Raw genomic sequence first — 72,089 nt, 5'->3', positions numbered from 1 at the left:
GAATCTTTTATAAAACAAATACTGTACTTTTACATCAAAATACAGCATGTAATTTGTACAAGTCCTTGATTTACTGTTTGCCTTGCTGTCAATGGTTTTCACTGTTCGATTCCCAAAAGTTCCATGAAAAAAAAACAATGTCCGCTTCACAAAGTTCCGCAAAATACTCCTGCAACAAAGAGCCTGAATCACAATGCTCGTGGAAGGCACTTCGCCTCAAACTGTCTATACACGAATCCAGAAATTGCCGTCAAAGCTTCCTCAGGTAATAAAAAGTTTTGCACTTACTTGTTGCTGGCAAGAGATACTGATCAGTCTAACCTTGTCTTCTTTCTCTTTTGCAGGTTACTCGTAGGAGAGAGGCTGAGGCAAGGAGGAACCGGAAACCGGAAGAAGGAAGAGCCAGCAGCTGCGCCCATTGAAGTCAAAGAAAGTCTGTAAAGAGCAGGAGTGCCAGCGCAGAGGGATCTGTTCTCAGGTAAGCTGGAGGTAGACGAGCACAAGCACTGGGTGAGGCTCGGGGGATGCCTTTTATAGACAGGGCTGGGTGTGGCTCAAAGAGCTGGGTGTGGTTTGAAGGGCTGGGTGTGGTCCTCACATGCTGCACATGTTCTTGGAAGGTGTGCAGAGCTGGGTGTGGTTTGAAGAGCTGGGTGTGGTCCTCACATGCTGCACATGGTCTTGAAAGGTGTGCAGAGTTTCAGTTATTATGCAAATGAGTTGGATTAACACATGGCCTAGGGAGGAGTGTTTTAAAGAAGCCTTGGTAAAAGCAAGGCCCTATGTGTAAACAAAACAGCACATTAAACAACATACACAGAAGCCTAGGGGGGGGAAGGTGAAATAACAAGAAAGGCTTTTAATAGTAAGTTTAAAAGGGAGCTATTACAGAACCCACTAGTGCAGTGAGAGGGGACATGCTCTTTGCTGTGTACAAACCCTAACAGTTGCCCCCCTCAAAGGCCCTCCTACAGGACGGGGTTTTCCTGGATTTTTTAAATAAAACCGTCTAATCAGCTGTGGGGCATGTACATATGATGCTGGTTCCCATGAATTCTCAGATTCATCATATTCTTTCCATTCTACTAAATAAAACAGACGTCCACTAATTCTTTTTGAGTCTTTTATGCTTTTCACTTCATATTCCAAATTTCCCTTAATTGGTATGGGTGGAGGTGGTGGTTCAGGTCGGGTTTTTGAGTTGTACGGCTTAAGCAAGGACACATGGAATGTAGTATGTACTGGATATTCTTTTGGTAAATCTAATTTTACTGTTACCGGGTTTACTATGGCAGTTATACTAAAGGGTCCAATGAAACGTGGTTGCAGCTTTCGGGATCCCTCTATGTTTAGGTTTTTTGTGGAGAGCCATACCTTGTCACCAATTTTATACATTGGGGCCTCAGACCTGTGTTTGTCTGCTTGCCTTTTCATGCTTTCCTTGTACTTTAATAAATGTTTCCTGGCTTTGTCTTGTATGTCACCTAACCTCGTTAGTCTATCCGTTACTGTAGGCAACAGGGAATCTTCTAACAAAATGGGTATAGCTCTTGGATGATACCCCTGCAAGAAATAGAATGGTGAGCAAAGTAGAGCTGAATGCTCAGTATTATTATAAACAAACTCTGCTACAGGAAGAGCTTCCAACCATTCACTAGAATAATCAGCCAATAAACAACGTAGCGTTTGAAGTAAGGTTTGGTTCAGTCGTTCAGTCTGTCCATCTGTCTCTGGGTGGAAAGCAGTGGATAAGGCCACATCTATTTTCAGTTTTTCACATAATTTTTTCCAAAATCTGGAGTTGAACTGGCTCCCTCGGTCTGAAACCACTTTGCTTGGCAAACCATGTAAACGCACAATTTCCCTTATAAAAATATCGGCAAATTCTGCTGCCGTGGGTAATTTCCGTAATGGTACAAAATGTGCCATTTTAGATAAAAAATCCACTATAACCAACACTGTTGTGAAGGATTTTACAGGTGGTAAACCTACAATAAAGTCTACGCTCACAGTGTGCCAAGGTTGTTTGGGTGTTGGCATTGGTATTAACAAGCCGTCAGGAGCCTTATGAGAAGATTTATGTCTTGCACAAATTGGACAGGTAGTGACAAATTGCTTAATGTCCTTTCTTATAGTGTCCCACCAAAAGTGTTTTTGCACATTTTCCAGGGTTTTTACCCAACCAAGATGACCTGCCAACGGTGAGGCGTGATGCCAAATTATCACCTGTGTTTGTAATTCAGAGGTGGGCACTAACAGCATGTTGTCGTGATACAATAAACCTCGTTGTATTGTGTTATGGGAATCCTTTAACCAATCCTGAGGTGCTATTTGCATGTGTGCATTATATAGATCTGTGATGAAATCCTTCTGTTGTACTGGTGCCAACAACTTTTGGGGAGGAATAATGGGTTCTCCTATTTTATCTTGTTTCATGTCTGAGGTATGTCCGTATCTAGATAACACATCAGATTGAATTTGTTGTGCACCTGGTCTATAGGTTATAACAAAGTCAAATGTGCTAAAAAAATTTAACCAGCGCATCTGACGTGGTGTTAGTGCTTTAAGTGATCCAAAAAACTGTAGGTTCTTATGGTCAGAAAAGATTGTAACTGGGTACTTGGCTCCCATTAAATGGTGCCTCCATTCTGAAAAGGCTACTTTGATAGCTAGTAGTTCCCTTTCAGCCACAGTGTAATTTTGTTCAGCTGGCAATAACTTTTTGGAATAGAAGGCTATAGGATGTAACTGGCCATCTACTGCATCTCGTTGAGAGAGAACTCCTCCTAAAGCTACTTGTGAAGCATCCGCTTCAAGAAAAAAGGGCAAGTCAGGATCAGGATGTTTCAGAATTGGGGCTGAAGTGAACTTTTGTTTTAGGAGTTGAAAGGCGTGTGCCGCCTCATCAGTCCAAAGAAATCGTTGCCCTTTCCGCAACAAGGTAGTTACTGGGGCCGCAATGTCTGCAAAATGTGCAATAAACCTCCTATAAAAATTGGCGAAACCCAGAAATTTCTGAATATCTTTTACAGAGGATGGTTCTGGCCAATCAGCAATAGCACTGATTTTCTTTACATCCATAGTTATTCCTTGAGGTGACAGGCAGTATCCTAAAAAGTCCACCTTGCTGACATTAAAAGTACACTTTTCTAACTTAGCAAAAAGATGATTTTCTTTTAACTTTGATAATACTGCACGAACATGTTGGGTATGTTCTTCTGAGTTCTTAGAGTAAATGAGGATGTCGTCTATGTATACTATGACACAAACGTCCAGGAATTCGTGTAGGACCTCATTTATAAAGAACTGAAAGGCCGCAGGGGCATTACATAACCCAAAGGGCATTACTGTGTACTCAAATAAACCAAACTTTGTCTTGAAAGCTGTCTTCCACTCATCCCCCTCTTTTACTCGGACCAGGTGGTAAGCTCCCCGCAGATCTAGTTTAGTGTATACAGTAGAATGTCTTAATTGATCCAACAACACAGGTATTAGAGGAAGAGGATATTTATTCTTTATTGTAGCCTTATTTAGTCCTCTATAATCGATACACGCGTGCAGGGATTTATCCGGCTTCGGGATAAAAAAGAGTGGAGATGACACCGGAGATGTGGAATGACGGATGAACCCAGACTGTAGTAGGTCATCTAGGTAGGTTCTTAAGTATTTGGTTTCTTCGTCAGTCAAAGCATATACTCTGTTATTAGGTAAAGGGGCCCCTGGGATAAGATCTATACGGCAGTCATAAGACCGATGTGGGGGCAGCACACTAGCCTTTACTGGATCAAAGACGTCTTTAAAGTCAGAATATTCAGGAGGGAGACTTGGTTCATCTTGTGTAACACTAGCACAGTGTAATACTGTGCTCTGTTCTGTACCTGCTTCTTGATAGCACTTGGTTCTACAGAAAGAGGAATCCAAAGTAACAGTTCTATTCAGCCAATCAATTTTTGGGTTATGAGTTGTTAACCAGGGTACCCCGAGAATCAAACCAAAATTAGGAGTATCTATTAGATCAAAGCTAATCACCTCTGTGTGCCCGTTCTGACAGACCATAACAAGTGGACTTGTTTGTTTTGTGATTAATCCAGAGGTCAATTCTGACCCATCCACTGCACATACTGCTTCTGGACAAGGCTTTAGGCACATAGGAAGTCCTAAGATTTCAGCTAACTTATTATCCACAAAATTTCCTGTTGCGCCTGAGTCCAGTAGGACAGGGAGAGAATGCCTCACTTGGGTAGTAACAATTAAAACGACCTGAATTATGAAATGTCTAGGTATGTGCGGTACCCTGAAGGGTGCAGCATTAGAGGTTTGATTAAGATGTTTTCTCGAACAAGTAACCTCTCCCCTTGTCGAGCTTAATCGTTTCCCGATTCAGTTGAGGAGGTGGAGGAAACAGCACCCTTTCGTGGAGTTTTAGACTTTACTGGACATTCTCTGGCAAAGTGACCTGCCCTGCCACAATATAAACATAATTGAAATTTTCTCCTTCTTTCTTTTTCCTCTGATGTGAGTGGACCTCTGAGTGTCCCTATTTGCATAGGCTCTGTTTCAGGGAGTTTATTATCTGTGTCTTTCTTCTCGTGTCTAATAAAAGTTAACCGTGATTCCAGTTTGTATTTATCTCTCTTTCTTTCTCCTAGTCTATGTTCTAATTTCACAACTAAATCTACAAAGTCCGAATAGTCTTTTGGCAAATCAATGATATGAGCCAGCGCGTCTTTTAACTCGTCTCTCAAACCTTTATAAAAAAGGGAGACACGCTTTTCTTCTGGCCACTGTGTCTCGGTGAGTAAACGATTAAAACTAGTGAGATAGGTCAATAAATCCTTGTTACCTTGTTTAAGATTTAAAAACTCATTATCACTTGCCTGCATGAAAGTGTGTTTTGCAAAAAGGCTGGTCATGGTACGTTTAAATTGATTCCAATTATGGAGGATGGGATCATCTCTATCCACGAAAGGAATTGACCAATTGGCTGCTGTGCTACCCAAATAAGACAAGACGAATGCCACTTTCGTATCATCAGTAGGGAACTGTTGTGGCTTACAAATGAAGTGTAATTGACATTGATTGATAAAAACATGGAATTTGTTACTATCTCCATGAAAACGTTCAGGTGCTGCTAAGGGCACAACATTAGGAACATTAACAGTAACCTCAACTGGGGAAGGCAAAGTTGTATGTTTTGATGGCGCCCCTGTCTCTGAGGAGGTTTTAAACAAAGGCGTAGAAGCTGTGTTCCACTGAGATCCCCTAAATTTATACCTGCTTAAATCCTGTTTTAAAGAGGTATTCTCCATCTTTAATCTCTCTATTTCCTCTTGCATATGTTGCAAGATGCCAGACACTGATTCATTATGAGCCAAGTCCTCATTTAGGGCCAGCGCCATATCCGTGACGTCAATGCCCTCTATTTCTTCCCCGGTATTCATCATCCACCAGAACTGAAATTTTTTAAGGCTTGTGCTTCTGTCAAAGCCCAGCTCACCTGAGTTCTTGTTCAGTTCTGATGGAGGTTGAAGACAATCCGACCCCACCCTGAAACTGCTTGTTCCAGCACACTAGTTTTTAAAACAGTGCACTAAGAACAGAAGCTCAAGGGAAGGGGGGAAGTGGATAAAATAAAAAATAAAAAGACAACACCGTTCTTGCGTTTCCACTGTTGAAGTGCTGCACAAATCTGCGGCCCTTTCTGACTTCTGTAGAAACTGGTGCCTAATGAAACATAAACAAAGAACAGATAAGTGCAACCTATTCCTAAATGGGTTCCTGACTATCCCTTTATTTATTAGAAATTCTCTTCTAAAAGTACCTCTTGGATCCTGGTCTCTAGTTTCCAGGTTTGGAATGTGTTACTGCTCTGGGATGTGTTTTCTATTACTGTAAAGCTTCTAAAACATTAAACAAATACCGTTATCAGAATTACCAATATCAAACATTCATCATAATATAACTAAAGCCTAAATTCCCAATAGTAGACTCACTTTTCCCATATTTCCAGAATCTTTTATAAAACAAATACTGTACTTTTACATCAAAATACAGCATGTAATTTGTACAAGTCCTTGATTTACTGTTTGCCTTGCTGTCAATGGTTTTCACTGTTCGATTCCCAAAAGTTCCATGAAAAAAAAACAATGTCCGCTTCACAAAGTTCCGCAAAATACTCCTGCAACAAAGAGCCTGAATCACAATGCTCGTGGAAGGCACTTCGCCTCAAACTGTCTATACACGAATCCAGAAATTGCCGTCAAAGCTTCCTCAGGTAATAAAAAGTTTTGCACTTACTTGTTGCTGGCAAGAGATACTGATCAGTCTAACCTTGTCTTCTTTCTCTTTTGCAGGTTACTCGTAGGAGAGAGGCTGAGGCAAGGAGGAACCGGAAACCGGAAGAAGGAAGAGCCAGCAGCTGCGCCCATTGAAGTCAAAGAAAGTCTGTAAAGAGCAGGAGTGCCAGCGCAGAGGGATCTGTTCTCAGGTAAGCTGGAGGTAGACGAGCACAAGCACTGGGTGAGGCTTGGGGGATGCCTTTTATAGACAGGGCTGGGTGTGGCTCAAAGAGCTGGGTGTGGTTTGAAGGGCTGGGTGTGGTCCTCACATGCTGCACATGTTCTTGGAAGGTGTTCAGAGCTGGGTGTGGTTTGAAGAGCTGGGTGTGGTCCTCACATGCTGCACATGGTCTTGAAAGGTGTGCAGAGTTTCAGTTATTATGCAAATGAGTTGGATTAACACATGGCCTAGGGAGGAGTGTTTTAAAGAAGCCTTGGTAAAAGCAAGGCCCAATGTGTAAACAAAACAGCACATTAAACAACATACACAGAAGCCTAGGGGGGGGGGGGAGGTGAAATAACAAGAAAGGCTTTTAATAGTAAGTTTAAAAGGGAGCTATTACAGAACCCACTAGTGCAGTGAGAGGGGACATGCTCTTTGCTGTGTACAAACCCTAACTTGGCCAGACACCTTGGGTCCCTTTCATCATCCAAAGCCCAAAGTAAAAAACATAAGAATCTGACTGGGCCAAAACCTCAACTATGAAGACCACACCAATAACCTGGCACCGAGATGCTTTGGAACAGTACTGTGTCTGAAGAATACACTATGGTTCTTATCCCCTCCAGCTCAGAAAACTCTGATCCAAACCTTGGTAAACTCCTGTTTCGAACACAGTAACATACTGCACTTAAACCTCTCTCTGCCACAGGGAAGACGTTTACATATGATTCGAAACTCAGCAGCACATTTGTTACTAAGGGCCTCATTATAACCCTGGTAGTGGGGGGCGTGGCCAAGATGGCGACCAGTGCGGCAGCATAATCTGCAGCTCCGCTCCCGGCCGAATAAATTCTCCTGCCAAACGGCGATCCCCGGCCCTTTCCTGGTAATCGCCTGTCTAATCACTGTCCCGGGTCCCCGACATCGCTTGGATCTTGGCCAGGCATATACAGGACCGCAGTGGAGGTCTGGAGGAGCGCAAGGCCTGACCTGAGAGTGGAGGAGGTGGGCCTGCGGGTCGGACGAGCGCTATTAGCAGCGGGAGTGCCTGACCCCGCTGTGGAGACGCGGGCAGGGTACGGCCGACTCGCGCCTCTCTGTTGAGGCAGAGTAGGGCTGCGTGCCATGCCCTGATGTCACGTGCGGCCTCACACGAGCGTTGGACATCGAAGACTGCCCATCGGCGGCACATGTCGGGCTGCCCTACGCAGATGCCGATTGAACCATAACTCGCGACAGGACATACCCCATTTGCACGGACTGGCGGGCGCTGATGGAGGTGAGGAGTGGTACGGCCGGGGGGTCACCGTGGTGTGGAAGAGAGATGGAGGGCTCAAGATTCGTGGATTGCTGAGGGACTGCTTGGCCCTGACTCGTGGGCATGTGGCTCCATATCCCCGTGCCTCTTGGCCCAGGAGTGAGAGAAGCAGCAATCTTCCGACTCACGAACAAGCAGGGCTGACTCCCCACCTGAGGAGCACAACGGGAAAAACACCTGCCAACACCGGTACAACTCCATAGTTGCAGTCATGAAACACACACCCCGGGTTTGTATTAGTCATAATCTGCATGATAGGGGTCCAGTGTAATAAAGCGCATGAAGTAAGGCGCTGGGTCCTTAACGCCTGGTAAGTGTAGCTAACCTGAGAACCTCTCCCCGCGTCGCTCCCCCGGATGAACACACTTGAGGAGGACCCAGACGGGCGGCCCACCTCCAGTGATCCTTCCCACCGTAGCAGGAGACAAATGGGCAAGCCAAAGATAGCGAGAGCATCCACAGGGACCATGGACGTGCCTGTCGCCCCACCTGGGGAGCAGGACACGACCTACCAGGCGTTGCAGAAGATGGAAGTCACTCTGCGCAACCACACTTCGCAGTTTGAAAAGGTGTTACAGGCCATTATGGACACCAAAACCACCCTGGAATCGAAAATTGGTGAAGTAGTGGTGGATGTCAGCTTGCTCCGGGCCGACCAACATGCGCTGGCTGATCGAGTCACAGATGTGGAAAGGGACATGGTTGAGTTACCCCCAGCGGTAAAAACACTGCAGGAGAAGATGCTTCATTTATCAACAGAGGTGGAAGGCCTAAAGCGTAGGGCTGAAGAAGCGGAGGGCAGATCGAGATGGAACAACATCCAACTGGTGGGGTTCCCGGAGCGGTCCGAGGGCCCTAGTGCTGAACTGTTTGTAGAGAGGTGGCTCACGGAGACTGTCTTACGGGGCAAAATCCCCAAATTCTTCTTGATCGAACGTGCCCATCGAATACCGGGCATACCTCCGCCGCCAGGAGCACATCCTCACCCCATGATATCTAGGTTACTTATTTACAGAGACTGGGACCTAATACTGCAGTTATTTTGCAAATTGGGCCCTCTGCGATATGAAAATGCATCGATCACAGCCTACCCAGACTTCATCATGGAGGTTCAGAAGAAACGCGTTTCCTTCTACCAGGTGAAGGAGCGCCTCCGCGAACACAACATTAAGTATGCGCTCCTGTTCCCAGCCAAGCTTCATGTACAGGATGACTCCCAGGTGCATATCTTTACCTCTCCAGAAGACGCCAGGACCTGGCTCCATGGCAAGGGCCTTGCTCGACCCGCACGTTCAGAGATCACGGAAGAGGGCTGGTCGTCCCCTAAGGGGAAATGCAAGCGCCGGCCACATCTAGGGATTGAGCCCACTCCAGAGCAGGTGGTGGTGGAGCGCTCTTGGCTGCTGCAGGTGACGACGTGATTTGTGGCCGACGATGTCAGATCAAGCAGATACTGAACCTGAACATGCAGATTCCCTCCTGGGGCCGCTTCTCACTCCGCGCTCGGCAGATGACATTTAAACTGCACTCCTTGTCCTGGCATTTACAGGGCCCATGCTGGACCGTGACTCTCGGTTTTATGTGAAGACTGGACGCGGGTGGTCTTGCTGAGTTGGAAGGCGTGCGGAGTCTGACACGTGGCTCGCATCCCTGGCCTCCCCCGTTGGGGTTCCGGGCGGTGGGTTGAGTGCGATTATCTGCAGAGCCGGGAGCTCGAACCTCTAGATCTGGCCTACATCATCCACGCCCCACTCCACGTGGACCTGTTCAACCCTATACCTGCTTACAGGTTTTGCTCTGCTCTTGCACACTTAGTGCTATTGTTTAATATTGTTGTTTGTTCCGTTGTTTCCCATTGGGTTTTTCCCATTGCTTTCACATGGGTTTGTTTTCTCACTGCAACATATTACACTCATCCTGAAAGGCGGCATGCATGCGATAGGATTCTGGGGGCAAATACGTTGGAGGTGGGATGTCTTGGGTGCTTCTTGGGTACATTATGGGCAGGGTCCCTTATGATCCCCCATCAGATAGCCTCTCTACATTTCCATGACCATACAAGGACAAACATGCATCTCAAAGTATAATGTGCTTACATGGAATGTGAGGGGAATTGTGACACCGCGCAGGCAGCAGCGCATACATGCATATTTGAAATGACACCAGGTGCATTTTGCCATGCTTCAAGAAACACACCTGTCAGATGCCACACTAGAAAAAACATGTGTAAACTGGAAGGGGCAATTGTTTGGCACTGTATCCTCATCCTTTGCCCGTGGGGTAGCGATTTGGATCGCCCCAGGGGTACCTTATGCAGTGGCTCACACGCAGATCGACCCTGATGGTAGATATGTGGTGTAAGAGGGCAACCTAGATAGTTCACCACTGTCATTAGTGGCACTACTGTATATACTCCCAATACTAACCAACACAGCTTTTTACACACATTATCAACTGGGATACTTCAAGATCCAGCTGTAGACAGCATATGGGGCGGGGACTATAACTGTGTCCTGGATATTCACATGGATATGTCCTTTTCCTCCTTTTTCAACCACCCTGAGTAATCGGATCTCGCGTGAGCTGGCAGCATGGACATTGAAAAATGGTTGTGTGATGTTTGGAGATTAGGACACCCGACACAATGCGAATATTCCTTCTACTCCCCTGTCCACTGTTTACACACCAGGATAGACATGCTTCTCACATCGCCGGCAGTGGTACATAAGATATATGCATCGGATTATCTGGCTCGCACCATATCAGACCACAGCCCGTTACGCGCGGTACTGGGCTGGGGTCGACCACGCACACGGATTCCCAGGTGGCGCCTGCAGGTAGAAGCACTAACTGACCACCCCTTCTGTGCTGAACTTGCCCAGTGCTTATCCACTTATTTCTCCCTGAATGATAATACAACGTCTCACTGTGCAACTGAGTGGACGCCCACAAGGTGGTGGTGCGGGGCCATTGTATGGCTGCCTTGGTAGGGGTCTGGAGGGTATTGCTTAGAGAGACAGCGGGGTTGGAGCTCAAGCTGCGTGAGCCAGAGATTGCAGTAGCAATAAATGGGAATCAAGTAGAGGAACTAAACTCATTGAGGGCTAGTCATAGAGAGGCCGATACCAGATTGAGTAAACATGACTACAGACACTATGTGACACATCAATATGCGAAGGGAGACAGGGTGGGCCGCTTGCTAGCCTGGCTGGTTTGCCAGCCATCTCAGCCCTCGCCTATAGGAGCAATCCGTCTGATCTCTGGTAATATAGTTAATTCTCAAGTGGAAATTAATGATGCCTTCCATACCTGTTACCGGTCCTTATACTCACCCCCTCCTCCTCCACCTGTAGAACAAATGGCTAACTTTCTAGTGACCGCCCCCCAGAGACACCTACAGACCGCGCAAGTGGACACATTAGATGGCCCAATTGGCATGGAGGAAATTCGCCTACCGCTCTCACAGATGGCCTGCAACAAGGCACCTGGATCAGATGGCCTGCCGGTAGAGTACTTGACATCCCAAGCTACTCACCTTTTGCCGCCATTGCTTAGAGTGTTTAATGAAGCATACGACCGTGTGCAATTGCCAGACTTAATTTGTGAAGCTCTAATAGTGGTACTCCCAAAACCTGGCCGCGATCCTCTTGATGTTCGATCATACCACCCTCTCTCCTTGCTCAACTCAGACTGCAAGTTATTGGGGGAAATTATAGCCAACAAACTCCTCCCCTTTTTACCATGTCTGTCAATGAGGACCAATTGGGGTTCATATGAGGCAGAAATACCTTCCTAAATATCAGGAGACTACTTCGTATAATACACAACAACAACCAAAAAGGAGCAGTGCCCCTGTCACTAGACATAGAAAAGACGTTTGATACGCTGAGCTGGGATTTTCTTGTTGGCACGCTAGAAGCGATGGGATTTGGCGCAGGATACATTAAATGGATCAAGACGCTGTATGCTAAACCCACAGCCTGCGTTAAAACAGGGCAAGTTATCTCTGAGTCCTTCCCTATAGGTAGGGGCTCCAGACAGGGCTGCCCGCTGTCTCCCTTACTATTTGCAATAGCCATGGAACCGCTGGCTGTCAAACTACGCATGCGGGCACAATTATGGGGCATCCCGGAACTAATGCCATATTCTCCTTTGCTTCCACTGACACAACTGCCTGGGGCCCAAGCTCTGACAGAGCATCATGGCATACGCGGTATGGGGCTGGTGAATACAGGAGAATACTACCTGGGCTCCACACTGAGATCCTTTGGTGAACTTATGGAAACTGTAGGGATTCACACTGGTGCCTTCCTAACATACTATGCAATTAAACACTTGCTAGAAATCACGTGGGAACAGGGTAACGCTGAACCGCAAGAATCACAACTACTTATACTGATCCTCTCAGTTGGAAATACAAGAAGCACTATATCAAGGTTACACTCAACATTATTAGCTAGGGCTGCCCCGAACTGATGCGCGCTAAAGCCCGATGGGATGAGGTACTCCCTTCCCCCATCCCAAAACGCCTGGTCGGTGGCACTATCGGCTGTCAAAAATGTCTCTCGCAACACTAGATTCCGTTACACTCAGTTTAATTACGTACATCACTCCTATTTGTCCCCATCCCGCATAAAACAGATATACCCAGGATCGGACCCGGTATGTCCCAGATGCGCGCAGCCAGCAGCAGATTTTTATCATATGGTGTGGAACTGCCCCCCACTAGCCACAGCCTGGCAACGTATCACTGACACTATAGTCGACATCACTGATCATACTCTGAACATGGAGCCCAAGTCTTGCCTGCTGGGCCTACGCCGTCGTACCAGAGGGGAGAAACAACTACATAGATTTATCGACCTTGCTTTTATAGTGTTTAAGCGCTTGATAGCAATGCGTTGGAAGGCTCTACACGCTCTGGGATATACCACTTGGCTACGTGATTTACTACAATGCTCTCACGCAGAGGCTCAAAAACTATACCAATTACAATGCAGAGGTCTAACTCAGGGAGGATCTAAAATATGGGCTGCTTTTATTGTTAGTATGGAAGCTAAGAGTGACACATACCCACCATGAGCCCTATGTATATCACACGCCATTGAACATACAGTACTCTCCTGCCCAGGAATCACTCGCGCCTCGCCGGGGACATCCTGACTACTTTACCCGCCATACATTGTAGTGTAGCTGCGAATACCACACACGTGGGGCACTACTTAAGGTACGACCCGCTCGTAAAAGGACCGTCCAAGTCAAGGCTTGAATTGCCCCCGAATTACCAACCTCCCCAAGCTATCTAGAAATATATACCTGGTCACTAGACTGTCCCCAATCCATAGACAACTGCATTACTACGCCCCCTGTACCAGACATGGGTAAACTATAACACCCCATACGTAATGTAACCTCTATAAATGATATTATTGTGGCACAGTTTATTGTTATGTATCTTTCCATAGTACATTAATATGTGTATTGCACTATATATGTTGACATATGTGTAAATGTCTGCTACGCCTTAATGGACGAATGTTCTGACAATCTTCACCATGTCTAATAAACAGATTTATTTTTTTTTTAAATGACCCTGGTGGTCACCAGACTGCCAGGGTCACAGTCGGACCGCCGCTATAGTGGCCACCACGTTCCAACAGCCGGCAACGCCAGGCTGCCGCCAGCCTGCAGCCTACAGCCTGCATTTCTGGCGGTTGTGCTGCCCTGGGGATTACGAGTCCCCATCCGCTAACCTTTCCATGGCGGTTTACACTGCCTTGGAATGGCTGGTGGAATGGGGGACTCGGGGCCCCCGGAGACCCCTGCACTCCCCATGCACTTGGCATGGGCAGTGCAGGGCCCCCCCATGCACAGCCCCGTTGTGGATTTCACTGCCCGAATTACACCCGCCGCACCGCCACATTGCAGCCGGCTCCATTAGACAAACAGTCTGCTATTGAATTCATAGCACCAGGAAGATATGTCTAAACAAAATCAACTTCTTGCAAGGCCACCACCTATATACGTATCCTTCAATCACTTTCTTTGCAAACATTTCCTTCAACGGTTTATGATCTGTCTTGACTTCAGAGGAGTTGTCCCAAAATCATTTTTTAAGCTTTTCTTCCGCCTAGTATCCCAATCCATGTGAAATAAATATAATGGTATTCTTTATTCCACCTGATATCTGTACAAGAGCTACACCAAGACCTTTCGAGCTGGCATTGGTCATTAGAACAGTCCTTGCCCTTGGTTCAAAGCTACCCAAACCAGAAGCCTTCCATAAACATTACTTAATGTTATTGAATCCCTTCTCACAACTCTCAAACCAAACTCCATGCCTTTCTTCTAAAAATCCCTCACACAACCACATTTCTCATCAGAACCTGGAAGAAATTCACTAGAGTATTAGGCAGTATCCAAGAACTTCAAAAGCTAATTTTTATGTTTGGGCACTCAACAGATCTTCTTTGGGCTGTATGCCCTCTGATGTGCTCATATGCCTTGGCTACTCTATCATTAAACTTGCACTTCTCCAATTTAAGATCAAGACTACTTGAGCTAAGCCTCCACAACACTTCTCTTAGCCTGACATCATGTTCTTCCTGTCTCTTACCATAAGTGAAAATGTTATCTTGATAGATTTCCATTCCATCAACACCTTTCAAAATGTGCAGCAAGGCCCTCTAAAAAAACGGAGAAATCTAAAATCAGCCCAAAAAGCACCTGCAAACATATAGGTTCCAAAATGTGTAATAAAATACTTCAGCTCCTGTGACTGTAGATGTAAATGTAAAGAGATCTGATAATAGGCTGAAGTCAAATTTCAGGATGAAAAATGTTTTGCACCGATTAGACAACATAACATCTCTGTTTTGTTAGGTAAAGGATAAAGATAAACCACTACAGCCTTCCTTAACTCCCTCAAATCTACACACATTCTTGCATCACCATTCACCATCACAGTACTGCCAACCATTAAGTTGCTTCCACCTCTTGAGTGATCCTATTCTCTTTCAGTTTCTCAATTTCTTTCCCATTGCCTCCTTTACTATAAGGGGAACATTACTCACCTTTCCCTGTTTAGGTACTTAACCTGGTTTAAGCTTTGTGAAATGAACATAATTCTAGAAGCACTTTATATCCTTTCTGAATACATCAGGGACCTTCTCATCTTACTTGTGCTGTTCTCTGTGCTTTTGTATCACCACAGAAATCCCTACATATTCTTCTAGTCTAACAGAAAGAATGTCACTGGGATCCAGGTACACAGCTAAATGGATTTGGTGGAACCAACTGATTAAAGGATCTCCTCTGATAGAAACATACATTTTACAAACAAACTCTATAGTAACCCAAAAGTACCCCAACAATTTAAAAGGCTCTCCATCATAACCTTTGGGTTGTATGTCCTGTTTAAACAGTTTCACCATCTGCTTTAATTTCTCTTAAAAAAATATTGTTGGTGTCAGTGTTGCTTTTATGCCTGAACCAAATAACATTTTAAATACAACTGCATTCATTGTGACTTTTTTAAATTGCCCTTCGTTCATCCTGCCTTTTATCTGCAAAATTATTTTGTCACTTTCCTGGTCAGATGTGTAATGCATCTTCTTTTTTTTATCATTGACAAACCTCCAACAACTTGTGAAGTGACCTTTTTGTGCACAGGTTTTACAAACTGCTTTCATTCCTGGACAGTCTTTAAATTAGCCATATGTCACACATTGCCACACCTGAAATATCTTCCCAGGCATGTTCTTGCATCTGTCTAATGCTCAATATTGACTTTTGTTTAATTCCTGAAGCAGTTTTTGTTATCTGAGACATTTTATTAACCCTTCTATCATTATAAAAACGATTCTAAACAATGACATCAACACAGGCTTGTAAATATTCACAAGACTTAGCCATGATAAGAATTTCTTTCAGTAAAGGATTGTCTTTTTACCACATTGTTAGAAATGGGGTCTCTGGTTGGCAGTCAGTTTGCCCTGTGTCCAAGCAGGGACCCTCACCCTAGTCAGGGTAGGGAGATACACACCAAGGATAACCCTGTTCACCACCTTGGTAGCTTGGCACAAGCAGTCAAGCTTATCTCAGGGACAATGTGTAAAACACTTGTACCAACACACACAGTAACACAGTGAAAACACCAAAAAAGGACTCCACACCAGCTTAGAAAAATAACCAATATTTATCTAAATAAAACAAGACCAAAATGACAAAACTCCAATTTAGACCAGCAAAGATATGAATTTTTAAAGTAAAAAGAGTCTTAATCCACAGAAATCAATGAATGTGTTCTTTTAGCACAATGTTCCTGGTATGCGTCAAAAATAGGGCCGCATGGACGAGCGTGCATCAAAAGAGCAAGCAATGCATCAATTCCTTACTCACAAGTTTCTCCATCAGGCAAGTGATGCATTGATTCTTTCATTGCAAGGCAGAGATGCGTTGATTTCTGGACAAACAGCCTCATGTCAATGCGGTGATGTTGCAGGTTTTAACAGCCAGGGATGAAGTGCGGAAAATCCAGATGCACAGCAGTGATGAATCCGCACTGAGCTGGCGATGCGTCAATTTTTCTGCTGCTGGGTTCACCAGCTTCTACTTTCACTAGCACAGGGACTGGATGTGGCACCACTTGGCAGGTCTGTGGTCTCAGCAAGAGAGCCCTGGTGCAGGCAAGCTAAGTCTTTGATGGCCCTGAGACTTGAGAACAGGGGGCAAGCTCCGTCCAAGCCTTTAGAGAATCTTCACAAGCAGGATACCAAGCAAAGTTCAGTCTTTGTCCTCTTTAAGGCAGAAGTAGCAACTGCAGCCCAACCCAGCAAAGCACACACAGCAAAGGGGAAGTACTCTTCCTCCAGCTCTCCATCTCTTCTCCTTGGCAGTGGTTCCTCTTGATCCAGAAGTGTTCTAAAAGTCTGGATTTTTGGGTCCACTACTTACACTCATTTCTGCCTTTGAAGTAGGCAAACTTCAAAGTAAAGTCTGTGTTGTTCATAAGATCCTGACTTGCTCAAGCCTGGCCCCAGACATACACCCGGAGGTTGGAGACTGCATTATGTGAGGGAAGGCACAGCCCTTTCTGGTGTAAGTGTCATCTCTTCCCTCCCCACTCTAGCCCAAAAGACTCATCAGGATATACAGGACACTCATCAGCCCTGTTTGTGTCACTGTCTAGAGGGAATTCACAAACAGCCTAACTGTCCGTCTAACTCAAACATGGATTCCACAGGCAGGTAGAGGCACAGAATGGTTAAGCAAGAAAATGACCACTTTCTAAAAGTGCCATTTTCAAACAGACAATATAAAAAAACAACTCTATCAGGAGCTATATTTTTTAATTGTGAGTTGAGAGACCCTAAGCTCCAATCTCTATCTGCTCCCAATGGGAAACGAAACTGCACTTAAACTTAAAAGATATTTAAAGGCAGTCCCCATGTGAACCTACGGGAGAGATAGGCCTTGCAATAGTGAAAAACAAATTTTGCAATATTTCACTATCAGGAAATGTACAACACACCAGTACATGTGCTACCTCTTAAATACACTGTGCCCTGACAATAGGGCTACCTAGGGCCTAACTTAGGTGTGACTTACATGTAGTAGAAGGGAAGGTTTGGGCCTTGTTCGTTCGAAGTGGCAGTGCATAACTGCACACACAGACACTGCAGTGGCAGGTCTGAGACATGTTTACAGGGCTACTCATGTGGGTGGCACAATCAGTGCTACAGGCCCAGTAGTAGCATTGATTTACAGGTCCTGGGCACTTCTAGTCCACTCTACTAGGGACTTACTTGTAAATAAAGTATGCCAATCAGACATAACCAATCATAATCAGAATTTATACAGGGAGCACTTGCACTTTAGCACTGGTCAGTAGTGTTAAAGTTCCCAGAGTACCAAAAACCAGCAAAAACATAGTCCAGCACACAGCCAAAAATACAGGAAGCAGAGGTAAAAAGACAGGAGAAACCACACCAAGGATGCCTGGTCTAACACACATGGATTCCCTACCCTTTTCTAACACACAACCCAACATGAATTGATCGTCCAGCCATAAATCAATTGCTGGACCTACGTAGGCTTTGCTCTGCTCTTGTTAGAAATTGGGTCTCTAGTTGACAGTGGTTTGCACTGTGTCAAAGTAGGGACTCTCACTCTAGTCAAGGTAAGGGAGTCACACCGTTAGGATAAACCCTGCTCACCCCCATGGTAGCTTGACACGAGCAGTAAGGCAATGTGTAAAGTATTTGTAACCACACACAATAATGTACTGAAAACAGCTCAATAGAACTACACACCAGTTTAGAAAAAATTACCATTATTTATCTGATTAAAACAAGACCAAAACAGCAAAATGTCAACATACACAAGCAAAGATATCAATTGTAAAAGATTAAATGCAATTGTAGTTCCTTGAAATCAATGAACCACTTGAATGAGGAAAAGTACCTGAAATGCATCAAAAACAAAGATGATGCAGGCTTCAGGGGAGGTAAGAAATCGAAAGAGCCAGAGATGCTTTGGTTCCTTACTGTTGCAGAGGAGATGATGCACCGGTTCCTTACTGCTAGGCAGGGGAGGTGATTGTTAGTTCCTTTCTGCCACAGGAGATGATGTGTCATTTGCGGCACAAAGCATCGGTTCCTTGCAGCGGTGCGATGTCTTTGAAAAAAATAGCACCCAGGGACGATGCGTCGGTGATGTGTCGGAACTCAAGTCTTGATGGGTCGATCTCACAGTGATGAAGCAGGTGCTGCATCAGAGGCACGGCAGTGCATGACAGATTTCAGTGATGTAATGCTCGAAACTCACACAGGGGTGGTTCTTCTGCTGTGCTGTGACAGAAAGCTGGAGCCTGCTTGGAAAGCCGTGGTTGTTGCATCAAGCTAGGACCCCGCTCCAGAGCAGGCAGCAGTGATGCATCAAATTCTTGCAGCAATGCATCAGTTCGGAATGACACAGTGAGTTGATGCATGGATTTTCTCCTTGTAGCACCAACAACCTCCCAGACTGGAATTGGCACACTTGACAGGACAGGGCTCTCAGCAGAGGAGACTAGGTCCTGGCAGATGAAGTCATTGATGTCCCTGAGACTTCTTAACTGGAGGAAAGCTCAATTCTAGCCCTTGGAGAACATTGGAAAGCAGGATGTAGAAAGCAATGTTCAGTCCTTTCATTCCAGGACAGAAGCAGCCAGCAGCAGGCCAGCACAGCAAAGCAACAGGCAGAGTGACAGTCCCCCCTACAACATCCAGCCATTATTCCTGGCAGAATGTTCTCAGTCCATCAGTGTTCTAAATTTGTGGTCTCAGAGGTCCAGTAAGTATATTGATGTCTTTCTTTGAAGTAGGTAAACTTCTAAGAGAAGTCTTTGTAGTGCACACTACCCTGCCTTTCCCTGCCATGACCCCAGACACACTTCGGGGGTTGGGGACTGCTTTGTATGAGGACAGGCATAACCCTATTCAGATGCAAGTGTCAGCTCCTCTCATCACTCTAGGTCAGGAAGACCTATCAGGAAATGCAGGACACACCTCAGCTCCATTTGTGTGGCTGTCTAGAGTGAATTCCCATAAGCCCAACTGCCATCCTTACCCAGATGAGCATTCCACAGCCAGGCAGAGGCACAGAATGGTTAAGCAAGAAAATGCCCACTTTCTAAACATAGCATTTTCAAACTTACAATTTAAAAACAATCTTCACCAAAAGATGTATTTTTAAATTGTGAGTGCAGAGACCCCAAACTCCATATCTCTACCTGCTCCCAATGGGAAATTATACTGTTACCTTATGGGGAGATAGGACTTGCAATAGTGAAAACCAAATTTAGCAGCATTTCACAATCAGGATATGTAAAACACACAAGTACATGTCCTACCTTTTACATACACTGCGCCTGCCCATGGGGCTACCTTAGGCTTACTTTAGGGGTGACGTACGTGTAGTAAAAGGGAAGGTTTGGGCCTCACAAGTTGGCGCACTTGCCAGGTCGACAATGCAGTGTAAACATGCACACACAGGCACTGCAATGGCAGGCCTGAGACATGTTTGCAGGGCTGCACATCTGGGTGGCACAATCAGTTCAGCAGGCCCATTAGTAGCATTTGATTTACAGGCACTGGGCACACCCGGTGCACTATACTAGAAACTTACTGGTAAATCAAATATTCCAATCATGGATAAACCAATGACCAATACATTTTAGACAGAGAGCATGTGCACTTTAGCACTGTTTAGCAGTGGTAAATAGCCCAGAGTCCTAAAGCCAACCAAACCAAGTCAGAAAAAATAGGAGGAAGAAGGCAAATAGTTCAGGGATAACCCTGAAAAAAAGGCCAGATCCAACAGCTCCGCTTACACAGTTTTGGGAATTTTTGCACTCCATGATATGCGGCGTTGCCGAATTCCACCATCTGAAGTGAAGCAGAATTCTTTCTTTCCATTTGTGTATGCAAGATTAGTTTTTGGTGCTCACTTGTGAGTGCCATGATATTCTCAGGAAGCTAACAAGCATGCGTGAGATTTTGCACCCACTTGTGCAGCTTCCTGCCACGACGGTGTCACAATAATGCAGCTCAGGAACGCACCTCCAGTAGATTCTCTAGTCAAGAAACAGCTATATCTACGCAAAAAATCATTTGCGAGTAGATTTTTTGCCCTAATTGACCATTCAAGTTGTTTTTTTGTGTGCAAGAAGCCTTTTTTAACTTTCTCAGTAGAAAGGAAGTGCCCCAGAGACGTCAACTTCCTGTTCCTGTCTAGCAGGCTTTTCCAAGTGCTTTGTTCATCTCCTGGTCACTTTTTCACTTGACTTTCGAGGTGGATGAATCACTCTTTTAGTCTTCTGGATACATACCTTTGGATTTATGGACCATGGGCCTCATTCAGATTTCAGTTGAAGGATGACTACAATACAACGGTGACAGATATTGAATCCTCTGAAACTTAAATCCCATAGGAAACAAAGAGATTTAAATTTCGGCGCATGGGATATCGGTCGCCATTGTGATGGTGTAACCCGTCTGCCAAAATCTAAATCAGTCCCATAGTTTTTGTGATATCATCTCGCAAGTAAGTCAAGAACTATTAAGGGTGTTTTTTGTTTGATAGGGCATGCACCATTATTTCTTTATTACTTTTATTTGTATTTTGAATTTCACTGTGTTGGGTGGCCTGGAGTTTAGGTAGGGGCCTAGTTATTTTTTCCATTTCCTTCTTCACCTTTTTTAAAGGAAAAATGTAGCACAGTTCAGTTCCTTTTCTCCATGTTTATTGCATTTGCAATAAACGTTATTTTACTATGTGGCCTAGTCTTCCAACGGACCATCCAGCTAATAGGCCCAGTGCCTGAAAGAAATCTTTCTGTGGTATGTGTTTTTTAAAACATCATCTGGGCAGGGATGGCATTAGATTAAATTAAATATGTTGGCTATTGTACGTATTTCATGGGTTTTTTTTCTGCAAAGAGTGTATACATAGGGTAATGCTTGATGCCATAGGAGGATGTGTGTTGTTGTAAAAGTTGTATAGCTCAGTTAATTTTTATTGTTGAGCTAATGGTAGTATTTTCTTTAGTGTTACCATGCCTTCTTTGTCTGGACATTGTGTGTGGGTGAGCATGTTTGCCATTGATCACCATTTGTCTTTGTTCTCCAAGCCATATGCTCACGGGCCATTTTGTGTAGTCTGTGTCCATAGCCCTGAATCGGTTCTTGGTTTTCCACGCTGCCTTGCTCGTTGTTCTTGTTTGATCATGTGTCTGGTGGGAATTTTGTGTACTCATCCAGTGTGTTTTTACCATAGGTTTGCATGTGTTCTTTGTTCTCCTTGATCACTGTTATTGTTTGACCATGTGGCTGGCAACTATTTTGTGCATCCAGCCAGTTTGCTTTTGCCATGGGCTTGCATGTGTTCCTTGTTCCCCATGCCTCCTTGCTCGCTGTTGGGGTATGATCATGTGGCTGGTGGTCATTTTGTGCAGCCAGCCAATGAACGTTTGCCACAGGCTTGCATGTGTTCTTTGTTCCCCATGCCCCCTTGCTCTCTGTTGTTGTTTTACCATGTGGCTGGAGGCCATTTTGTGTAGCCAGCAAGTGTGTCTTTTCCATAGGATTGCCTGTATTTGTTGTTCTTCATGTCTCCTTGCTTACTGTTAATGTTTAACCGTGTGGCTGGTGGCCATTTTGTGTATCCAGACAGTATACTTTTGCCATAGGCTTGGATGTATGTGATATCAGGTTAATAATATGCTTGAGCATCTTTTAGTATATGTAATTCATAAATATAATTATGATGAACAGTGCTTTATATTATATGCATTTATTTTAATGTTTCATCTGCACCACCTTGCCTCACAATAGGCTTCTCATTCTCCCATTCAAACATCAGCAGTTCATTATAGTTTTCCTTTTATTTTTTTATTTTATTTTGTATGTTATTTTTTATGTTACTTTTCAATTGTTTTACCTTTTTCATTTAATTTTTTATTTTAATTTCTTATTTTGTTTTAATTTTCTTTTATTTTTTTTTTCATTTTGCCTCAATCCATCCACCATAGGCGCACACCCACACAACAGCTTTAATTTTGTTTTCAGGGATTATTCCCTTTTCTCCTGGACACCCTGCCTACCATAGAGTAGGTGCACTGCACCCACATCAGCAATCAGCGTCATTAATTTTTTTAATGATTATTCCATTTTCCCCTGGACCACCTTGCCTGCCATAGGAGCACAATAACCATTCTTTTTTAAGAACTATTCCATTTAGCCATGCACCTCCCTGACTGCCTTCTCCTTTAGAATAGCTACACATAAAGCAAAGACATATATATCTGTATATTGTGTTACTGTTATCCTGGTTGGAAATGAAATTTGATGGTATGGTGGTGTGGTTTGACTTTAACATGGTTGGATACATTGTTGTTAATTTATACCTAAGTAACCAACCACATTAAATTATATTGCCTTTGTCTGACATATTCAAACTTCAACAATGCTACATTTCACTTAATGTTTTTCTTGCTTTATTGCTTGTAGGTGCACAAGAGAAGAAGAGATATAACCCACAGTACAGCTAAACAGAAAGCCTGTATGAAAAACATGTGACCTGGTTGGCCCATGAGACAGAAGCAGCATTCATTCTGGCCCTGAATTAGCTGAGGGTGTTGGTGGAGAATGGTCTAACAGCAGTTTTGATATTACTAGACTTCTCAGCTGCGTTTGACATAATTGACCACCACATTCTTACTCTCAGACTGTGGGAGAGGGGAAAAGAGGGGATACTATTGGACCGGATTGAATCCTATCTGACAGACAGGTCCCAGGCTATATCATTTCCACCATTCCGCTCAGAGTTTAAAGAAGTGAGCATAGTTTCCTGCAGGGGTTGGCTTTGAGACCCATATTATTTAACATCTATTTACAACTGCTGTTACTTCCTATTAGATCATTTGGGCTCACATTTGTAAACTATGCAGATGGTGTGCAGCTAATTCTAGCCATGGATACATGAAATCATGGCCTGGAGAAGGGTTGCATAGCTGCCTTATGGAGATGGCAAATTGGCTGAAACTGAGCTCTTTGAAGTTCAATGAAGGCAAAGCTGAATTTCTTTGTTACTTCCCCAATATTTTAAAGCCTAGGTTGTGCGTAACTTGGGGTTTTACATGGATGGCAAGCTCACCGTGGAAGCACACGTTAACAGAACAGCAAGCACTTGTGTTGGTCCTCTCTGGAGTCTCAGGAAAATTGTTTCATTATAACCCCAACCAGCAAGGAAACTAGTGGTTTAGTGAATGATTCTAAGCAGAATTGATTATCATAATGCGCTTCTCCCTGGAATCGTTGACTATCAAATCAGAAGGTTATAGTGGGTTCAAATAATGGCTGCACAACTAGCATTGAATAAATCCTGGTATGACTCGTTCTCAGGAGCTCTGAAAGAACTTCATTGTGTCCCAGTTATAGAGAGGATAATGCTCAAATCTATAGGTGTGGTTTATAAAGCCTTAAACAGGATTAACTTCTCTTGCGTTGTAAAAACTCTTTGAACGCTACAAACTGCAGAGAAACTTACAATCTGCCTCTGCTAACTTAGTCAGCATTCTAAAATTTTAAAAAGTTTGTTTGGGAGGGAGAACTTTCCAAGTAAAGTCAGCACAATTGTGGAACTCACTTCCAGTTTCCCTTAGAGCCAGTTCGAATCATTTGGGTTTCCTGAAAAATCTAAAAACATGTCTCTCTCTGAAATAGGTGGTAGGCCTTGAATCCTTCTACCCCCTCCCTTGTGCAGGGATGCTAAAGCAGAGATACTGCATGGTATGTAAGTGGCAAGGTTTATACAGCACCAAGATACGTGTCCAGGTGAACGTTTGCGTTCTAACAAGTGTCTGTTGCTTTCTTACTTACATCAATCCTCCAATCTCTTCTGCTTGTGCAGTTTAGTGACACTGCCAACTGACACCTTATAGATGGCCCCAGTGAAAGGTGCTACCAGAAAGTGACCATTGAGAAGAAGCAGTTTCCCACCACGGGTGTGCCGACTGCAACCTTTTTCGGCAGACGTGTGTCTGCTGCACTGGTCTCTGGGAAGGAACCTGGGAGAAGCACTCCCACATCAACAGCACCACCCCAAACTAGTCCAAGTCCATGTCTGTCAGTGAGGCAGCCACTGCAATCATGGCAACGCTAACAAGAAGTGACAGTGAATTGGATTTGTCCTTTTCACAAAGTAGTACCAAATTGTTTCAGGAAACAGAGCAAAGTGAACAGCAGACACAGCCAGCAATAGTAAATCTTCCTGAAGTTGGAGCAGAACAGGACCTTAAGCTTCCTGCTGAGCGAGAAGCCCCTCTTTTAGAATCATTGACTCCCAGATCTCCAGCATTTAAAAGGAAGGGTACTACTCAACCATTTTCTCCGAGCACCCCTTCTAATGATGATGATGATGATGATGATGATGGGGACATGGATTGGACCCCTGCAGAGTCTGAGAAGTGCCAGGAAAGGCAAGGGAAAAGAAAAGTTCCTGAAAGCCTTGAAATTATGGAAGGAGATGATGATAGATGACAACGTGCCAGTCATTGTGTAAGCTGGCACAGAGGAATATGACATTACCTCTCCAAATCAACCTGTTACGAGGGATGTGGCACAGGGAGCACTGCCAGCGCCCATATTGGTAAAGTTCCAGCTGAGACCTGCACCAACACCTACCTCAGTAGAAGTATGTACTGCAGAGAAGCAATCAACGACACACCCACCTATCTCCAGTTCTTCTGCAGGCATTGGCACTGGCCACTAAAAAAGTACTCCTCTCCAGTTTTCTTAGGAAGCAGCAGGAAAACATTGTAATATACTCCATTTGCCTCACAAGTGTTTGTCAAGGTGAGACTGGTTCACATTATAGTACTCGAGGCCAAACAACCCATATGAAAAAACATCATGCAATCTGATGTGAGGAGCAACTTAAAAAATTGCTGAATGTGGTTCTGGTGAAGGTGAGGAGAGCTGGGAAACATTAGCTACAAGTCCAATGACGGTGGGAGGTCATGAGGAAGAAAAGGGTAACATCTTCATGCAAGGCAGCCCTACAGCCCTCTCACCAGCAGTGCGCCAGAACCACCCGCTGCAGCGACCTAAAAATGGCACAAGATTCAGAATCAGATGGAGACACCATGGCATACAGTGACTGCCCCAAGATGCACATTGAGTCTACCACCTCGTACGACTCAAAATACACCTGCATCAGTGGCCCCAGAAAAGAAGAAAATCCAGGCTACTATTGCAGGCATTTGTAGGCAGGAGGGGCCCTACAACCGCAACCAACCATTGGCATGTTTGTACAATAGAAAGCTGGCAAAATTGTTAGCTCTGGACCTCTTCTCTTTTAGAATTAGTGGTGACCATCTGCCCAAAATGGAAGGTCCCAAGTCAGAACTAGTTTGCCAGAGTTGCTGTTCAGCGCCCCATCACAATGTGTTGAAATTGGTGAGACAAGATTTGCAGCAAAGTGCTGTTCACACTATCCACCTGACAACAGACATGTGGACCAGTTCTCAGGCAACTGTTTCCATCTGCATCACTGTACTTTGAATCTCTTTTGCGGGGGTAAGGCAACAGCCCTCTACTTGTCTTAGCCCTGAAGAATGTTTTAAGAGCGTTTGGCTTCATGCAACAGTAGCCATGTTTGTCATGGAGAAGTCACAAACAGCTGCAAACAATGTGGACGAATTTAACAGCAAGGTGTCTGAATGGCTGTAATCCAGAGGTCTCTGAATTGGATTTGTTGCCACAGACAATGGCAGTAATATGGCAGTAGCTATTTCAGAGTCCTGTGTTTTGTGCATTGCAGCAACCTGTTCTGTAAGAGTTTCTCAAGAAAGAAGACCTAGGGCCAGATGTAGCAAAAAGCAAAATTGCGACTTGCAATTTGCGAGTCCATCCGACTCGCAAATTGCAAGTCGCAATTTGCTATGCAGTACGGTGTCTCAGACACCGACTGCGACTCGCAATGGGGTCGCAATGACCCACCTCATGAATATTCATGAGGTGGGTCGCAAATTGCGGCCCCATTGCGAGTATAGGCACTCGCTAACATGGAGGCCTGCTGACGTCAGCAGACCTCCATGTTCGCGACCTGCTTTTAAATAAAGCAGTTTTTTTTTTGAAGTGTAGCCCGTTTTCCTGACAGGAAAACGAGCTGCACTGCAAAAAAAACGAAACCATTTGTTTCGGTATTTTTTCAGGGCAGGGAGTGGTCCCTTGGACCACTCCCTGCCCTGAAAAAATATTTTGGGGTCCAGTCACAAACTGGAAGGGGTCCCATAGGGACCCCTTCCAATTTGCGAGTGGGTTACCATCCACTTGAAGTGGATGGTAACTGCGATGCCATTTGCGACCGCGTACGCGGTCGCAAATAGTATTGTATCCCACAGCGACTCGCAAATAGGAAGGGAACACCCCTTCCTATTTGCGAGTCGCAAATGCATATTGCGAGTCGGTAACGACTCGCAATATGCATTTCTGCATGCCAAACCCACGTTTGCGACTCGCAAACGGCGAATTTCGCCGTTTGCGACTCGCAAACGGGTTGCTACATGTGGCCCCTAGTCAGCAACAAACTGACCACCTGCACAAGAATCTGCACACATTTCAGCCATTCTTTTAAATCCCAGAAGCAGTAGCGGATTCAGCGTGCTAATAGAGAATCAGTTAAAGCCCTCATACATGAGGTGCCAACACGTTGGAACTCGACCTTTAATATGTTCAGCTTCTCTTTTAAAAAAAAAATGTATTGAGCAGAGAACAAAATGAAATATGAAAATACATTGCTAATGTGTAAAGTGAATCCATACACACAAATGTTTTAAATAATATAGTGGTGAACTTGTCAAAAGTGAAATATGTATGTTGAATAAATATGGCAATGTAAGGTCACTGCATCATTTTTATATAGGGCAAAGAAAGAAAAAGGACGTTAAAGAAAGGAAAGATAGAAGAAGATGGAAAGAGAATCAGTAGAAAATATAGCAAGTGGAATCCTATTTATGAGGAAGAATAAGCGAAAAAAGCACAACATCTATACAATATGAAATTATGCATTTACAAGTATAGAATAAAGTATATAATACCTTATATATAATAGGAGGGGGAGAGAAGTCCATTTATTTTGAAATGTGTGACAAATAATTATTGAGTGACATCCACAGTGGATGACGTTTGATGAAAAGTTGCATTGAGTCCAGTGTATAATTGTCCAATCTGTGATGGTAAGTAACTAAATTGTACCACTTTAGTAGGGTGACTTTATCTGGAGACTTCCAATTAGAAGTAATAACAGAAATTGCTATAGAGAGCACAAGGTCTGCCAGTTTCCCAAGCAATGCTTGTCTACTCCAAATTTCATGTAAGCCACCCAAAAACAGGAGATCATATGAAAGGGGAAGGGAAATCTGAGTAATATCTTTTGTATTGAGGCCCATTAAGAAGACAGAGCCAGACAGGAAAAGAATATAAATGAAACTGTGCCTTGGTGGGTATGGCATCGCCAGGAAATGCCATGAGGCATAAGTTTAAGTTTAAATAGGCAGACAGGTGTATAAAAGAGTCTACTGTAAAAGAAAAATAAGATTTGAGCGAGGCTGGCTGTGCGAACAGTGGGATGTATTTTTCCCCAAAGTTTATTCCATAACGTAATTGACAATACGGCACCAATATCTGATTCCCACGTGGTCTCTGTCTGTGTTTTGGCCCAAGTTGGGCAAGACTTTCTCAAACGTTTATATATAGATGCAACTTTAGGGTGGATGTAAGTTACAATGAAATGAGGTGTGGAATTTTGATTGTGACATGTTAGGAGAAAAATGCTTTGTTAAAGATGGAAGATTGTATGTAGAAGAGAGATCAGAAAAAGGAATGAAACAGTTTAAATGGTATAATTGGGAAATAAGTCAAAGGCCTTTGTTCAGTCAAGCCTTCCAACGCAGAGTTTTACCCTTTTCCTTCAGTAATTTATTACGCCAAATAGGACTGTTAAGGAATTTATTGATAGGAGTAAGATGCAAGTTAAAGAATGGTTTTAGTATAGTGCAGGCATGAGAAACAGTGCTAGTTACCTAATTTGGGGGGTTGGACATAAAAAGAATATGTTTTGTGAGATAAGGGTGAAGGAAGAGCTTGTTCTAAAGAAACCCATAACTTCTGAGGTACATTGAGGATGATGAAAAGCAAGACTGCATTTGCTTGATACCAAATGCCTTATGATAATTAAGAAAGTTTGCAGAATAAACTCCACCTAAAAATTTAGGAAGTTTCAATTTGGATAGAGAAATTCGAGAAGGTTTATAATACAAATGTGGACAAAATCTTGTCCAATAAACCAAAGAGTAACCTAATAGGTAGCATCATAAGAAAGAATTTAATAATTGGGAGATGCATAATTGTTATGGTGTAAAGATGGCACACCCAGGAAAGATACAACAGTGACCATTTCAGAGACAGAGACTATAGCTTTTTTAGATAAAGCATCTGAGTTAGCATTTAGTGTGTCCTTAAGGGTACCGCCATACAATATATCTAAATATTTAGGGGCATATTTAGAAGAAAATAGCGCATCGGTCCCGATGTGCCACTTTTTTTGCGTTGCCTCTGCCCCCCCTAACGACACCACGGTTGCACAGTATTTACAATACAGTGTACCATGGCAGTCGTTAGGGCAATAGCGTCAACATTTTTTAAGCTAAGGTGGCGCTTTGGTGCACTAGCGTAAAAAATGTTGACGCTAATGCAGCAAAGCACAGAGGCCTATTGATTAAAATGGGTGCTTGTAGCAGGCGTTAAAAATGACAGAAAATAATGGTGCAGTGAAATATTGTAAATTCCACTGCACCAGTTTTTTGGGCCTCCCTGCGCCGGAACGTCCCCCATGCATACATTTTGCCTAGAGCAGGCATAATGCGGTGCAAGGGTTCACAAAGTGGCACATGCAAGCGTAGCATCACTTTGTAAACATAGAGCAGGACAAAGACCTCCTTAACGCTGCCTTAGCATAAAAAAATGATACTAGAGTGACACAAGGTGGTGCTAGGGGCTTGTAAATATGTCCCTTAATTTTAGAAGAGTTCAAAGATAGTCCTGCATCCACAAAATCAGATCCAGAATAGTACAAGCTGAAAGGTAAAACTTCTGTTTTATCCACATTAATTTTATGCCTGAAACATCGGAATACTTCTGAAGTTCATGAAAGAAGGCAGGGAGAAAATGATCTGAGTGTGACATTTATAAAAGCATATTATCCACATATGCTGTGAATTTAATGTGTACATTGTTCATTTAAAAACCACTAAATTCCTCTGAAGCCCTTAATTGATGAAGAAAGGGTTTGAGAGCCAAAACTAAAAGTAGGGGAGACAGTGGAAATCCCTGGCGAGTTCTATTAAGAGGAATGAAATGGGACCTAATACCATTTGTTATCACGGAAGAGCATGGCGAGGAATATAGTAAAGATATAAGATATCAAACGTTAGGGCCAAGTCTATGCTGTTCCAAAGGTTTTGATAAGAAACACTAACTAACTCTATCAAAGGCCTTTTATGCGTCTAATGATAAAGCCACCAAGGGGATCTTCATCTTAGAAGCCTTGTTAATGATACTAAGAAAAGTATGGGAATTATATGTAACATGCCTATTAGGAATAAATCCCGACTGATGAACGTCTACTAGGTCAGACATATAGGGGAGCAAGCGAAGGGCCAAAACTTTGACATAAATTGTACAGTCTATGTTGATTAAAGATATGGGTCAGATAGTTTTTGGATTGGTCCAAATCACAATCTTTTTCAGAGATTGGACATATCATGGCTTCTGCAAAAGATCCAGAAGCAGAGTCTGAAGATGTGAATTGATTAACAAGTGTATACAGTTTGGGGTAAAGGAGTTTGGCAAATTGGATATAGAATTTGATGGTGAAGTAATGGGGGCCTGGTGCTTGGCCTCTGGGGAGAGACTTTAATGCTGTAAAGAATACTGAAACTTGGAGCAATTGATCTCATGGTGAGAGCTCAATCATTGACAATTTTCTAAATTTGAGGTGGGAGAAATAATTATTGAGAGATTCAACATGAGAGAGATTCAACATGGAATGTGTTCTGTAGTATATAAATCCTTGTAATAGGAACCAAAATAAGTTGCAATATCTGCATCCTTGTAGTGTTTTACGCCATGGTTGGCTATGATGGATTTTACGGTTGTATTTTCCCTTCTATGTTTTAAGTAACAAGCTAAAAGAGAACCTGCCCTGCTGTTGCCTCCATAGTATCTGGCATTGACTTTAAGAAGGTTGCATCATGCTTGCGCAGTTGTATATTTGTTGAATTCTAGTGTGATTGATACCAAGGCTTCAAGAGGTGTCTTACTATTTTTCTGAGTATAGTAATTATGTTCTAGGGTTTTGATGCGTGTAAGAATGTCAGCAGACTTTTGTTGTACTGATTACTTTTTGGAACACATATAGCTGATAATAAACCTTCTTGAGGCTGCCTTAAATGCATCCTATACTGTGTGAAATGGTGTTTGATTGGTGTCATTCATTTGGGAGTGTTCTTCAATAAAAAGAATTATAAGAGGCGATGAAAGGAGCATCAACAATAAATTATTATTAAACGTCCAAGGGGGGCTGTGAATTTGATGTGCACATTGTTCATTTGAAAACCACAAAATTCCTCCGAAGCCCTTAATTGATGAAGAAAGGGTTTGAGAGCCAAAACTAAAAGTAGGGGAGACAGTGGACATTCCTGGCGAGTTCTATTAAGAGGAATGAAAGGGGATCTAAAACCATTTGTTATTACAGAAGAGCATTGGGAGGAATATAGTAAAGATATAAGGTATCAAAATTTAGGGCCGAGACTATGCTGTTCTAAAGGTTTTGATAAGAAACACCAATTAGCTCTATCAAAGGCCTTTTATGCATCTAATGATAAAGCCGCCAAGGGGATCTTCATCTTAGAAGCCTTGTTAATGATACTAAGAAAAGAATAGGAATTATATGTAAGATGTCTATTAGGAATAGATCCAGACTGATGAACGTCTACTAGGTCAGACATATAGGGGAGCAAGCGAAGGGCCAAAACCTTTGCATAAATTGTACAGTCCGTGTTGATTAAAAATAGGGGTCTGTCATTTTTGGATTGAGTCAAATCACAATCTTTTTCAGAGATTGAACCTATCATGGCTTCTGTAAAAGATCCAGAAGCAGAATCTGAAGATGTGGATTGATTAACAAGTGTATACAGTTTGGGGTAAAGGAGTTTGGCAAACTGGTTATAGAATTTTATGGTGGAGTAATGTGGGCCTGGTGCTTTGCCTCTGGGGAGAGACTTTAACCCCTTCGCTGCCAGGCCTTTTCCCCCTCCTGTGCCGAGCCTTTTTTTGGCTAATTGGGGCAGTTTGCGCTTAGGCCCTCATAACTTTTTGTTCACATAAGCTACCCATGCCAAATTTGCGTCCTTTTTTTCCAACATCCTAGGGATTCTAGAGGTACCCAGACTTTGTGGGTTCCCCTGAAGGAGACCAAGAAATTAGCCAAAATACAGTGAAAATTGTGTTTTTTTCAAAAAAATGGGGAAAAAGGGCTGCAGAAGGCAGCTTGTAGTTTTTCCCCTGAAAATGGCATCAACAAAGGGTTTGCGGTGGCAAGATCACCATCTTCCCAGCTTTCAGGAACAGGCAGACTTGAATTGGAAAACCCCAGTTTTCAATACAATTTTGAAATTTTCCTGGGAAATACCCTATTTTTAGTATTTTTTGTGCTTTCAGCCTCCTTCCAGTTAGTGACCAAAATGGGTGAGAAACCCATGCTGGATCCCAGAAAGCTAAACATTTCTGAAAAGTAGACAAAATTCTGAATTCAGCAAGCAGTCATTTGTGTAGATCCTATAAGTGTTTCCTACAGAAAATAACAGCTGAAATAAAAATATTTTGAAATTGAGGTGAAAAAAACTCCCATTTTTCTCCACGTTATACTCTGTAACTTTTTCCTGCGATGTCAGATTTTTTAAAGCAATATACCGTTACGTCAGCTGGACTCTTATGGTTGCAGGGATATATAGGGCTTGTAGGTTCATCAAGAACTCTAGGTACCCAGAGCCAATAAATGAGCTGCACCTTGCAATGGGTTTTTATTCTATACCGGGTATACAGCAATTCATTTGTAAAGAGTGAAAAATAGGTATCAAGAAAACCTTTGTATTTCCAAAATGGCCACAAGATAAGGTGTTGAGAAGCATTGGTTATTTGCACATCTCTGAATTCCGGGGTGCCCATACTAGCATGTGAATTACAGGGCATTTCTCAAATAGACGTCTTTTTTACACGCTGCCTTACATTTGGAAGGAAAAAATGCAGAGAAAGACAAGGGGCAATAACACTTGTTTTGCTATTCTGTGTTTCCCCAAGTCTCCCGATAAAAATGGTACTTCACTTGTGTGGGTAGGCCTAGCGCCCACGAAAGGAAGTGGCTCAAAACACAACGTGGACACATCCCATTTTTTCACAGCAAATAGAGGTGTTTTTTGCAAAGTGCCTACCTGTGGATTTTGGCCTCTAGCTCAGTCGGCACCTGGGGAAACCTAGCAAACCAGCACATTTTTGAAAACTAGACACCTAGGGGAATCCAAGATGGGGTGACTTGTGGGGCTCTGACCAGGTTCTGTTACCCAGAATCCTTTGCAAACCTCAAAATTTGACCAAAAAAACACCTTTTCCTCTCATTTCGGTGACATAAAGTTCTGGAATCTGAGAGGAGCCACACATTTCCTTCCACCTAGCGCTCCCCCAAGTCTCCCGATAAAAATAGTACCTCCCTTGTGTGGGTAGGCCTAGCGCCCACGAAAGGAAATGGCCCAAAACACAACGTGGACACATCACATTTTTTTCACAGAAAACAGAGGTGTTTTTTACAAAGTGCCTACCTGTGGATTTTGGCCTCTAGCTCAGCCCGCACCTGTGGAAACCTAGCAAACCAGCACATTTTTGAAAACTAGACACCTAGGGGAAGCCAAGATGGGGTGACTTGTGGGGCTCTGACCAGGTTCTGTTACCCAGAATCCTTTGCAAACCTCAAAATTTGACCAAATAAACACTTTTTCCTCTCATTTCGGTGACATAAAGTTCTGGAATCTGAGAGGAGCCACACATTTCCTTCCACCCAGCGTTCCCCCAAGTCTCCCGATAAAAATGGTACCTCACTTGTGTGGGTAGGCCTAGCGCCCACGAAAGGAAATGGCTCAAAACACAATGTGGATACATCAAAATTATCAAATACAAAACTACCTGTTTTTGCAGGGGGGCACCTGCGTTTTTGGTCATGGGCTCAGCAGCCTTCTAGGGAAACCTACCAAACTCAGACATTTCTGAAAACTAGACACCCGAGGGAGTCCAGTGAGGTGTGACTTGCGTGGATCCCCCAATGTTTTCTTACCCAGAATCCTTAGCAAACCTCAAATTTAGCTACGGGGGGCAGAAATGGCCTAAAATAAATTTGCCCCACCACCCCCACCATCCCCCTCACCGCCCCCCCGGGGAGCGACCCTTGCCTACGGGGTCGCTCCCCTTGTGTGACATTGGCGCAAAAAAAAAGATCCCCAGTGCCTAGTGGTTTCTGCCTCCTTTGGGGGCACATTGACCTAAAATCGGCCCGATCTGCCCCCAAAGGCGGCATAAATGGCCTAAATACAATTAACTCTATCAAAGGCTTTTTATGCGTCTAATGATAAGCCACCAAGGGAATCTTCATCTTAGAAGCCTTGTTAATGATACTAAGAAAAGTATGGGAATTATATGTAACATGCCTATTAGGAATAAATCCCGACTGATGAACGTCTAGGTCAGACATATAGGGGAGCAAGCGAAGGGCCAAAACTTTGACATAAATTGTACAGTCTATGTTGATTAAAGATATGGGTCAGATAGTTTTTGGATTGAGTCAAATCACAATCTTTTTCAGAGATTGGACATATCATGGCTTCTGCAAAAGATCCAGAAGCAGAGTCTGAAGATGTGAATTGATTAACAAGTGTATACAGTTTGGGGTAAAGGAGTTTGGCAAATTGGATATAGAATTTGATGGTGAAGTAATGTGGGCCTGGTGCTTGGCCTCTGGGGAGAGACTTTTATGCTGTAAATAATTCTGAAAGTTGGAGCAGTTGATCTAATGGTGAGAGCTCAATCATTGACGATTTTCTAAGTTTGAGGTGGGAGAAATAATTATTGAGGGATTCAACATGAGAGAGATTCAATGTTGTAGTATATAAATCCTTGTAATAGGAACCAAAATAAGTTGCAATATCTGCATACTTGAAGTGTTTTACGCCATGGTTGGTTATGATGGATTTTATGGTTGTAATATCCCTTCTATGTTTTAAGTAATGAGCTAAAAGAGAACCTGCCCTGTTGTTGCCTCCATTGTATCTGGCATTGACTTTAAGAAGGTTTCTGCATGCCTGGACAGTTATATTTGTTGAATTCTAGTGTGGTTGATACAAAGGCTTCAAAATGTGTCTTACTATTTTTCTGAGTATAGTAATTATGTTTTAAGGTTTTGATGCGTCAGAATGTCAGCAGACTTTTGTTGTACTGATTACTTTTTAGAACGCATATGGCTGATATTAAATCATCTGGATGCTGCCATAAATGCATCCTATACTGTGTGAAATGGTGTTTAATTGGTATCATTCATTTGGGAGTATTCTTCAATAAAAACAATTATGAGAGGCACCAAAAGGAGCATCAACAGTAAATTATTATTAAACTTCCAAGAGGGGGCTTTATGGGTACTTGCAAGCATACTTAAGTCTGTGATCACTGGCACATGGTCTGATATGAGAATAGAGACAATTTCAGAATTACCCATATGCTGCAGTAAATCTTTACTAAGAAGGATATATTAATTTTAGATTGAGAGTGTTGGGTTGGAGAGTAAAAGGAGAATTCCAATAGACCAGGGTTGAAACTTTTCTAAGAATCTGATGAGAATGATGGGAAATTAGACTTCTGAATGCTTTATGAGAAGAATGGGGAGTATAAGGTGAGGTGGAACGTCTGTCCAAAATGGGATCAAATATTTGATTACAATTGCCTCACAAAATTTGATTATCCAAAGCATATTCACAGATGGTGTGAGAAATGTTGTGCACAAAATTGAGCCTGGGTGTGTTGAGTTATATATATTCAGAACAGAGAAGGTGTCATCGTCGTTTGAAAGGGTAGCAAGAATACTGCAGCCGTCCTTTTATTGGTGTTGTGAAAGTGTGGTGAGTTTGAAGGATTTGTGGTATAAAATAGCAAGCACATTTTTATTTGTAGTAGAGGGAGAGAAAAAAATGTTTTCTACCCATTGTCTTTTAACCTTAAGAGTTTCCGTGTCGATAACATGAATCTCTTGCAATAGGACTATATGAAATTTTAGTCCAGCTAAGTGAGATAAAACATGTTGATGCTTAATGATGCTTTTGAGCCCTTTAACATTCTAAGTAACTGTTCTAAGTTGCATAACAACAAAAATGAGTAACTGCTGTATGAGAACAAATAAAAGGCATATCAATATAATTTAAGCAAGGAAGAAGAGAAGATGGAAAAAGTCACGGAAGAGAGATGGAGGAGAATGTCCTCCGAAAAGTGTATATACGAAGGCACATGGTACTCCAGGGACAAGTGTCCTTGAATGCTATGAGGGAAAAAAGAGAAAATGTGATTTTGAGGGAGATTCAAGGTATTTTTTGGCCATTTGACTGAAGTGGTATTAGACAATTGTTTCGCAATGGCGCCAGTAACATGGGATGGCTGAGAGAAGTCTTTCAAGAATTCTGAAACATTTTCCATAGTGATGGTGTGGGCAAACAAGGTTTTGTTGGGCAAGTGTGCAAAACCCGGAGGGAGATAACAGGCTTAGAGAAAGAACAATACTGAATGCTACTTTTAAGCTTGTGAGCTCTCCCTACGAAAAACCAAACAGACCAGAATTACAGGACAAAAACTATACAGCAGGTCTGTAATAAGAAGATTGGAGGAAAAAGGCTGAAATATTTGTGAGAAAATATTTGGCAGTTTTAATGTTTAGAACACAGTTGCTGTCTCAGTGGGAAAAGTTTTTTTTGTTTGGTAGAAATAAGAGGAAACAATCCCAAGACAGAATATTGCTTGATATATGTCAGTAGAAATGGAGAAATGAATTATAAACCATTTGAAGAATGCAAGTTGAGCCTAGAGGTGTTGAAATATGCAAGGGTTCATCACATGGTGAAACAATTTACCTCAGGTATGTATGAAGTATTTAAGATAGCGGCCACCTAAAAGTGAAAATGCTCCTCCCTGTATAAATGGGTCACTGCTGCATGAAGCACCATGAAACAGCCATTATCCTGAAGCCACCGTGTTCTGACACTAAAACCCATTCATGGGTTCAATGAAATTGGGTCCTGTATGCACTTCTCGTCTTTTATGCATTGAAGCCACACGGAGATCTACGGAGCTGCTGCCATCTTGTGCGGTGTCCATCCATGCCCCTCTGTGGCATCTGTTTGAGCAGAACAGACAGACCAATGACTATGGCTCTCATCACAACCCTGGTGGTCAGTGTTAAAGAGGTGGTAACACCGCCAACAGGCCGGCGGTAAAAAAAATGGGATTACGACCACAGCGGAAACCGCCAACATAGACAGCCACATTAACACTCCAACCGCCAGGGCGGTAGCAAAAAACACCGCAGCGGTCACCGCCAACAGACAGGTGGAAAACAATGTACCGCCCACCCTATCATGAGAGGCCAATCCATCAGCTTTTCCGGGGCTGTACCAACAACATCAAAAGCATGGCTGAAACAGTACATCGAAGGGGAACCACTCACCTTCCGACACTCCACGAAGAACCAGGATGCCATGGAGCCCGAATTGCAGATCCTCCCCATGTTAGTGTATCTTCTCATACACCAGGAAGTAGAAAGAAAGCAGCGGCGGTGACGACGGTGAGTACTGCACCTAGCACACGGGGGGAGTGAAAAGAGAGTGACACACACACGCGGCATGCAACACCCCCACCCTCCTCACCCACAACACCATACACACTAACACATCCAACAACATTACTGATACACCCCGTCACCCCCTGGAAGAACGCAAGGACAAAAGGAAATGAGTTTAACCAGTGTTATAATGGAACATTCAGATATAGCAATAGAATTTTAAATAATCAGTATATACAAAATTTTACATTATGTACAAAAGACCGTACAGTGTCCGTACAGGTGTCTGTAGTGGTGCAGGGAGACACCAGACCGTCTCCGGCAGCCTCGGATTGCTGATCCTTGGGGAGGATACTGCAGACTGACGTTGTGGCAGCGGCAGTGCAGATGGCGGTACAGGTGGCGGTCGTTGCGGCAGTGGTGACCGTGGTCCAGGTCCCTGGCTTCTCTGGGGAAATGGCGGTCACCAGCCCCTCACCAGGATGCTTTGTGCCCTGAGGTGACTTGGCCTTTGTCTTGTGTCCCTTCCCCACTTTGGTAGTCGCTGCTGGGACCTTGGCACTGTCCTCTTTGTGTTTGGATGAGGCCTTGCTGGGTGGGTGGTGCGACTTTCCCCTGCTGCATGCCAGCCCCTTCTTGACCTTGGCAGGTGGTGGAATCGGGTGGTCCTTCCCATCTGTAGGTGGCACACTGGCAGCTCTGACGGGTGCCCCCTTTGATCCTCCCAGACTTGCAGAGACCACAGCGGATGCGGATTTGGTGGCTGAGGTGCTGGGCTGGGATCTAGACATCTTGGCCCTAGGGGAAGGCCGGGGGAAGGTATAGGGAAGAGCTTAATGTTAGCTAGGAAAAGTTTTTTTTACACACTGGGACGGGAAGATGGAGGGGGTGTGGGAGTGGAGGAAGAGGTAGTGGTTGTAGGAGGTGTACGTCTGCTGAGTTTGGGTGAAGGTGCATGGGCTGGAGGCTGTTGTGAGGTGGATGGCTGTTGAGTGGGTGTGTGCCTGCGTTTGTGTACTTTGGGAGGAGGTCTCACAGTCACACTGGGAGAGGACATAGGGGACGGGTGAATCGTTGTTGGGGTCATGATTGCTTGTGAGCTGTGTGTTGTGATGTGCGTGCTGGTGATGGAGGCAGTGGCTGATGATGTTGTGCATGTAGGTGTGAGTGGAGACGATACTGGGAGGGAGGTGGAGGACGTGGAGGAGGGGGACGCAGTGGAGCAAGTTGATGTTTGTATGTGTGAATTGGTATGGTGTTTGTGTGAGTGCCTGTGTGATGATGTGTGCTGTTTATATTTTCCTGAGCCACTTTTGTGTGCTGACGTGTGTGCCTGCTGGTCTGAAGGTGTGCTTGCAATAGGCTGAGGTAGAGGGGATTGGGTCTGGGTAGTGGAAGTTGAAGGGGGGAGGCTGGACACAGGGACAATGGCTGGCGTCAGTGCTGAGGCCATAGCCTGGAATGCTCTCTGTTGGGCTGCCACGCCAGAATGAATGCCTTCCAGGTATACATTTGTTTGTTGCAAATGTCTCTTGACACCCTGGATGACATTCCGAATGGATGACTGCCCCACAGTGAGGGATCTCAGGAGGCCAATAGCCTCCTCACTGAGGGCAGCAGGGCTGACTGGGGTAGGGCCTGAGGTGCCTCGGGCGAATGCGATGCCCACCCTCCTGGGTGAGCGGGCACGGGGAACACGCTGAGGGGCTGCTGGGAGGGCAGTGCTGGTAGGGGGGGTGGCGGCTGCACCTGTTGTTGGGGTGAGTACAGAGGTGTCCGCAACCACCAGGGAGCTTCCATCAGAGGAGGAGTCGCTGTCACTGGTATCCCCTCCTGCCCCATCGTGGAGCTCTCCTCACCCTCCGTCCCACTGGTGCCTTCACCCTCCGTGGATTCACCCTCATGGGCCATTTGGGATGCAGCTCCCTCCATCGCTGGTGCCTCAGCTCCTCTGCCAAATGATGCTAATGCACACAAGGACAGGGTGACAAAACAAGAAGGAGGGGAAAGACAGAGGATACACATGGTCAATGCCAGCAACACCACTACCGTTGGCGGACACAACACACACTGAGCTTCCCTATATACTAGGCCTTGCCCAACCACTCACTATGATAGTCACCAGCCCATGGGGTACAATGCCTAACGCCAGCACCTGCACACCTGACACCCACAGGACCCTGCACACTAGCAGTTGTCCAATTGTACCATTGGGGTAGGGGAACTTCTGAGCCTGCAAACAAGGGACCTACCCTGGCATGATCGCCCTGGCCTAGGGGCACCCACAGCCCACATCCCCCACCCAGCTAGTTCGTAAACCATGCAAAGTCAGCTTTCTGAAACTGTACTCACCCCCTTGTGGCTGCTGTGATGCCCTCAAGCACCCATCCAACTCCGGATAGGTCACCGCCAGGATGCGGAACATCAGGGGGGTCATGGTGCGACGGGCACCCCTTCCACGTTGGGAGGCCAGCCCCAGCTGGGCCTCCACCGTCTTCTGACCACCTCACATGCAGGATTCAGACCACCCCCCAACATGTGGCTTACATCCACACCACTCCAAACAGGCATTGCCCACACATCATGCTCACAGTGTACTCACCTGTTTGTCTGGAGGACCGTAGAGAAGCGTGTACTGGGGGAGGACCTCATCCACCAGTTTGTCCAACTCCTCCACAGTGAAGGCAGGGGCCCTTTCTCCAGACACTGTAGCCATTGTTGCTTCCAGTCTCAGTCACAGCAGCACTTGCAGTGTAGGTCGTGTCCTGTTGATGGTCAGGTATCAAGTGAGTGAATGGGTAGAAAATGGCAGTGACGTCCATGGCGGGGCGTACTGTCACCGCCGGTGTACATCGCCATTGGCTCCCAGGACCCATAGGGCCCAATGATAACCAATGCGGAGTTGCACGGCGGTCTTTGACCGCCTACCATGATGCTGCACAACGCCAGTGCAGTTACCTCATTTCCCCTTATCCCTCCTCACAAGTCAGGCAGCTGCCATTTCAGTGGAGCACATGGCATGGCACCTAACTGTGTCACAGCACAAATTGGCACATATACTGACTCACGATTTAACACACAGCTTCTGTAACATTAGATCAGACACAGTTGTGCTATTTATGTGGTAAATTACCTTCTGCTCACCATTCTCCTCCATAGGCTACAACCGCTGAGGCAGCATATGAGATGGCGGCATCCTCCAGTGTACAGACCCCTGGTGGACCTGTCGACAATTGAAGACAGACACATCATAATCACATACAGGCTTGATTGTGCCACAATCCAAGAACTGTGTGCCCAATTGGAGCCAGACCTGATGTCAGCTATCCAATATAGAGAAACTACTGAAGGAGCTACTCAAATATACATGAAGATACAATAATCCTCGAAAATGAAACAATGTAGTTTTTGATAGTTGCAACTCTATACAATAAAACCTATTATAAACATATAATACTCGGCTGCTATACTCTAGTGATTGTTCACAAATAAAGATGATCCTATTACATATTTTGATATTTTTTATTGTTACGTAATTATACAATCATAGGAATATATAAATATCACTTTAGGAAAAAACAATAATAAATAAACTGAATACCTAACTCAAGCATACCACTTACACACTAAACAAAACAAGATTGTGAAAAATGTTTTATATACAAGTAAAGATTTACATCAATAAAAACAATTCTTAATAATGAAGATGTATGAGTGTTCGATCTTCTAATACAACAATAATACTAATAATCTAATAGACAAAAGAATCAATAATAACGTGGCTCTGTCGAAGTGGTACCGTAGGGACCGAAGGCCTACGCGCGTTTGGGGGTTTTAGGATGTTATAGGTCACCTTCTTCAGGGCCGTTCCCAATGATACTGTTCAATAGTAGTCTAGTCTTAGCAGCCGAATCTTCTAGTCAATTTAATTTTGAGTTCTAGATATGATTTTTGATAATGTAGTCGGGGTATTTGGGGAGTCTTTTACAGCGTTTTTCTGATACAATTGTCTTTATAGCTGTTACTATCTCACTAGAGAGCGTAATGATGCCAATTGTTGCAAAGAAAAGCGGACTGGCTGAATTTGGCTGGTTGTGACTGTTTAAATTGAATCCATATAAAGGATTTTATTAGTCCTCAAACTTGGGGAGATACAGAGAATAGGTCCAAAATATATAGATATGATAAACGAAGCGCAATGCTAGAGCGCTCCTTGCCTGCTGATGTCAGCTATCCGCCAGCCCACAGGCCACAGGCCCATCCTCCCTCTTGTGCAGGTCCTGTCAGTGCTCCATTTCCTGGCAAGTGTCTTCTTCCAAACTACAGTGGCCATGGCATCAGGATGTCTCAGCCAATGTTCTCAAACGTGTTGAGCAGAGTCTTGTCTGCCCTGCTGAAACATATGCGCAGCTACATCGTGTTCCCCCAGGTGGAGGATTTGGCCACAGTGAAAGCTGACTTCTATGCCCTGGGACATATCCCCAACATCATCGGTGCCATTGATGGTACCCATGTAGCATTTGTCCCCCCCGGAGAAATGAACAAGTGTACAGAAATAGAAAAAGCTACCATTCGATGAATGTGCAAATGGTGTGTTTGGCGGACCAGTACATCTCCCATGTGAATGCCAAGTATCCTGGCTCTGTGCATGACGCCTATATCTTGTGCATGTAGCAGTATCCCTTATGTGATAGGCCAACTCCAGAGGCACCAGGTGTGGCTAATAGGTGAGCCCTAGGTCCCCACACAGTAAGGGTTAGTGTGTGTCTCACAATAGTCCCTCGATAGTTGCAGGTGACTCTGGTTACCCCAACCACTCATGGCTACTGACCCCAGTGAGGAATCCCAAGTCAAGGGCAGAGGAACGCTACAATGAGGCACATGGGCGAACTAGGCAGATTATTGAGAGGACATTCAGCCTCCTGAAAGCCAGATTCCGGTGCCTCCATCTGACAGGTGGCTCCCTGTACTACTCACCCAAGAAGGTGTGCCAGATCATCGTGGCATGCTGTATGTTGCACAACCTGGCATTGAGATGCCAGATGCCTTTTCTACTGGAGGATGAGCCTTGTGATGGTCTTGTGGCAGCGGTGGAGCCTGTGAACAGTGAGGAAGAGGAGGCAGAGGAACAAGATGTTGACAACAGGACAAACATCATCCTGCAGTACTTCCAGTGACACACAGGTAAGAGACTGTAACTCTTCTTCAGATATCAGTTTACTTTAGGACATTGTACATGGCAGCCTCTTAACCTCTCTCTATCGACACTGACTGTTCCCTTTGGATTTCCTTTTTTCAGATCTGTGTACCCCATTCTGCCTTCTGCTATGTGTACTGCTGCCCAACAACTGTCATGCATTGGTATGAGTAAATGAACATATACCTTGCAATGCTTTGCTTATGTTGTAGTAATACATTTGTGAATCACCAGACTGACTCCAGATTGGTATTTGATTAAAGGGTATTTATTTAGGTGCTCATAAGTATATGGGTTTGTGCAAGGGGCTGGGGTGATGGTGGAGGAAGGTCCATGTTAGAGTCCAGTCTCTTGGTATCACAGGTGCATTGTCCAATGGGGCATAGGAAGGGGAGCAATGGCAGTACAAGGTGGACAGGGTGACATTGTGGGACAGAAGGGTGACAATCAGGGGGGTCCTATTTCCTGGCAGGGGTCTTGGCAATGTTCTCTGGCTTCTGCCTGGATCGCAGCAACCGTTTGCGGGGTAGTTCTCCTTCTGCAGGGGGTGGGGTGTTGGTGGCCTGTTGGTCCTGTGGCGGTGCCTCCTGTCCACTAGCACCGGCAGAGGTAGAAGGCTGTTCCTCGGTTTGGCCAGTGTCACGGGGCCTTTGTTGAACCACTGCCTCCCTCATGGTCTTGCCCATATCAGCCAGCACCCCTGCTATGGTGACTAGGATGGTGTAGATTTTGGTGAGGTCATCCCTGATCCCCATGTACTGTCCCTCGTGCAGCTGCTGGGTCTCCTGAAACTTGGCCAGTACCGTGCCCATGGTCTCCTGGGAATGGTGGTATGCTCCCATGATGTTGGAGAGTGCCTCCTGGAGGGTCAGTTCCCTGGGCCTGTCCTCCCCCTGCCGCACAGCAGTCCTCCTAGCTTCCCTGTTGTCCTGTGCCTCTGTCCCCTAAACTGTGTGCCCACTGCCAATGACCCCAGGTCCCTGATTGTCCTGGGTTAGTGGGGTTGCCTGGGGTCCCTGCAGTGGTGGACACACTGCTAATTGACGTGTCCTGGGGATAGTGGCATGGGCCCGCTGGGTGGGTGCTGTGCTGTGCTGGTGTTTCCTGAGGGGGGAGGGTCTGTGGTGGAGTGGGACTGTGGCAGGGGAACCGACTGTCCCGAGGTCCCAGATGGGCCGGGCTGGTCATCCTGATCCAGGCGTGCAGAGCTGCTGTCATCACTGTGGGCCTCTTCTGTGGGGGGACTGGATGTAGCTGGCACCTCCTGTCCGGTGACTTTGGGTAGTGGTCCTGTTGGGATGCAAATACATTGTTATTGTATCTGTGTGTGCCATCTTGTGCAATGGGTGTCTATCCCTTGTAGAATTGTGCTTTCCCTGTCACCTTGGCCTTGTGTGATTGCTGATTGTGTGGGGTGGGTGAGTCTCTCTAGTGTGCATGCTGTGATGATGGGTGTTCATGCAGGTCTGTGATGTGGGTCCATGCATTGGTGGAACATCCAGGGATTGGTATTGGGATGTGTGGGTTGTGATAGTGGGTTATATGTGAGGTGGTGGAGTGATGGGGTGAGGGTAGGAGTAGGAGTTAGTGATGGCATGCAGGTAGGGTGGGGGGGATACAGTAGTAAAAATTTGATTTACCAGAGTCCAGTCCTCCTGCTACTCCTGCGAGGCCCTCAAGATGCATTATTGCCAAGACTTGCTCCTCCCATGTTGTTAGTTCTGAGGGTCCACCACCAGTCCTCTGTACAGCAATCTGGTGTCTTGATACCACAGAACTCACCTTCCCCCGTCGGTCGTTCCACATCTTCCTGATGTCATCCCTGGTTCTTGGATGCTGTCCAACATCATTGACCCTGTCAACGATTCTCCGCCATAGCTCCATCTTCCTTACAATGGAGGTCTACTGCACCTGTGATCCAAATAGCTGTGGCTCTACCCGGATGATTTCCTCCACCATGACCCTTAGCTCCTCCTCAGAAAACCTGGGGTGTCTTTGAGGTGCCATGATGTGGTGTGAGTAATATGTGTGAGGTGATGTGTGGGGTGATGTGTTGTGATGTTTTATGTGATGTGTGTGGATGGTGTATGAGTGATGGTGTTCTGTGCCTCTGAGTGAAGGTGTGCTCTTTGCTTTTCTCTCTCTGCTTGTTCAGAAATTTTCATTGAAAGGGTTGTGGGTATTGTGGGTGTGTGTTTTATAGTGGTATGAGTGTGAAGGTGTGGTGTGTGCATGTGTATCAGGTGTGTTTATTTAGATTTCTCCAATGTGGTGTGGTTTTGTAAGTGTGTGTGTATTTTGAGGGTGGTGGTGTGTACCGCCAATGGTTTACTGCGGTTGAGTGACCGCTGTGGTGGATCGTGGGTCGTGATACTGTGGGTGTGTTCCTGTTGGCATGACAGTGTGGGTTTTGCTATCGCAAGTTTATCACTGACCTTTGGTGTGGCAGACTTGTGTGGGTGTCTGTAGTGTGGCAGTATTCTCTGTGTGGGTCATAATACCCGTGGCGGTTGGTGCCCGTCAGCACGGCGGTAGGTGGCGGTAGGTGGCATTTACTGCCAAGGTTGTGAGGAGGGCCTATGTCAAGGAGGGGATGTAATTGGGAAAGCTATAACAAAGAGATGCGGACAAATGTACCTAGTCAAATGCCTGATACAGATGCAACTCCCTTTTCAGGTTTTCACATGGGAAGCGAGCAAGGAGAACAGCATGATGGACCAAGCTACCTCGTTGTTGCATCTACTAGAGGACCAGCTAAAGAAAGTGTCTGAAAGGTTCGCAGTCACTGGTTTGAAAGAAATCCCAGAGCACATGCCTTGGTTGAGAAGCTTGGCTTGTAGTGCAGGAGTGCAAAATGACATCATGATGTCCAAAGACTACATTTGTCCCACACTACTTGATCCACGGTACAAAAACATCTGCCCACTTTCATTCCATTTTCTGAAGAGGATGTTTCAAAATACAAGGCGTGGATTGTTGAGCAAGCCGGAGACTTGGAAGAAGAATGACTAGAAATTATAGTCACACTCTGAAGTTCTAGGATGCCGCCTTCAACTTCCAGAGAGGGCAGTCTTGTCTCACAGCAACCAACACCAGCAATAAGAACAAAGGCAACAACCAGAATAAAATAATTGCCCTCAACCTCTACATAGGCTTGGTTTAAAGTGGTAAGTCCAGTGCAGAGGCAAGGACAAAAGAGGTTGAGCAAATAGCAGCACCAATGACCATTCAGAGGATGTTCCAGATATATCTGGATTACCCAAAAAAGGTCTATGTGATCAAAACTCATTGGTGTATTGGTATGGAAAGATGCGCCAATGGCCAGAGCTCAGTACGCTGGCAATAACCTATCTGGTTTGGCCTGTAGCCAGTGTGTCTGCTGAGTGTGTATTCTATGTAGCTGGCACATTTGTCACAGTGAGAAGAACAAATCTCTCACCTCAAAATGTGGACGGTATGTCCCTCATCAAAATGAACCAACATTTCATACCACATGACTACACCATTCCTGAGGTAGCATAGGAGAAGGAGGAGGATGATTGGTCAGAATCAAGTGTGTTAGCTGACCAACTTCTAGGTGAACCACCTGAGTTTGAGGACAAACTCTACTTCCCAGACAGATTATGCCACCAAAGAACTTTTTAATTGTTTTTCGTCAAACTTCTTTCTTTGCCCAAAAAGAAGTAGCTACTGGAACATTATGTTTGTGTCTGATTTATGCTGCCCCACCATTTTTTAGTCAAATGTATTGCCGGATTGGAGTTGGACCAGTGTGCAGTGAATATATGTCGCACAATTCCTTCAGGACATTGGAGACATGGTCTTCCTCCCTCGCATGGCTATCCTTTTTTATCTCACTTAGCGGGGCTTTCCCAGAAGATCATTGAATTACAAGATTGCCAATACCAACTTCCAATTTTTTCCTTGCATCAAAGAAACATTTGTGTATTTTCCACCGTGCTTGGATTGGAAGAGATACCTGTAACTATCTCTTCAATGAGTGATGATTCATGCGGTGACAGACAGTGAGGGAGGGTGTTCAAATAATTAGTAAACTTGATTTTAATGAATAGAAATGTTTGGTGCTTGATGGGTGATCATTTTTCATGAAGGTGATTGGCCCTTTCAAATTAGCTAAAATGTGTTAGGGTTCTTCAGAGACCAGACAAGTCACTTTAGTTAGCAAACACAAATCTACATATATTAAGGCAATTCTGTTTATCTACTTGTTCTTCAACAGCAGTGCACTACGGGTCTATCTTTCTCAGCAGGCCGGGACTGGGACGGAGTTACTCGGAGTCAAGAGGAAGATGGAAGGACTCATGGTGGAACAACTTCAACAGCTAGAAGAAGGAAGCTATTGACTTCAAAAGGAAACCATGATGATGAGGATTCTGAGGCCTAGTACTAAGATAAGTGAAATGGAGGGAGGTGCGTTGATTTGGAAATGCTGCTGTGTATGTGCGCTGCACCGCTAGCAATTGTCAAACTCTTCTTGTTTTTGCTCTGCATCAGAGTCTTCTTGGCACACTACTCATGAGGCTTTTCTTCCTTCTGTCCTTCTCCTTGAATCTACAATACAGTTTTTATTTTACAATCCTCAGGCCTGTTCCTTTCCTGCACAAACAAAAAGTGAAAGCTGATCCCAAACACTCCTATGTACCTACCGGACCAGTTCAGACAGGCACCCAAGAGGGACGGACATACCTAAGGAAAATTCAAATGCACCGCCAACTTTGGAATACAGTATAATTTTTCTTTTAACAATCATATTTTTTAGAACTGGGTAGGTTCAATTTACTCCTCCATATGTTAATTTTTTTAAACCTAGATGACAGAATATTTAGATATCTAATAATGCAGGTATTTGGGGAAGAATTACTGTTTGCAATGTATGTAACTGAACTGTGTCATACTCATACCTTAGTGTCCTTCCACATTAGATTGATGATGATGTGCTGTTCATCACCCTGATGAATATTGTTCTTGTGTTGTGTTTCTTTGTCACACCTTTCCCCAAATCCCTTTTCCCATCAATTCATCATGCCCCTAACCCTCTTCCCTTGGGCTGTGTGATTTATTGAGATGTGACTTAATTTACACCAAATGGATCACACACTTGGTGGGGCGGATGTGGTTAAATGCAACACCAACTCACTGCGGGATCTTCTACTACCTCAGCAATAGCCCATATCAGCCCCCTTACCCAAACAAGCATAAAAACTTTATTCCTCAACATCAATATCATCATTCAGGCCTTTGTTATGTGTAAACGTTTAACCTTGTTGACTACAGAATACAGGTGTTGAGTGCACTTTACCTGACTTGAGGATCTCAGAACTTTGGTTTTCATTAAATTCCATGCTCACCATTGCTCAGAAAAATGTATTATTGCTAGTTTTTGTTATAATATGTGGTATTCTTTGATGTGTCATGGTAGTAGTAAGCTGTCCTCAGTCTTTCTAAAGCTATATTATAAATGTGCGTATCTATAACCTGCTAGCTCTTTGTTTGTCTTGCAAATTAGTTGCCTGTGATGGATAATCCTTTTAATTAATTCTACAGTTGGAGATCAACTATTTAGAAATGGGACCTCACTTGTTGTGATGCTTCCTTGTTAGTATACTACCACTTCCATAAAGAAGGCACATTGGGAAACCCTCCAGTAAGATGTTGGAAGATTGACAGAGGGAGTGACCGCAAGCCATCACTTCATCTACTCAGGTAAGAGAACTGTAGGGTGAAGTGAACTAGTTTCGTTAGTACGTTACCAACATTCTACTGCAGATGAGATGCAGCATACCCTTCAAAGATTAGTAGGACCAGGGTATAACTAACTATAACTAACTGGCATACACTTTGAGAAGTTGATTAAAAAGACATACTGTGTGAAAAGGCATCAGTGCAAAGTTAAATCCCAAAAAATTCTTCAGACATAAAGTAGAATAGAAAGTTTTTCCCTTTACTAAAAAAAAACATTAAAAAACTCAACTTTCCCTCTCCACCCACATGCCCACCCTTCTCCCACAGGAATATCTCTCCCCATCCCCAAAAGTTTGAAGGTGCCCTCCCCAATTCCCACCCTCTCCATCTACAACAAGACTTCCTCCACCAAAATAAAAAAATTAAAAAAGGGCTTTAGAAGAGGGTGTTCTCAATGAGGGTCTGCAGATGTTGCATCTAGGCTTCTAGGCATGCCATCCTATGACCCAAGTGCACCAGCTCGCGCAGCACTGGGTGATGGATTAGCCGGTCTGAAGGGGGATTGGCAATGAAGGCATGGGGACAGTCAGATCCAATCTGCCAGTGGTACTTGCAGTGGCCTTGTGGCACAGGTAGTTGGCTGGTAGAACTGGGGCTCGGGGCAGGAGCATGTGCCTCAACCTCCTCATCTAACAGCCGTTGGTACTGGGCCCAGGTGGCCTCCAACCTCTGCTGCCAGAGCCAGGCTGTTATCTCTTACTGGGTTGGTGGTGGACCAGCAGAAGTAGCTATATAAAGAAAGAAAAATAATAAAAAAAGACAGATTGTAAAGAATGTTCTGTGCGAAAACAAAATAGTAGACCAGTATAAGTACATTGCTGGTCCCCTAGGGCCATTAGAATTTTTTTATGTAATTAGGAGAGTCACAGGGACATAATTTTAACAGCACATGCCTCACATAAAAGTAATGACTGACTGAAAGGAGGCAGCATCACTCCAGATTAAAAAAAAAACACAGTTTTTTTTTTTTATTGTTGTAAAGGATTTGCTTAAAAAAGTAAACTACCCAGACATGTTGTGTGGAAAAAGAAAAATAACTCTGAATAATAAGTAACGAACCATCCACCGTGAAGTACAAGTATTCTACACTTGTTGTGCTAAATGACTGAAAGCGTGCCAGGTAGTGCATCAGGTAAAAATGTGCTACTTTCTGCAGTCTGTAGCTGGGGCAGCTGGAATGTAGAAATAATTATCTTTGATGTTAGTGGCCCTGCTCTTCTCCAAATGCCTTTCAGTTCTACCCTGACTTCAAAAAGGCACATGAATAATATATGTCGCACACTTCATATATAGCATGCGGATAATAGATATCCTATCTAATGTAAGTAGACCATGGGAAAATCGATGCAATGCAGTACAGTAAAATGAATGGGGTATATAGATTGTATTGACACGTTCATTACAGAGTTTCCAATCCGCAAAATATGAAATCACAGACACTTAATTCAACTTTACTTCATGGTCTCGCCCTCAAATACAAATTCTTTCACCCAAATGCATTTGCTTAGCAGTAAGGGAAGGAAACTTGACTTAGTCTGTTGCAACAGGGTAAGGTACAGAGAAAAGGCTGGGTAGGTACGGTAGAGGTTTTGCCATAGAATAGTGGGGGGTCACTGACCATGTGGCTAAGCTTAGATTTAGTCAGTCACTATAGTTGAAACTGAAAGTTGATAAATGTCAAAAGGGAAACATTTGAACAGATGTACATCTATTATGGAATCCATATGCCCACTTGTCCTGTAATATATGGTAGATGCCAAAAAGATGTTTTTTAAAAAAATTTTAGTAGGCTGGGAAAGAATTTAGGAACGAATAAAGGAGTACGGTACTAGGAGGTGATTGAGTGGAAGCTGGAAGGGAAGGACACCTTGTTTTCATTTAGGTTTGCAATCCATTGCAAGCTTTGTAGATTCCACATTAACAGAAGCAGACACACATTGCACAGCCAACACTTCAGTGCCGAATTGAACCATGGTGCGGTTAGGTGGGGTCATGGCCCATGGATTGTGAAATGCCATGGGCAGGGAACTCATGGATGATGATGGGTGGGATCTGCCTCACTTAACAAATACAATGGATATACTAGTAATTGTCAATAACCAAGCAATGTGACTTACCACTGCCCATCCCTGCCGCTGCAGAGATCCCACCCTTTAACTGCTGCTGCTGCATCATCTGATGCACAGGCACCAGCCCCGTAACTGGTGGTCTGTGCAGCTAGGAAAAACATTACACATTTTAGATGACAGGTACACCTCCCCTTTGCATTTTTTTTTAAACAAAATAAAACTGTAATAAAGGACTATAGTTTAGTTAGCAGTGTTTTCTCTCCCATCTAAAATATCACTTCCAACATTTTGTTGGTTGACAATGTTAGAAAAGCTAGTAGTCCATCCATTCGTAATGGAGGGGCAGAGATATGATGATGATGACTGAATCATTTGAAGTGCAATGAAGGGGTGGAATGAATTGGTCAATGAAGAACATATGGTTTTGGTTGGCAAATGCAATGGGACTGTCCTCATACTACTTTCCTGCCATGATGCACTGCTAGGTTACTGAGTAATATATATAAAACAACAATGGGGGCATGGTCACCGTAACCATGGCCACTCTCTCGTCATTTGAGCATGAGGAAGAAATAGAGAACCTTCTCACCAAACAAGCATAGAATAGCTTGTTTGGGTTTGCAAACTCTGCAATCTTCACAGTATAGTACCTAATCAATTGTGTTAGTCTTACAGTACCAGTCCACAGAGTATGTATGTTAGGGGAGACGGAAAGCTTAAAAAACAAACAAAAGGAAGCTACAGATTAGAATGGACATGAAGAAGTCAGCTACAGAAACGAGAAATATAGAAAAAAGAATAATGCAGGGAGGGATAACATGAATTAACAAAAATATATTAGAATGAAGAGGATTTAAAAAATATCACAGTATAGGAGAAGCAAGGAAAAATTATTCTAATGGTGAGGGGTAAAAGTTAGCGAAATAAATAATATTAACTAGAACTTACTGGAGCCAGCCTAACCACCAGCTGTAGTGCTGTTGGTGGAACTTCTACCTGCCTCGGCACTGGTAGTGGCAGCCTCGCACAACCCTCTGATGCCCTCTTTTTTGTCCTTGGGTGCTAATGTAAGAAATAAAGAAGATAACAAAAATAGATTAGGGGTACATTTAATATCCTGGAAAATATTTTGACAGGCAAAGGCAAACGCACTAACATATCGACATTGTACTTTTCTAAATCAGATCACCTACATTAAGGAGTTGACCTATTCCTAACCGCTGAAACCTTACCTATCTATAGTCCATGGCTGAGTATCACTGTTACTTGTACTCAGTTGCTTTTTTCATGTGTCTCTTTAATGTTCCTACTTAAAGTCTATCCTTCCTTCAGTTTTGAAGTATGTACATTTAATCTGTCTGTTTTATTTCTATTGTTATATTCTTGAATGTTAAGCAACGTTTCCTTGCACTCTAACCAACATGAGCCTCTTAAAATCTCTAAGCAAACTGTTTTGGTGAGAGTTTGTTCTGCCTCAAATAGTTTCTTGTCTAAGCCCTTCTGAGTCAACTGTCACGGATGTTTGAGATACCCTCCCATTGCTATTATTTATCCTCTTAACACTACTTTAAGTGTATGCAATTTAGTACTGTCTATGAGCTTATCCCTCGTTAGCTTAAATGACATTTTTGAACTTATCACGTATCTTCCTGGAGTTGAGTGTGACCATGAAAATGTGATTGTTCAACCTACAACCTTGGCTTGATAGACACGTTCTACTGTGGCAATGTCAAACAAAGTTATACTCTTGGAGGACTGCAGCCCTTTAGTCACTCACCAGAATGCACTAACTCCAATTCCTGATGCAATTGGAGTAATTTACTTTTTTGCACTTCTCTGTATCCATGGCCAACAAAACATAATAGGAATATGATGGCTAGCAGCAGACCTGGAGAAAGGGAACCTGTATAAGAGAGAAACTAGACATCCCCAAATATCACCATTCTATCAAACGACATACTTCAAAAATATCTCCATGCCTCAAACTCTTTGGATATTGGTGAAACACTGATGTTCCAGGAACCGTAAAAAATTATATCTATGTAATTTACCTTATTTGTTTTTTTTTTATAAGCTAACTCCCTTCAGTCATAAAGAGCACTACAATCTGTTTGGCTCTCTGATTCTGATTCAAGGTTGTTTCTTAAACTTTAACGTAGACAAACATAATTGGGATAATATAGTTCACACTGATACTGATAAATCATTCTCCTAAACTCATACCTCTTAGCTAATTTATAACATGTGCATGCTGAAAATGTCAACAGATTCTTAAGGTGATGAGGATGCCTTCCTTTCCCCACACCATATAGAATCGAAACATGCAACAAATAAAGTAAGGTATACTCCTTCAAGATTCTGTCTGAAACAGTACTTTAAACTGTCCACGTTTTTTTCAAAATGTGATTTCATTCTGTAAACTACTTCTCTGTATTCAGCTTCCATTTCAAGTCATGCTTCAAAAAAAAAGAAAAGAAAATTATTTCCAAAAGTTACATGTAATGATGGCCTTGTAAGTTACCATTTCCAAACCTTTTGTGAATTCATGGAATGTAGTTTCTGAATTTGTGTTCAGCCACCTGTATACTTCATGGCCACAAAACCCTTCAGCAAGCAAGTCCAATGCTCCAAGTGCACGGCTGGACTTTCCTTCCCAGAATGCACAAAGCAATTATAAGAACTGGAGTAAAATGCTCAGCGGCACACAAGAGCGGAAAGGCAGATCTGAGCAACTATTCATGATATCACCACAGCATCATCACTACTTTCTGGATAATGTTATTAAACAAAGAATGTCTAGGAAACTGCTAAATGCCATGGAAGAAGATGCCATTTGTGTATCTTTTGATCTCCCCTTGAGCTCTTCTAATGCCATCTCCACTGAAATCGCTCTAAACAATGTAAGGCCTCACCTTACATTGCCAAATTAAGATATTAACAAAGACATGCCCCAATCATTTAATAGTGTTAAAAAGACACATATGAAAACTCCTCTTCTCTAAAACACCTAAGAAAGCTAACAACCAAGTTGGTACTGAAAAACGAATAAATCAGCCAGCTGCCAACTTCCATCCTTCATAAAGGGGTTGCCAAAATTATTTGATTGGTAAACTAGAATAGAATTTGAAAACATAACATTCAATATTGACTTCTCACTGTACTCTATATTCCATTAACCAAAGTCATACATTTTAAATATTTCAGACCTGATTTAGGACCTGATTTATGTTTACGCAAATGCGTCCTGCCCGCCCAAATATAAATGTCATTATATTGTATGGGATTTATATTTTGGCAGACGTGATACCCGTCACTGCTGTGACGGAGTAACTCGTCCGCTGAAATATAAATCAGGGCCATAATCAGTTTGCTCCTGTGTCTCGGATACTGCATAGGCACTTTTACCTGACCTGATATGGCTCATTTCCAGTGAAGAGTGCCTTTCTATGCCAGTAATCAATTCTATCAATACTCACAGCAATCATTGATGGATCCTTCCAAAATGACACTATCCTGATATAAGTAAACAATTTTATAATGACACTCATAATGAAAAAAAACATTATCACTGACCATATTTCTGCCGTCCCTTCCAAGGATAAGATCAGAGAGCCCATTGTCAACAAATTCAAACCTTATTAAAATCATATATTGCACACTTTGAAATAGGAATTTATGTAGAGTCATGGCATAGTGTTAGCTGTGGTCTAGTACCTCTGCAGAAATTGTCCATGAGGAACTGCATTCAGATTATTTCTGATGTTATTCACATTATCCCATTGCTCCTATGGTGCTCTGTTTAGTATAAAGAGGAGCTTTACTTAAACAGACTTATCCTTCAGGACTGTCTGACACTACATAAATTCACCCACAGCCCACGGATTTTATACATTAAGAAATCTTTTTTTGAACTGAGTAGCCTAGATTTTTTACTCAGTCCGGGTATTGTAAAAAAGGATTGCATAAGGGTGAAGCAGGTCTATGCCCAAAGAGGGGCTGTCAAAACGGAGAATTCTACCTTAGTAAAATAGTTGTTCTGAGGCTACATCTTGGTCCAATCACTCTCAAGAATGGAGCCTTATCTTCTTTGGGATATGTCTGATTATCACTAGCGTCTCTTAACATTCCTGAAACTGAAAATCTTTCATCAGTTGTTATTTTCAATGGGTGTTTGGTTTTCACAATCCACCTTAAGCCCTTGTAACTGTGACCATGCCTCATTTGCACCACTATGCATACAGCTTGCTTTGTCCAAAGTTTTCTGCCCTGTGACATAAATTTCGAAGACCAACTTTAGTCGCAGAGGTAAATAGGAACATTAGACCAGCCTTTTGATACCTACAGCTACTGGCCACTCCTAAACTGTGCTTTTTTGTTTCCCATTTTCTATTTTTGTTTTTATGTGCATCCCATTTGTTCTGTAATTTGCTTCAGGATTTTATGTAGTTCTTGGAGTTTGTAAACATTCAGGGCCTCATTACGACCTTGGCGGGCGGCTGAAGCCGCCCGCCAAGATCGGACCGCCGGGCGGCCGCCAACGCAGCCACACCCCGCTGCAGCCATTTGGAGATCCCCGCTGGGCCGGCGGGGATCTCGGCCGCAACATGGAAGCAGGCTCCAAATGGAGCCGGCGGTGTTGCGGCCGTGCGACGGGTGCAATTGCACCCGTCGCGCTTTTCACTGTCTGCATAGCAGACAGTGAAAAGCTGCACGGGCCCTGTCAGGGGGCCCCGGCACTGCCCATGCCAGGGGCAGTGCAGGGGCCACCAGGGGCCCCGCGACTCCCCGTACCGCCATCCTTTTCCTGGCGGTTCAAACCGCCAGGAAAAGGCTGGTGGTCGGGGACTCATAATCCCCTGGGCAGCGCTGCAAGCAGCGCTGCCCTGGAGGATTACTCCCACCGGGACCACCATGGCAGTAAACCGCCGGTCCCGGCGTTGCGACCAAGCGCTTTCGCCGCGGTCGTAATACCCCTGGAAGCACCACCAGCCTGTTGGCGGTGCTTCCGTCATTTCAGCCCTGGCGGTCCCGTACCGCCAGGGTTGAAATGACCCCCTCAGTGTTTTATGCGACTGCTGTTTGTAAATATTTCCTGTGTTACATTGGTAGCTTATTATTTTAAGTCTGTCTTACTGCACACTTGTATGATTTTCTTTGAAAATAAAATAAAAGTATATTGAACTGAACTGTGGTCCAGTAAATATTTGTAGGTGAGTGTAAGATTAAAGCAATGTGTTTATTTCTGCTCACCCTCATATTCACTTGTGATACAGTAGACTATCAGATATTGATTAAAAGGTTGGATGAGGACTAAATGAAGGGCTGTAATATGAACTATGTTTTGTGTTGAGCAAATCATAATGACATCATTTTCCCACTGAAATCAAGCGGATCTGTGGAGAACTACAATTCCTTATATATTTCTCAAGAATGGAGACAGGGTGGGGTTGCTATTTTTTCCATGACTCTACAATGGCAGCTACCTCAGCAGACTCTATGAAAGCTCTTCATTTGATTCAGAACAAGACAGTCGGACATCTTTGACAATAGAAGGTAGTGGGGAGTTGACATTCATTCAAAGCAAAAATCCCATTTCTACAAGGTGTTTTTTTATATTTTGCTTGTATTGTTTCAATTGATATACAATATTCACAAGAATGGTACAACAATACTAGTTCCATTTCATGTATAAGTTTCACAAACTTAAGAAAGAAAAGCTGTGAAATCATACTTTTTGAAATTTTAACAATACAAAGTAGTGATACACAAATTCGGGAAATGCCAACAAGTTATAGCTGTAAACAAAAGACTCTGTAGGTGCCAACTCAAGCTTCATGGACTCAATCAGCTTCAGGGCTGAATGGAATATGATGGTACAACTTACCATCTAACTAAATAAAACACAGACATTAAGTTCAAATAACTATTAACAATTAACTAATTCTGTAGCCTGAATAGTGTAACCCAAAACCAGATAATGACATAATACAGGATACAGTGTCAATGACCATCAGAAATCCCTAGAGGGAATGGGAGCAATGGTGATGAAAAGAAAAAGATGTAAGTTAAACAAAAAGAAACAAATAAAGATAAAAAAGACCGATCTTTGATGTGACAACATGGGATCAAATCACTGATCCATGAAAGCGTGTGCACTGGCTTCCTGTAGAAGACAGAATACATTTTTAAGTTTGGTTACTGCACTTCAGCCATTTAAAGGGGCATGGGCTTTATTTCTTATGATAAAAAATACCAACACAGTTGCCACTAAGACATCTAGGAACTGTGTAGGCTCCTACAATGAGATGTGCAAGAATCAACCTACAGATGTATGAAGGAAGAACCTTGTTCTGAGCAAAATACTCTCATTAAATGATCCCCACAGCTCAACTCCAGCATATAGATAGCAATAGGCAGTTCCTCAAAATATTAAAATCCCTCCTGTATTAGAGAACACGTTTACTTTAATTAACATCACTTTACTATGCAACATGCACTTTGAAGTAACTTTTTGGTAGCTCTGGGTGCAATAAAAAAACGTGATGGACTTCAGTGGTCATAGGCCACCAGAAATATTTTGAGACAACTTTTACTATAGTTTTATCTTTCCTGGGCCTGTTTAGAAAAGGGTGCGATCATGTAGATTTTGCCAGTGCAACTTGTGTGTGTGATATGTTCGTGAACAGTGACTGAGAATGAAGTGGAAAAGAAACACACTTGATGATAACCACCTTCAGCATTTGGTATTGTTTAATTAAGGCACCACACTTGAAAAATACTATTCTAGGAGGAAGTTTATATTATTACACCTCTCTCTCTATCTCTTTCTATCCTTTTGGATAATTTATCTGGTGAAACTAAGGTTGCCCAAGAAAGCAGTCTGCAAGGCAAGGACTGTCAAATTTAAGTCTGGTGCCTCACTATCAGGATTCATGCCCCTGAATATCAATCATGCTGCTCCTAATGTACTCATTTAATTGTTTAATAATTGCATTAATTGTTGCGAATTATTTTGACATGGTATAATGAGTATATCTATCAAAAACAGTTGTTCTCAATAGGCTATCAAAGTCAAGCAGCATTAGACTCACCGTAAACACACAGCTCAGATTTGCAAAGCAGGTACAAAATGTTCAGAAAAATGTTATCATGATCTTTACCTTCAGACACTCGTATTAGGACATACCTATTCTAAAGTCTACATTTCAGTCTTATTTGCATCAGAAATGTCCATATTAACAAGTTTCCCCTCATTCTGTGCACATACGTTGGATCTCTACCCCCATTTTTAGGGCATCACCAAAACAGATTCACTAAGCTTGTGACCTCATACACCCTACTTAACTTCCTGTAGATATGTGAATACCCGGTTTGGGGAGAAAAATTCATACAGGCCATCGAAAGCTGTCTTTCAAAAGAGTCTACAAATCTGGCATCAGTGTGCACCATCAGCACCACAGGGCTGTCAGCAGCCCAGAGGTAATAGCTGACATAATTCAAAACCTCCTGCCTGTTCTAGCTGGAAGAGCTGATTTGGTAAGCTGCACCGACGGTCTATGCAAAAGTGGCTGAGGGAGATCAAAGTGTGGCTTGGTCTATGGGATCTAAGAATAAAGGTGATGTGTCACAGGAAAAATGCAGCCCTTGAAGGACTAGTGTAATATTAATAGGGGTGCGAGCTGACTAACAGAGGGAAGAAGACCAACACATTGAGCTGTAGCCTCAGTCCTAATTCTACTGGTACACCATCACGGATTCCATGTATCTTGGGTGAGCTAGTTGCCGCGCGGAGAATCAGTATGATGGGCTCTACCAGCCAAAAAGAAACAGAAACCACAATCACCCTCAAACAATCAGAAGAAGGAAAATTTGAGATATTTGTTGAAACGACAAATACATTTTTTTTAAATAAAACTGAATGTGAGCTTACTTTTATAATTGTATTGCGTTCTGTAACATTGAAAACTGAATAACACAGGTCTACTTACAAGGTGCTCCACTATGATTTATTAAATAAGAACAGTTCAGCTATAGTCAAAATGAACTCCAGGAAGACTTGAGAGGAATAGATATCACGAGGGAGTATAACAAAACTTTCCTGAAAACCTAGATTTCTTCAATATGTTCCATGCAAACTTTGATTGTTTTTTCATTTTCAAAGACAGTGCACTTAATCACGACCGAAGCAAAAATGAAAGGGGAAGATGAGGGAAATATATTAATTGTTATATGTTAGCTCATAAAAATTAATTGGAAGGAAAGGAGGAAGCAGGAAGTTGAACATAAGATGCCAAGAATTCGAAATAGAAAGTGTGGTAAAAGGTCACCTGAAACAGGAAAGAGTGAATAGAGTATAAATGTGCCACAAATGAAAAGAATCAAGAGTTCACAGTTCACAGTTCATGAAGCTGTGCAGTCCTTTCCACCAAGACGGAGGAGCATTTGAACAAGACAATACAATAGCCGATGGTAATGTGTGAACTTTCATAATCAGAACATAGCAATATTAAGCAAAGATAGGCAAAGCTAAACTAAGCTACTTGAGGCAGGCATAGGAGTAAACCTGTTTTTATACCGTGCTCTAAAGGATGTATCGAGTTTCTCATTTTCACCTAGCTCCAGTAATAATAGCAATGTTAGATTTGTAAAACATGCATAATTCATTTTAATAGGTTAATGCGAACAATACATGGTTATACTAACACACTGATTTGAAGCTCTGCAGAAAAGAACAGATTGAAATAGTGTCTACATTGTACTTAATGTGGGAGCAAAATCATACACGAATTGTGTAACTGCACTGCACAGTATATTATTGGGAACCTTCATTTATAATGTCGATGGTGCTGATTTCTGATAGAAACTGCAGAAAGGGTGTGCTGCAAGGAGATACTGTGATTGGTCAGGAAAAAACGGTACCCTTTGTAGCCCGAGTTACAGTTACCTTCAGCTGTGTCCAAGTACTCATGTCAACACAACGTTTAACATGCACTGTCCAGATAGGGGTCTGGGTCGGTTTCTTCAGCCATAGGCTGCTTGAACAAGCACCTTCATGCAGTGGCTCAATGAAGTCTGCACTACGATTTTGTATCAGCCCACTCCATTTCAAATAGATTTGCATTTTGGTGATTTTACTTTCAAAATCAGACTAACTGGCAGCTATCTTGTAGCTCTCTTTCATCAATGCATGGTAGTGGTTAGGAGGACACTCCATTGTAGTACCATCATGTGAGAAAATTGGGTAATTCTCTCTACTCTTTGTGCACATTGTCATTCCCAAATGCAGTGACCCACTAAGACAGCTTTCATGACCATTCCAATAAGGCAGCAGACATACACGTTAGATTGCCTGGATTCGCGATTGCTACCTCAACAAGTAATCTAACACACTTGTCTGGCTAACCTATTGGAAAGGGCTTCCAAACAGTGATACTATGTTGGTGTAATCACACAGCACAGGGCTAAATGTTGCAGGAAGCTGTAGGGCTTATGCAGAATTGTGAATCGGGCTATTTAGGGTGCTTGGTGTGTGTGCTGGTACTTCAGTTTCTAATCAGAGATGTGAGCCAGGATAGAGGGGTTATTTTATTGGTGCCTCTGTTCCAAAGCAGAACGGGATAAAAGAAAAACAAAGGCACTGGATATCACCACTCTGATTCATCTCTTGACTGGGCACGGACTTCTTCTGGGTCGCAGCAGGTATCTAAAGACAAGGGCCCAAATGTAAGAAAAGTTTGCACCGCCTTTGCACTTTTTTTTATACGCAAACGCTGCACTAAGCCAGCGCCATATTTATAAAGTGGCTCTAGAGCAGACTAACACCACTTTCCTGTATTTAGCATAAGTTTTCCATAGCACCACTTCAGCTTGCGTCATTTATCGACAAAGATATGCAAGGTATGCGTTCTCTCCTAAAAAATTGTGCTAGCCCGCTAGGGCCATATATAGAAACCCCGAAAAAATTGTGCTAACTCCAATTAGGGTCAAAAATGTAACGCCTGGTCAGACCAGGCGTTAAAATAATGCCCATCCACAACTACATAAGGAAAACACACAGAAGGAGCTCGGACAAACAGCTGGACAACATGGACCTGTTACTGCTACAGCTCGGCACCCGGAGACAACTAAAGTGATGACACCGAGAGCCACCAGCATCACCGCAGCACGCTGAACCACCACTACAGTAGCCACAAAGGCAGTGCAGAAGGAGCAAGAGAATATTTCACCAGGTCACATCCCTCCTTGGCCTCAGGAAAGAAGAGGCCATTGGACTCTACCGTCTGAAGTTGGAGTCCACCGTATGGCTGCTTTACCACATGGCTCCTGACATCCCAGCAAGAGTGGAAAGTTCTACAGCCATACCACCCATGACCAAGCTTCTGGCCGTGCTCCATATCCTGGCCTCTGGATAATTTCAGACCACTGCAGCATGAGTGGGTGGTATCTCACAACCATCCTTTTCTGCCTTCCTCCCTATGGTCTTGGATGCCATCATCTACCTCACATACCACCAACTCCTGTTCCCCAACACCCAGCAGCTGCAGCAGGAGATGGAACAAGGATTTTACCAAAGTTGCTGCGTTCCTGCATGTTCTGGGTGCAATGGACTGCACATGTGTCCAACTGGTCCCCCCTGCTGCTAGGGAACACCTTTATAGGAACAGGAAACACACCCACTCAATGAATGTGCAGGCCATTTTGGACCATTGTGGGATAGTCACCAACATCCTTGCTAAATATCCGGGCAGCGTGCAAGATGCCTACATCTTCAGACACTTAATGAACAATGAACATTCCCAGGATGGACAATATGGAAATGGCCTATTCGTAGGTGAGCCAGCATACATTACATAACACAGACAACACACTAAACTTGTGGGACAAACAATATTTACACCACACTACACACACCTGGACAGGGAAGCACAGATGTTCGGAGAACAACACATATGCCACATGTATCACTCCACCACATTCAATGCACATCACCCTCACATACGGCCACATGTTCAAGTCCCTAGCACCACCAGACTGTCACTTTTAATTATGCTATTGTGGAGCAATGCCCTCTCTGCATTCAAAAGGTGGAGTCAAGCAACTACATGTGTTCCCATGTATTATGGAAAATACGGATCCTTTATACATATCATTTAGTGTAGAATTGGTCAGCAAAGGGTTTTGCATTGGCCATGCCATCATCAAACAACTTGCATATTGGCAGTGCCCCCAATTTACCACAATGTAGAAACCTGAGGGAGCAGCAACAAATAACGCCACCCAGTGGTGGCATCACCAGTTACGTATCAAGAAAAATACCTGATACTCTTATTGTGTAGACTTTTCCTGTGTGTGGTGCATACTGCAGCACACATTGAAATAGGACATCGTCATCATTGATAGATCATGGACACCAGAGAGCACAGCAACAATCAAACCTGTAAATCCATCATCTCTCTACCATGCTACAAGGGTGCCTACAGTGGACTTTGGCAGCTGAACATCTGCCAGTGCACTGGTAGAGGTCAGAAATGCACATGGAGACATGCCTCACTTTTTGGCCTGTACTGGTGATGCAGGGCAGTGCAGAAAAGCCCCTCATGCCCTGTCCTGTCCCACATGTGTTTGTAAACTTGTCACATACATGACAATACACCCCAAACAACTATGCCACACTGGGCATATTCACTACATACACATATGCATGCTTGCCAGGAAATCGGTACAACGACCCTTGTGCAAGGGAGGTCTTCAATGTCCAAGGGGCTGGGATTCACATGCAACACAAAGGGCGCAAAACCTGTCTCCTGGCACACACCACACAAAATAGTTACAAACTTAGCCAACATGACTCATCTACAGGTCTAAAGTAATGGGACTAAGGGACAAATATATACAACACCACACATATTCCGCATGGGTGAACTGTCATACCAGAACATTTTCTACAATCACCATGCACCTGAGGCACAAACCATGACTGGCAAGTACACCACCACACACCAATACAACCATACACGCAAACAGGAAAATACACAATGCCAGATGCAAGTCAGATTCATCACTCTACTAAAAAAAACTGTGCCTGCCCATTTGGCAATAAACAGAAATGCACGCCTGACACTGTTTCTCCCATTCTATTGCAGCGGAACAAGGCTATGGCATCCAGCCATGGGGCATGACCCAATATGGAAACCCACATACAGATGCTGAGAAGGGTTACAGTGAAGCACGGAAAAGGACCAGGAATGTGGTGGAGAGGACATTTGGCATACTAAAAAACAGGTTCAGATGCAAAGGTCTAACTGGAGGAAGTCTATTATATGCATAACCCCTTGTGTGCAAAATAATACTAGTCTGTTCAATTTTCACAACATCTGAATATGCACCAATGTCACCTGGGACGAACAGGTAGAGGTCCCCAGGGAGGAGGATGAGGACAATGATGCCCAGGAAAATTGGGAACAACTTCTTCATTTAGAGACTGTACTCCAATCATCAATGAGCAAAGTTTTGTCAATAAATCACTTGAACTCAGATTCGTCATGGAGTACTTCTTTTCAACTTTACATACCTTATCAACTCACCCATGTCTTAGAAAGCATGACCAGAGCACAAAAGATGTAAAATAAATAGGAACACACTCTGGAACAAGAAACAACTGCACACGATGACTATTACATGAATGTGTTGTTGAAATGTAGGCATAGCCCGTTGCACAAATAAATTACATTGCCACACACATATCACACAAATGTGTTTGGTTGACATTTTACAGTAACAACCCAGGAAAACCATGTGAAGACCGCTGTTCAGATGTTTGTCCTAGGTAGGACAAGAGTAGACAGCACCTACAACAGTAGGTCTGTGTCTGCTCTGTAACAAATCAATCTCTGAATGTCACAATCACAGGTGACAACTTAAAACATACCCCTCAGTGGCACTCCTATGTATGTCTAATAAAGAGTTAAATACAGAGGACCAAATACCTTGATGTCTATGTCTGTCAGACTCCATCCAGTTTGTATTGTGCATGCATGTCAAGCAATGTCAAAACAAGAAACAAAGCCCTGGCAAACAGCATGTGTGATGAAGGACACAGACATGTTGAAACTTGCATGTTCTACTCACAGCTTTCTGGATTATTCACACAATCTAAATACACTCATAGAGCATGCAACAAAGGTTGGGTAATGCAGCAGTGTGTAACTGTTCATGTCAAACAAACAAATGGGGAAGGTCAGCTGAAACACTCCTTTACTTAACTTTGACATCCAATATGTGCAGGTGACTCAGACACTACACAGATGCTGTGGCTCCTATTCAGTGATGTGTGGGGGTTAGTCATCTCATCTTGCAAACACTGGAAATGTTATGGCAAATATTGCTTAGCCTGTAGAAGAAGTAATGTCCATTATTAAAGTACACAAGTATGACTTACTATGATGAGTATGAATGAAGGGACAGTGAGGATCAGGAAGATGTGTACTGAGGGAAATCTGCAGAAATTGTGCCAGAAATGTTGACCTAGAAGCGTACATCACACAATCTGCCTTCAATGTGTGTGAATGACTACACATTGTCAAATACTTAACGTACTAAACAACAATGTTGCCATGTAACACCAGACACATATTCACACACATTGTGTAGGACAGTACATATCCTAGTCACATTGCCAACAACTACAACTGTGTGCTTAGTCAGCAAATACAAGTGTGACAGAAGCAAGTGGCAGTTGACACTATCTGTTCCCTGGGTCTGCAGATATGACCCAGTTCCACTATCTACCAATGACCTAACAATGCATCAGAGGAACAAATCTCACACATGTAGGCATAGTCATGTCAATCCCTAGTAAATGATGAGACAAGTCCAACACAAGCAACCTGTAAGTCTTTAGTACATAATAGGGCAAGACTGACATCAACAACCTAAAAGTCACCAAAACATAGTTGGGCATGGGGGATGTTTGCAGTTGACTGTGCACTTCATGCTGAATTTAACCTTGAGGATACCACCCATCCCCTATCCCCAGAGGTGGCTACATCCACTCTCGACACAGTCATGCGCCTGACGCCTGTGTACAGTTAACTGTGCTGAGGGGACCACAGTCAACTTGTGTGCACACCAGCAACCATTGGGCTGTGTGGGCGTACAAAGTGCCACTGGTGCACTGATGATTAGCCTGCCATCACTGTCTGAGAACAGCCCTGCCATACAGATTAAGTGCTAAAAGGGAAGTCGGGCAAAACAAAGGGGTAAATAATTGTTCAGTCAAAGTGTACGTGCTAACCAAATTATCAGTCAAATTTATTGCACGTGTCTCCTAGGTGGTCCAGGCTTGGTGTGGCCTATAAGTGTGCACCTGGACAAAAGAGAACATTCACCATATGGCATTGTGTCTGTGATTTTTTTTTTCTTAGAACAGTTAAGTACAATACACATGTGTTTACATAGGGGAATATGTTAAACACTGATATGAGCACACAGCTTTGCTACGATGGTGCCTAATTATCCATGATGGAACTGAAAATTTATAGCAGTTGCAGTCCTAAACACACCATTGTAATATGCATTACTGATCACACATGAAAAACACTTTTCACTCACTACCATATCATATACATTACAACCATGATGTATATCAGTACACAATATCCAAGAAATTGCATGCATGGGGAACTGTACGTTACAGGTGTTGCATTACATCATGGTGTCTGGCCCTAAGAACACACCAGAGATTGTCAAATACTTGCACTTTCATAGTTCTGGGTTAACTGATCATAAACCAGGCCAAGTCACCACCAACCCTAGATAAACATTTGTCAAGGGTATCATGTGCATGAATATGTTTCGCACATGGGCCAGCTATCATATGCTGTGTGGTGAAACAAATAGTGGAAATTCTGAAATGATGTTGTGTTAGACCAACAATAGGAGTTCCATCACATATGTACACTCACAGTACACACATTGTACACATGTGAAAATATGAATGTGGGAAAATGTGACACACATATGCACATTTTCAACCAATATCAGTCTTCTGATGCATTCCGCAGACCTACCTACATATGGAAACACATTTCTTTGTTTGCAGTACAAAAAATACAATGTATGCATTCATATGTAGCCATAGCATTCAATATGAAAGACATATGGCACCGGTGCTTGAAATTTGATATTGAGTGCCCTGTCAATCTTCCCTCTAATATTCATGCATACCGGTCATGAGTCTAAAAAATTGATGCATATGGTCATTTTAAACAATCGCGTATACAAAAATCAATGCATGGTGCCTGCACATCTAAACTAAAACATTATGCCCTGTCAGCCATCCTTCAGAATGAAACGTATGGCGGTCATGCATCAAAAAAACAATGCATGTCAAAAAAAGTGACGCATACGCCCAGGAAGTGATGTAATAGAATTGCCTTGCTGCAATGATGGAAAAGTTAACTTACTTTCACTTTCCATTTACAATATTTTTGTCTGTGCTTTGGAGAGGTTGTATGGGGCTTGTGGTGGTGTGAGGAGTGGTTAGTTTTGAGTTATTGTCGGAGTCTTATCAGGTGTTTGTCTTTGAGGTAGATACGTTTGTTTGGGTAGTTGGAGTTAGTTGGGGATTTTTTTTACTGGGTTTTAGGTTTGCACTGGATTTGATGTGCAACATGTCAGGAAAGGAGGGAAGTGAAGGGCTAGGAGAATAACAGCTGATGAGTTGGGATGGTTTGTATGGCTGGTCTGCCACTACCTCACAAACATGGTGGCCATGGATGGCCATGTCATCATGGGCTACAAAACAGAGGCACGGAAGCTGTGCTGGGGCAAGGTGCTGTTCCAGCTAACCCGTATCTTTTCAGTACAGCCGACTGACCACCAGCTGCTGCACCGGTGGGCAGACCTGATCTCCCGGGAACAGGACCCCCTGGATCACCTGGGAATTGAGGTCGATGGAACTGTTGGTAAGTACACTTTCAATGCTACTGAATCTTTTTTTGCATTGGCATGACTGTAGGCCATAGGGGTTACTTTACCATGTCATGACAAAGGTCAGGATTGCAAGTAGTGTGTCTGTGCCAACCTGCATCTATGAGAAGGGCAACAATGCACCATTAAGCTGACAATTAGCTCATTCCGGTCTTTGTACCCTATATTTCACCTGAATATGTGAAGTGCACGAAAGAAAAACACACATGTGTCATGGTGCAAGGGTACATGTTTACCAGGCACCACTATTCATGTCCATCAGGGGCTTGACCAATATGGTATTTTGCATAGTCATGTTAATGTAATGACAAACATGATACAGGAGTATAGGGAGTCATGGATGCGTATGTTCCTTGAGTCATGTATGTGCAGAGTGACATAACAGTGTGCTATGCTTCAGAAAATTGTCAGTGGACTATCCTCTGCAAAATGTTACTTATGTAGTTGAGACATGTACGTATTGGTCAAGCCCATATATGTACATGTTTGATTGGCCTAACAATGTCTGTCAAATTGAAATGTTATAGGAGACACTTGGTCATTCCCGAACTTGACTCATCTAGGTTAATTAACTAAACATGCGGAATGTGCAACTTTTGTCAATGGTGTTCTTTGTTCAACATTCACAGAGCTATGTTTCATGTCAAATATTGCAGGTGGACCTGCCCCTTACACCATCGGTGAGGTTGCAAGTTTTGCGGACCCGATGCTGCCACTAAGTGTTACCTTGTAAGTCTAATGTGTAGTGTAGGGGTTGTGTGTGAGGTTACATGATGTGTGCAATGCCATGTTGAAATAGCATGTGTGGTAATTAGGACAACCTTATCCATCCTTCGATATTGACAGTATGTCTGATGTCATGTTTAGGATGTGGAGTGCAACAAATTGATGCACTGATGGCAACGTGTGCTGCTAGGGCCTGCAACTTTTGGAGGAAAAGGTATATACATGCACAAACACAATGATGTCAGTCAAGATATGTGGCAGATCTGCTGGGGTAAAAAATGCATGGATGTTGGCAACATATTGGTCAACGCACACGTTATTGGACTGGGTGCCACACGTAGTACACAGTGACTCTGGGCATGTTACAATTAAAGACCATGTGAAGACATCACAAAGGGGCTTATCATTAGGCCATTTGCACTGCCAGTGCTTCTCCTCTATTTAGTAAAAAAGTGATGCATAGGCCACGCTAGCAGCTTTTTGGGAAGCCCCATAGTTAGTTGAGTTTACATTGAAGTTACATCCCTTGTTCTGATGAGTGTGGTACATGTCTACAGATCAAAGCAAAAAGATATATGCAGAGGGACATACATGAGCTATCCAGCATGATGAGTGCGATCGAGCATAGTCACATTACTTGTTTATGGGATGTGCATGGTGAATTTTTACCTGGTACTTAGGGGATGTTACAAGCTTGTTCACTGATAGTGTGCAACATTGGTTAGCAATTTATACCTGGGACATGAACAATATGTTGACAATGGTTGTGATGCAGAATTGTATTAACTTTGGGCCAGATGATGTTTTGTGACTTGTGGACAATGTGTGTTATCTCAACATGCTGTTTCCATTGCATGCTTGTTCTTCCTCTGCCCAATACAGATTTTGATGACCTAGTTCCGTCATGTCTTAGGGGCCACAATGAATCCAGCACAGAAGTGTGCTTTTGAAAAAAGAGCAGAACGATACATGCACATCCGTGCTGTCGAGAAAGGGTAGTTGAGGATGGCCAGAAGGTATCAGATTGAGAAAGCATTGGGGTCCTTGCGGGCATTTCCTCATGGAGGACTATCACAGGTGTGATCAAGGGGCCAGCTATCACTCCCCAGACAGCGGATGACCTATAACACTGAGACATATATCTCTTAAGTGCATAGGCACCTGGGATGGTGCTCCTATCACCTCCGCTGCACCAAGATGTGGATTGTTGACAGCGCAAGTGCGGGGAAATGTGAAGGAATACTGTAGGAGGCTGGCCTGGCTTATAGAGGGTACCAATGGTACTTACACCTTGTGCCAGGCCCAGTTATCCCTTATTAGTAGAGTGTATTAGTGGTCTAGCAGCTTAGGCTGATAGAGGTAGCTATAGCAGAGCAGCCAAGGCTGAACTAGGAGACATGCAAAGCTCATGCAATACCACTTATACCATATAGGTACTATATCATAAGAAAGACAATACTCAGTGTTACTAAAAATAAAGGTGCTTTATTTTAGTGACAATGTGCCAAAAATATCTCAGAGCATATACTCCCTTATGAGGTAAGTAACATACACAAAATATGCACAACAACCCAAATCAGGTAAGTAAAACAGTCAGAAAGTAGTGCAAACACTGTAGAATACAATAGGATGCAATAGGCCGAGGGGCAACACAAACCATATACTAAGAAAGTGGAATGCGAACCACATATGGACCCCTAGGCTAATGTAGTGTGTAGAAGGTCACAGGGAGTGTAAGAAAACACCAAGGGTGTAAAAGATACCCCACCCCAAGACCCTGGAAAGTAGGAGTAAAGAACTACTATTTCCCCAGAAACACACTGAAGTCGTGATAAAGGATTTTGCAAGGACCACAACAGACTGCAAAGCACTGAAGATGGATTCCTGGACTTGGGGACCTGCAAAGAACGGGACCAAGTCCAAGAGTCGCAAAAATGTTCGGGGGGGGCAGGAGCCCACTAAACCCCGGATGAAGGTGCAAAATGACTGCCTCTGGTTGGAAGAAGCTGAAGATTCTGCAGCAACGAAAGGATGTAGGAAGTTCTTCTTTGTGCAGAAGATGTCCCACGCGTGCTGGAGGATGCAGAGTTGTTTCCTTGGCAAAATACTGCAAACAAGCCCTACTAGCTACAAGAGCCGCAGTTGGAGAAAAAGGGTGCTGCCCGGGCCCAGGAAGGACCAGGATATCGCCACTTGGGAGAGGAGACAGAAGGGGCCCTCAGCAACGTAGAGAGCCCACGCACGAGCAGGAAGCACCCGCAGAAGTCCTTGAACATGGGTTCAAGATGTTTGAACATGGCAGTCGTCTCAACACTGCAAAAGGAGGTCCCACGACACTGGAGATCAACTCAGGGAGCTGAGCATCGCAGGACAGAGTGCTGGGGACCTAGGCTCAGCTATGCATGCAGGATTTCTTGGAAATGTGCAGAAAAGCCCTTGTAGCTGCAGTTTACACGGTTTACAGAATTACTGTCTGGAGAGGGGAGGCAAGGACTTACCTCTTCCAAATTTTGACAGTTGGACCACTGGACAGTCTGGGTCACTTGGGTCCACCCCCTGTGTGTGCACGTGTGTAATATGTGCCCGCACTCACAAAGTCCAGGAAAATGGCCTTGAGCTATGTGGGGTACCTTTGCTAGTGCAAGGGTGCCCTCACACTTAGTAACTTTGCACCTAACCTTCAGCAATAAAGCAGGGGTAATTGTCTTGAAGAATTCACCTTATGCACAATTGGGGGCGTACACCCCCACAATGGTTGATGACTTGCCATCCAATTGACCTTCCAGCACAATATGCCATCCCCCCACATCCGCCCTCTGTGTGCGGTGCACATAAGGCACCCCAGGTGCTATCCACACCAGGACCCCTCTCGCATACGCAGAGGAAGATGTACCATATACCTGACCCCGCCAACGCTTCTTTAGTACTTGCAAGTCACTATCTAGCAGGTGTGTTTCCTGTAGTATGGCAAAGTGCACCCTCTGGCGTTTAAGGAAGGTGTAAATGCAATGTTTCATGACAGGCATAGCCATCCCATGTACGTTCCATGTTAGGATATTATATTCTTGTAGAGCATTCGATTTATGTGAACCCATGATGTAATAAGTAATGTAGTGCTGTGCGCCATTTCATGTGTCCAACTCTGAGAGGGAATATGCACCTGCAGTATTGGAGAGTGTGCCTGCTTGACAATTGCATTTGAATGTAGAGTGACCCAGTGAAACATATTGAATACAACCCCCCACCCCACACCAATAACCTCAAACCCCCAAATCTGGTGGCACTGAGGCACACCTCTAGTCACCCCTAATATGTGGGGAAACACATACAACAATTGCATGTAAGGGTTGTCCATGTGGAAACCATCCAGGGGGACGTGGTAGCGTGACAACGCCATCCACAGCCACATACGTAGTAGAGAACAGTTGTGAGTGTGGCATGAAAAGCTCACTATTTTTAGATGAACTGAACATTATTTTGCCTCTTTAGGTCCCGACCAAGGGACCCGCTGTGTAGTATTTGTAGGAAAGTACCATCTTGCCTGGCATGTTACCCCCATTTTTACATGTATGTCAGTTTGTTTTTGCCTGTCTCACTGGGATCCTGGTAGCCAAGACCCCAGTGCTCATAGTTTATGGCCTAATGTGCATGCCTGTGTAGTGTCTAACTGTGTCACTGAGGCTCTGCTAATCAGAACCTCAGTGCTTATGCTCTCTCTGCCTTTAAATTTGTCACTATAGGCTAGTGACTACTTTTACCAATTTCAGTTGACATACTGGAAAACCCTTATAATTCCCTAGTGTATGGTACCTAGGTACCCAGGGCATTGGGGTTCCAGGAGATCCCTATGGGCTGCAGCATTTCTTTTGCCACCCATAGGGAGCTCAGACAAACCTTTACACAGGCCTGCCATTGCAGCCTGCGTGAAATAACACACATGTTATTTCACAGCCATTTTCACTGCACCTAAGTAACTTATAAGTCACCTATATGTCTAGCCTTCACTTGCTGAAGGTTAGGTGCAAAGTTACTAAGTGTGAGGGCACCCTTGCACTAGCAAAGGAGCCCCCACATAGCTTAGGACCTTGTGAGTGCGGGGACACCATTACATGTGTGCACTACGTATAGGTCAATACCTATATGTAGCTTCACAATGGTAACTCCGAATATGGCCATGTAACACGTCTAAGATCATGGAATTGTCCCCCCATTCCAAATCTGGTATTGGGAAGCCAATTCCATGCATCCTGGGGGCTCCACCATGGACCCCTGTACTGCCAAACCAGCTCTCTGAGGCTTGCACTGCAGCTACAGCTGCTGCCACCTCACAGAAAGGGCTCTGCCCTCCTGGGGTCTGGGCAGCCCAGTTCCAGGAAGGCAGAACAAAGCATTTCCTCTGAGAGCAGGGGGTTACACCCTCTCCCTTTGGAAGTAGGTGTTACAGGCTGGGGAGGAGCCCAGCCTCTGGAAATGCTTTGAACGGCAAAGATGGTGCCCTCCTTGCATAAACCAGTCTACACTGGCTGAGGGACCTTTCTCCCGTGCTCTGGCACAAAACTGGACAAAGGAAAGGGGAGTGACCACTCTCCTGTTCATCACCACCCCAGGGGTGTAGCCCAGAGCTCCTCCAGTGTGTCCCAGACTTCAGCCATCTTGCTTTGCAAGGTGTGGGGGCGCTCTGGAGGCCTCTGAGTGGCCAGTGCCAGCAGGTGATGTCAGAGAACCATCCTGATAGGTCCTTAGCTGATAAGGTAGCCAATCCCCCTCTCTGGGCTATTTAGGGTCTCTCCTGTGGGTTCTCTTCAGATTCTGCTTGCAAGTTTCCTTCAGGAATCCTCTGCAACAACTTCAGGCTCTTCTGACCTCGGATCAACCGCAGCCTGCTCCAAGAAACGCTGTAACTGCAACAAAGTATATACAAGAGACACTTTTCTTCAGCAACCTCAGCTCCAAGTCAGCAACTGCAACATTTTCCATGGTGTGCACGCACTGTGGACTCCCT

The sequence above is a fragment of the Pleurodeles waltl genome, chromosome 3_1 (genome assembly GCF_031143425.1).
Source record: "Pleurodeles waltl isolate 20211129_DDA chromosome 3_1, aPleWal1.hap1.20221129, whole genome shotgun sequence".
Classification (NCBI taxonomy): domain Eukaryota; kingdom Metazoa; phylum Chordata; class Amphibia; order Caudata; family Salamandridae; genus Pleurodeles; species Pleurodeles waltl.
The sequence above is the reverse complement of the archived record's forward strand: the minus strand, read 5'-3'. Positions refer to the sequence as shown.